General features: G+C 38.4%; 2 protein-coding genes and 1 long non-coding RNA gene across 3 annotated transcripts; 2 read left to right on the forward strand and 1 right to left on the reverse strand.

Moving 5' to 3' along the window:
- Positions 1 to 7,032: 7,032 nt before the first annotated feature.
- Positions 7,033 to 8,284, forward strand: LOC104226304 (zinc finger protein ZAT5-like). The gene has a single exon (XM_009778253.2). It carries the CDS (start codon positions 7,146 to 7,148, stop codon positions 8,064 to 8,066), a length of 921 nt encoding a protein of 306 aa, XP_009776555.1. The 5' UTR covers positions 7,033 to 7,145; the 3' UTR covers positions 8,067 to 8,284.
- Positions 8,285 to 10,886: 2,602 nt separating this feature from the next.
- On the forward strand, positions 10,887 to 15,566 carry LOC138871213 (uncharacterized). The gene is made up of 6 exons (XM_070149081.1): positions 10,887 to 11,089; positions 11,287 to 12,197; positions 13,126 to 13,683; positions 13,897 to 14,237; positions 14,361 to 14,436; positions 15,478 to 15,566. The coding sequence occupies exons 1-6, from the start codon at positions 10,887 to 10,889 to the stop codon at positions 15,564 to 15,566; spliced, it is 2,178 nt and encodes a 725-aa protein (XP_070005182.1).
- Positions 15,567 to 46,190: 30,624 nt separating this feature from the next.
- LOC138870025 (uncharacterized) lies at positions 46,191 to 50,027 on the reverse strand. Its single transcript, XR_011400213.1, has 3 exons — positions 49,614 to 50,027; positions 49,226 to 49,406; positions 46,191 to 46,731 (listed from the first exon to the last, which is right to left on the reverse strand). It is a non-coding gene; the product is annotated as an uncharacterized lncRNA (long non-coding RNA).
- Between the last annotated feature and the right edge of the window lie 22,062 nt (positions 50,028 to 72,089).

A 72,089-nucleotide genomic window follows, 5' to 3' on the forward strand; every position in this document is an offset into this window, starting at 1 on the left:
ATGCCCCAAACCAACCATAAGTATTAAACACATTGGGGTAGGGATTTAGAATTCACATGTCATGATACATTGATTCAGAACAGGATAAAGGAAAATACAGCATGTTAAACAATGGTACTGGGCTAAATACAAACAGTAGGCAGACAAGAATGCAAGAAACAGTAAATAAGCATATTGTTGTTAGTTCAGAAAACTTAATTAGAACATACCAGTAAGATATGAAAATGCAAAAAATAAGCAAGTTTCCCCACAACCTAGCCTTGGCTTTCAGCCGGCTAGGTAAGGTAGCAATATAGTAGTAACAGAGAAAAGAGAGATTTGGTGGAGCAATATAGTAGTAACAATCATGATTCAGAATCAATTATACAAGTGATTGCCTTTAATTAAGGGATCACTTTGCTTAACAGGTAGTGACAGGTTCAAAAATAAGGAAAGAAATCAATTTATAAGCAGGCTGACAGTTGCCATAAAAGAAGTAGTAAAACATTAAGTAGGCCATCGAGTCTAGGTACAGCGATACACTAATTTTGGAAAGAATTCAACAAGGCAAAACAGGAAAAGAAAATCAATTAACCCTAACAGGCGAGTGAAATTAGAATTTTACAAAGGAAAAGTTCGAAATCAGTCAAAGGTTGAAGGTCAAACAAAGAAGGAAACTTAGCATATAAATAGGGTGCATAAACACTATACATGCGAGGCCAAGCATGTTGGAAGAAGGAAATAGCATACAATAGTAGCACAAAATTCAGTGGATAGCAACATTCGAAATATGATAGCCCAGTAGGTCAAGTAGTGAAGAAAACATAGGATATCAAAGCATGTGAAGATCTCACAGTAGCAGGTGAAGAAAACCCCTTTTGAAAATTAGGGTTGCGAGCATAATCGATTTTTAGAGATGATAGAAAACCAGAGTCAGAAGAATCACACAGAGAAATAAGAGATTTTGAGATAAAGAACTTCAAAATCGAGTTATGCACTTAAACGAACAGCCTCAGACCTAAAACCATAGGATTTTCAATAATAGAAGAGTTTTTAAAAGAGGATAAAACAAACAAATCGGACAGAAACTCAGGCAAACAAACATTCATCTAATAAACAGTCATAAGAAATTAGGGCTTTTAACATGCAAACTCAAGTAGAAGAAAGATATAGGAAAACACAACAGAACATGTCAAAAATCAAAGAAAAGTTTTGAAATAAACTAACAAGAACCCTAATCGGAAAATATAAGGGGTTTTGAAGGCAGAGTTTTAAAAGAAACTTCGAGAAAAACGCTTAACAGTTTAGAGAAAACATAGATCTGAAACAGATCTAAAAGAATTGAAGGAACCTTAGAGGTTAAGGTTTCAGAAAAACCCTAAGTGATGAGAAAGGCTTTGAAAACCATCGATCTAAGCAGGAGAGTCAAGAGTCTGACTCGAATAGCCATGGCTGACCGAAGAACAGTCATGAACTGAAATCAAACAGGGTCTGGACCAAGCTCTTTCAAGATCTAGCCTTGAGACCATAAGAATCGAACATGTAGAAGCCATGGGGAGTTGATACAGGTCTCCGATGACCTTGGAAGCCATAGATTTGAGAGGTATTAGGGTTGGGTTAGGTGGCGGCGGCTAGGGTTCATGAGGGATTGCAGAGAGAGTTGAGAGGGAAAGGGATTCAAGGGCGGCGTTTGGTGTGAAATGAGGTGGGGTAAGGGGTCGTTTGAGGTTAAAAATGGAAAGGGCCGATATTGGTTGTTGATCTAAATGATCAACGGCCAGGATTGAAAGGGTTAGGTAGGAGATCTGGGTTGGGTTATTTAGATTGGGTCGGGATTGGGTTGAAATTGAAATTGGGTTGGGAAATTGGGGGCCTGTTTTGGGTTATAATTGAAACTCAATTTGGGCTATAATTGCAATAGCCACTTTTCCCTTTTAATTTTATAAAAAATAGTAAATTAATTCCTGAAAATAAATTGAAGGTACTAAAATAATTTGTAATAAATAATTATCAATTTAAAAATACTGGACTTAATTTTTTATAAATATAAACGCAATTAAATCTAAAAGAGGCTAATAGTGCAATTATATGCAATTTAGCTTTAAAATACTAAATAAATTTGTAAAAATATGCAAAATTTATTTTGACTCTATTTTAGTATAAATATGAGAATCCAATAAATTAATCACCAAGATTGATAACTTTGGGAATTGTTATTGGTTTTTTTATGAATAAAACGGAGGAATAAATTGGTTAAAAAAATCTTTAAAATTAAGAAAATTAATAAAACATTGGGACATACTTATATTTTCTATTTTGAAAGTATTTTGCATATAAAAAATTTACAGGAAAAAATTGGATATCAACATGGTGTGCTCACAGAAATAATAGAACTAGAATATACAGGTTGGCCATTTAAGAAATTGATACTCTTTAGATACAAGTGGTTTGACCCAAATCCAACAAGAGGTACAAGAGTACACAATCAATATAACATAATTGAGGTTAATCATACGAGGGAGTATGATCGCTATGATCCTTTCATAATTGCATATAATATTAGGCAAGTGTATTATGATCCTTATCCATTGCGGTGGAATAAGTTCGATTGGTGGGTTATAATCAAAACTAAGCCTGTAGGTAGGGTGGAAGTCGAGAATGTGTTAAATGTTGCATATCAAAACGATATCTCCAGTGTTCACCAAATAGTGGACAAACTTTTAGAAAATGATTTGGAACATCCTGAACACATATTGGAAGAAGTTGTTATAAATGAAGTAAGAATTATATAAAACGAGGAAGAAGAATCAACTGATGAAGCTCAAACTAGTGAGGAAGAAGAATTCTCTGACGAGGAACAATACGTCGATGAGCTTTAAAAAGTTGGTTTCTGTAATAACTCTCGTTTATAGCTAGTTTCTTTATATGTTTCAATCTAAATATGTATTATATTATGCAGATGACAAGCAAGGTTCGAGGTAACAATGACCCTACTGGTTCTCGGGGTCGAGAAAAGACTAGGAAACCAAAGAGGAGGGTAGAAGATAATACTCAATCTTTTCCACCCTCTTCAGAGGTGCCTATGCCTATGTCTTTGCCTCCATCCCAGGGCTATTTTGAGCTGCCACAGCATCATGAGCCCTACACCTTCGTGTAGACACCAGGTCTTTCGTCACAGGGCCATAGGACTATACGTCCGACATACAGTCCACCTGCCTCACGACCACATGAATCGCAGCCATCTGCATCGCATGGATCGTATCAATCCATGTCATATCCACATGGATCATAGTCATCCGTGTCACAGCCACTCGGGTCACAGCAATCAGTATCACACCCACTTGTGCTCCATCCAGCTATGTCGCAGTCACAGGGATCGCAGCCATTTTCATCAGGGACTCCATCTATTTCAGGCCTTCGCCTGCGAGATACTAGCTCTGACCCCCCTACACCATCCACACATACCTCTGATATACATGTTTCGGACGGTGATGCTGATGATGACGAGGAGGTGCATTATGATTAATATGGCAAGATCATCATAGTCCCTGAGGGTGATGGGTAAGAGTTATTTGTTATTTTTACGTTTATTGTTTTGTACAGTTTTTACTAAGATATTAATGTATTTTTTATTATTAAATTGCAGGTTCATCCCGAGTAATATTACTACAAGGATAATTACCAAAGCAACCAGAAAGCTTTATGATTGTCCTTATGCAACTTGGAGTGAATTCCCATTCTCGCTGAAGGAGCAAATTTTCAATCACTTTAAGGTATAAATGTTCTTTTAAGCAGTGTAATTATTTATATTCATGATATTTTCATATAATATTTAACTTTTGAAATACAGATCAAGTGTGTATGGGAACACCGCTATAGCGCGAAAGTGGCTGCAAATTTTTATCTCAAAGCTCGCAAGCGGTTGTCACATACTTTCTCCAAAGCTAGAAAGTTGAACCAGAAGCCTGACTGGTTGCTTCAAAATTTATGGGAGGATTTGCAAAGGCAATGGCTTACCGCAAAGTTCTTAGAGAAGAGCGAAAAAGGAAAGAAAGCTCGCGCATCTGAGAAGGGAGAATCCTTGCACACTGGAGGTGCGATCGGCCTAGGGATAATAAAAAGAAGAATGGTACGTAATTACTTAATTTATTTTAATTTTCAAAGTATATCTATTCTGTTTATTAACTAAAATTTATGAGTTTTCGGAAAAAAAAGTTGGGGCGTCCGATGAACCAAGATGAGTTATTCAAGGAGACATATTGTAAAGAAGAAGAAAGAGACGGATCAAGAAAGGTGGGTCAAGGGCCGAGCCTTGACTGTACATGTAAGTTTTCACTTTTCATTAAGTATTTTGATTTACTTTATATAAATTTTAAAATACTAAGTCAATGTAATTTTTCTTATAGGGTCGCTTCACAACTGAAGTGGAGGAATTCATACGCAGTCAGCCACCTAATAAGTCGGGCGAGCCAATCCAACCTTCGGACGAGGATGCTGAAAGAATATGGACGGAGGCTGCAGGCAGTCCAAAATGGGGGAAGGTATAATGGCTTCCTACTAAGATATTTCATCGCTATAAATGTGGAATGCAGGGAATAAGGATTTCCTCGCAAGCCGAGCAACTTGATGGGGAGAGCCTCTCCGCTATGCGGGAGACTGTGACAAAGCTCACATCCGAGCTAGAAGCGGCCAAGGAAAGAGAAAAGCTTAGAGATGCTCAGTACATTGGCATGCAAGCTCAGTGCCAGGGCATGCAAGAGCAGCTCAAATCTCTCCTAGATTCTGGAGGTTTTCCGATTCCCTGGTCTCGTGAGTCATCGCCAGAGGTTCGCCTTCCCCGTGCTCGTTCCTCCCGTCCTCCCCGTGATCGTTCTTCCTGTCCTCGACAAGTAGACCCTTCTGGATACCGTCTTGGTGATGAAAGTTCATCAGACGGTGATGATAATGATGTACAAAACACTCCTTGACTTTTATACACTTTGAACTAGACAAATAGAATCGGTTTTCGAATGGGCTTGTAATAAGAGTTAACTTAGTTTGGTTAGCTTAATGTGTTAGTTCTATTGAACTTTATACTTTGTTGGTTTTAATGTTGTTGTTTATATTGTTGTTGTGTTGTTGTTGTTGTTGTTGTTGTTGCTTGTAATAGGAATTTGATATGCCGGCAGGTAGTGTAGCTGCCAAAACAGGCAGTTTCTGCCAAAATTATACCCAGAAAAGCGACCAACTTTGGTCGCTTGTTGGTCGCTTTTCTATTTAAAAAAATTATTTTCTAGAAAATAGCGACCAAGGTTGGTCGCTAATTAACCCAGATTTCTCAAAAAATGACCAACTTTGGTCACTATTCTATTAAAAAAAATCTGAAAAATAGCAACCAATTTTGGTCGCTTATGCTTAAAAAATAATTAAATTCTTGAAATTGGTCGCTTATATTTAAAAAAACTAATAAAAAAGCGGCCAACTTTGGTCGCTATTTTTCAAATTTTAAAATATAATATTTCGTTTACAGACCAAAGTTGGTCGCTATATTTTGATTAATAATAAATAAAAACGTAATTTAAATATAGAGACCAACTTTGGTCGCTAAATTTATATTATTAAAATATTAAAGCGATCAAAGTTGGTCGGTATATTATTTACTTAGCGGCGAACTTTGGTCCTTAAGGTAAAGGGACCAGCAAAATAGCGACCAGGCTTGTTTGGACGCTTTTTGGTCACTTTTTGACCTGTAAGCGATCAACTTTGGTCGCTTTTTGTGATCGTTTTTTTTTTTGGATTTCTAGTAGTGTTGGTGTATACATAATTAGTTCACATAATTAAGGAAAATCCAAGGGTTTGCTTGAAAGCAACCGAATCATAGGTGGTTTGGCTTACTAGCTCATACATACATCTCTTCATCTACTACTTTTCTTCGAGTCTAAGAAGGCTAATGGAGTGAGTGAGGTGAGAGTATACTTTTGACGTGCAATCCTCATTTGCTTTAATACAGGAATCTAGTCGTGACTTTCGCTGGCAAACTACTAAGCCTTAAAAAAAATAACAACAAAACCAAATAATAAGGAAAAAGAATAGACTTAGGAACCAAATTTCAAGTTATCACCAAACTTCCTTCTGTCTTTATTTTTGCTTACCTTTCTGTTTACTTTTCTTTAAATTATTTTCTTTTTTCAGTTATGACACTCCCTTAGTAATACGCGCTCATTCATTTCACCTTATCACTGTAGTAAAAGGGATCTAATCAGTATTAATTCTCGAATTTTCTCATATATAACCTCCACTTATGTCCAAAGAATATACATTTCACCTTCATAGATAATTAACTCGGTTAAGAGTGACCAACTTGTCTCTGTACATGGCACTTGGACCAGCTCTTAGCTCTAGTAAATTGCATTCAGTTAATGCTATTGTGATATTTATAATCATATTTATACCTACGTTGACACCGCATAAATCAACAACCCTCTCCGTTCATTACTTTGACTTTTCACGCCCCTTAAGAAATAATAATTGTAATATGTATGTCACCATATAACCCCTAATAATGATAACATTTCAAAAAATCTTGGGAAATAATTTTAAAAATGAATAGTTAATGATAAGAGTAAAACAAGAAAAAAATTATCGTTCTTTTGATTTGCTAAAATGAACAAATAAAAATAAAAATATATTTTTAATATAATGGACAAATAAAAGTGAACGGAGAGCGTAAAACTTAGTTTTAAACTTTCTGTAAATTGAAGAAAAGTGACACCAAGAATATATAGAAATGTTAGGAAACACGACACCTTAGTTGCTTGTCATGTTAAGCTAGACCAAGTGTAGTGCAAAAGAGGGATTCTACTATTTAGTTAAAGACACTTTTCTTTAGCAGGATGTATTAGGAAAGATTGGTTGGCGATAGACTTGAAAATTCATTCATTATATTTCATCCACTAGTTAACTCTTGGGCGGTATTAATTTTGACTCTCCATACAATTTCTTAATTACCATTCACTATATATATATATATATATATATATATATATATATATATATATATACTAACTAACAAAAGCTGTACTTGCTATCACTCCACTCTCTATTCTTTCATCACTCTTTCTCTTCTATTCATCTGCTTCTCTCTTTGTCACTTCTTTTAGTATACTTTTATCTTAATTTTTCGTCTTATGGAAATCTCCGAAGATTCAGCCGATCGCACGTTAGTATTCAAAGGGAAACGTAGTAAGCGACCACGGCAGTTGTCTCTTGTTGGCATGGCTGTGGCGGTCACTTCCACGTCATCAACCGGCGGCGGCGGTGCTGGTGGTGGAACTGGTGGCAGTAGTGATGATATTGGCGGCGGAGGAGAATTTTACTCTTCGTCAATTCAGTATTCACCAACTACTTCTTCTACTCATATATCGACTAGTTCAGAGGAAGATGAGGACATGGCCAATTGCTTAATACTATTAGCACAAAGTGGCCGATGCCAGAAACTACAAGTGGAAAGTAGTGAACGTAAGATGGTAAAAATCAGTAGCCGAAAATTTACAGAAATGGCCACTTGTACAACTGGAAAAGCCGGGTTCTATGTCTATGAGTGCAAAACTTGTAACAGAACTTTCCCATCTTTTCAAGCACTGGGTGGGCATAGAACAAGTCACAAAAAAGCCAAAACCATAGTAGAAGAGAAAAAATCTACAGCTGATTCAGAAAATCCTGATCATCAAAATGAAGAAAAGTTGAACGAGATTATTACGCCAACCCAAATAGTGAATAAAGGTAATTCACACAGCAAGCCAAAAATTCATGAGTGTTCAATTTGTGGGGCAGAATTCTCGTCAGGACAAGCTTTGGGTGGTCATATGAGAAGACATAGACCACCACCTATGATTACAGCAACAAACAGTACTAAGGTTACAGGTGAGACGACTTCGGAATCATCACATAATGATGATGAGAATTCGAATAAGGAGAAGCCAAGAATCATTTTATCGCTTGATCTTAACTTGCCGGCGCCGCCCGAAGATGATTCAAAGTTTGGTTTTTCAGCCAATAAGCAAAGTCTTGTCTTCTCCCCTACGGCTTTGGTGGATTGCCATTACTAGTTAATTAACTCCGCTAGTTAAAGAGGAGAGTTTTTCTCTCTTTTTTTTTACCACTGTTGATTATTGATATTCAATTAGTGTGAATTTGTTACAAATTTGTCATTACAATTTTTAGAATTATAGGTTGTTCTTTCTAATATTTAAGTCATATTCCTGACAATGTAGATATATTTTTGAATTATTTTAATCACATACAAATAGTTACAATTTTTTTATAAGATTCTAACTAATGTTATACTTGTCATAAAAATTATCTGTGATGATTTTATAAGCAATTTTATTGTAAAGATTATCTGTGATGATTTAATAAGTAATTTGATTATAAAATTATTATTTTTATAATGTCAATATATGATTCTACTTCTTTTTCTTTTTGGGAAGAGAATTTGTTTTAACCAATGTTGATCATCTACTTTATTAGAAGTTTCACTACTTTAATAGTGGTTGTATTCATGGTTGTACTTCATTCACGAAAAGGGAAGTGACGGGGCATCTTTAAATTTACTGATATGGAGATATATACACACACGTAAAAGTATTTTCTATAACTTTAATTGTTTTTGTTTATTGAGTGGAGAGCGATGTGTAACACATTGACACTCCACAAAAGAAAAAAGCAAAGGGATAGAGGAGTTCGATAACACCAAAGTATGGCTAACCAATAAAATCTGTGGATTAGGTTATTCGTCTGTGTGTTTTCTTGATTACTACTAGCAGAAAACAGCTAAGAAAAATACGTAGAAAACAGAGTGGAGCTCCTTCAGTTTGTTTCTTTTCATTAAATAAATAAATGGATAGGGAAGATATATGGTTGGGTAACCGCCAATACCATGTGTATCCACCTGTATGTTACATTTTCTTGTCTTTGTTGCCTTCACCTAAGAACCTAGCTACTTAAAGTTAGTTACTCTATTATATTTGTTTCTTTCTTTTAGTACTAGCTATGACCTGTCGCTTAATTTTTCCATTAAAAGTTTGGTGTCAAAATTAATGGCAGATTACATTTTTTATCGCTATATTTAGTACCTTTTCTTTTACTATACGTATTATCTTTTTGTTTACTGACAATCATAATTTCGTTGATATTTAGCACTAATTTGCGATTAAAATAAGTTTTTTTTTATAATATTATGCTTGGGATTACTCTCCGGTGTGATGCAGCTGAAAAGCAATATAGGGAAATACTTCTCTCTATAAAAATAACACAGTTAAGCCAAAAAAAAAAAGAGTGATACGGTAGAACAACATACCCGGTATAATCCCATATAGTGATGTCTAGTGAGGGTAGTGTTGTATTGGGAAAAATTGTATTTAAATATAAAGGTGACGTGTCGAAACACGTAGACTGGTCAAATGGTCAAAGAATTACAACTAGCCAAGAGGCACGAGTTGCAACAGATACGAGCAAATGGCAGAGGAAGAGGCACGGGCAGGAATACAAATAACCCAACACTCGTACCTATCTAAGTCATTTATGTTTGAGAATTAAAAGGAATGAATTTGACAATAGAAAAGAGTGCAGATATGGCATTTAATAGGCATTAAATATGGAATACGTTAGGGAATTTGTATTGAATATAATGATTATGTAACGTAATATTAAATGTCTTTAATTACTCATAATAGCCTCATTATGATTTGGGCGAAACGTATATCCCCAAGATATCTATAAAATGGAGACATCTGATCAATTGTAAGGACACGAAACATTATTGATATAAAACTTTGGTTTACTTGTTTTTCTTGATTACTCTCTTGTTACCTAAATTACTTCCTTCTATACACTCTTTTGATTATCAGTAACTCGTGTTCTTCTAAATTCTAGCTTTGACTAAAATATTATTTTTTGGTTAAACAAATTGGTTCCATTGTCGGGAATCTGATAATCTATTTTCTTTTCGCTTAATTTTCCTTGTTGCATCAACTATGTCGAACAACAATGACAACGTCCGAGGAAACCAAGAAAACCAGATGAACCAACAACTTCAGAGAGACCCTCAGGATAATAACGCGCTGATTATTTCTCCACAAGGCTCTCCTCGGCGATCTCGTGAAGGCACTCCTGAGGGATCTCATACTGATGGACAGGCTCAATTCAAAAATGTTGAAGCTATGGATGAGGCTTTGCAAAAACTTATTACCGCACAGGTCAATAAAGCCGTTTAGGCCTTGGTTAACCAGTTACCTGTTGCACCCCCCACACCTACTCCAAATAACAACACTCTGGAGAACTCTCGTTCCAGGCTTGTTAATTCAGGCAGCGGTGGAACCCCCAATGAATCGCAGGATGGAGAACCAGGTAATTTAGTTAATTCAAATTTACAAAATTTGATACTAACCTTGCAGAAACAGCTCAAGGATCAAAGTGAGCGCATAGAGCAGATTCCCGGAGTGCCGCCCATAATCAAAGGGGTAGATATGGATAGATATTCACAACAACCCTGGAAGCCTAGTGCTGCTCCACTCCCAATTCCAAAAAAGTTCAGAATTCCTGATATTCCAAAATATGATGGAACGACAAACCCACGAGATCACGTGACTGCATTCACGACGGGTGTAAAAAGCAACGATTTGACTAAGTAGGAGATTGAATCAGTATTAGTCAAAAAAATTGGTGGAACGCTCACCAAAGGAGCGCTAACATGGTATTCTTTTTTACCCAAAAATTCTATAAATTCCTTTGCTGAGCTTGCAAATTCCTTCATCAAAGCACCCTTGGGAGCTCAAAAGGTAGAGAAGAGGATGGAGGATATTTTCAAAATCAAGCAAGGGGACTAAGAACTGCTTAGAGAGTTCGTGGACAGATTCCAACGTGAAAGAATGATATTACCACGTGTACCAGATAATTGGGCGGCTATAGCTTTCACAAGCAATTTGAATGAAAAAAGCTCAGAAGCTACGAGGCGACTCAAAGAAAGCCTTCGTGAATTTCCAGCTACAACGTGGAATGACGTTTACAACAAGTATAGCACGAAGTTGAAAATAGAAGAAGATACTGTTCCACGACTTCAAAAAGAAGAAAGGTAAGTTCGAGACGTGCGGAGACCGAAAAAAGATCCGGTAAGAACAGGTACGAGCCCTATGTGGGACGTGCGGGAAAAGACTCACGATCAAAGCAGGATAATCAAAGGTACGATCACAGATCAAGAAACAGAGAATCAGGTTCTTTATCAAAATTCAAGAACGAGTGAAATAACTATGAGTCACGAGATAATGATAGAAATTTGAAGGCGAGATTCGGTGGTTACAACTTCAACGTCAGCACCTCCGAGCTCGTAGCTGTTTTGAGAAGTATGGGAGATAAGGTACGATGGCCAAAGAAAATGAGATCGAACCCAAACAGGCTCAACCCTGACCATTGGTGCGAGTTCCATAATGACCACGGACATAAAACAGCAGATTGCATGTTTTTGCAAAGTGAAGTTGATCATTTATTAAAACAAGGGTACCTTACTGAGTTGTTCTGTGAGAAAGGCAAGCAAGCTTACATGAAGAACAGGCAGGAGCCTCCAAAACCACCTTCTCCCAAAAGAACTGTCAACTTTATAAGTGGGGGTGAAGACGTCAAGGGTATATCATATGCAGCAGCTAACAAAATTTCCAAAGTAACAATTACCCAAGGGAAACGGGTGCGGTATGTTTTAGAGGAAGACAACATTATATTCAATGATGCAAATGCAGATGGCGTATTAACCCCTCATAACGACGCACTGGTAATATCTTTAATTATACATGATACTAATATGAAACGAGTTTTGATTGATCCAGGTAGTTCCGTGAACATTATTTTACTGAGAGTATTACGTGAGATGCAAGCTGAAGATAAAATGATACAAAAGGCGCATACTCTATCTGGATCAGATAATTCTAGTATCCTCACGAAAGGAGAGGTAACACTCACCACATCCGCTGAAGGAGTCATTAAAGATACAAAGTTCCAGGTGGTAGATATGGAGATGGCTTACAACATGATTCTTGGGAGACCATGGATCTACGAAATGGATGTTGTTCCTTCAACCTTGTATCAAGTTATTAAATTCCCATCGCCATGGGGAATATGTCAAATTCGGGGAGATCAACATACAACCAGGGCTATCAACTCTGTTGCAGATACAAGCATGAGAAATGAAGGTAAATAGCAATCAAAGAAGACAGTTGATGTCACCACAACACAAACCTCAACTGAACAAGGGCAAATAGATGTAGATTCAAGGCCTGATAACATTCAAGAACCAGAAGAGAATGAAAATATCAAAACAACAATAGAGGAATTAGAGCCTATCGTGTTATTTGCTCAATGGCCTGACAAAAAAGTCTATGTTGGAGCCAATCTTAGCCAAGGTATGAGAGGTAAGTTAATTGAATTTTTGAAAACTAACGTGGATTGCTTTGCTTGGTCCCATTCTGACATGACAGGAATACCCCGGAGGTGATGACCCATAAACTAAATGAAGATCCATCGTAGCCTCCTGTCAAGCAAAACAAAAGAAAGCAAGGAACTTTCAAGAATTAGGTGATTCACGAAGAAGTCCAAAAATTGCTAAAAATTGGTTCTATTCGTGAGGTAAAATATCCTAACTTGTTAGCTAACACTGTTGTAGTTCCAAAGAAGAACGGTAAGTGGCGGGTATGTGTAGATTACACAGATCTTAATAAAGTCTGCCCTAAAGATTCTTTTCCACTACCACACACAGATCAATTGATTGATGCAACTGCAGGTCACGAACTATTAAGTTTTTTAGATGCATATTCAAGTTATAATCAGATTAAAATGGATCCGGGAGATGAAGAAAAAACTTCATTCATAACAGACAAGGGGACTTACTGTTATAAGGTAATGCCCTTTGGTCTGAAGAATGCAGGTGCAACGTATCAGAGGTTAGTTACCAAAATGTTCAAGAGCATTTAGGAAAGACTATGGAGGTATATATAGATGATATGCTTGTTAAAACTCAGTATTCAAAAGATCACATATCACACTTATCTGACACATTTTCAATTTTGCGCAAATTTAATATGAAGTTAAATCCCAAAAAATGTGCGTTTGGTGTTGCATCAGACAAGTTTTCGGGTTTTCTTGTTTCTAACCGAGGTATTGAAGTAAATCCTGCACAGATCAAGGCCATTGAGGAAATCCCTGATATAATTTCAAACAAGAAAGAAGTTCAAAGATTAACAGGGAGAATTGCAGCCTTGGGAAGATTCATTTCTAAATCATCAGAGAAGTGTTTCAAATTCTTCTCAGCCATTAAGAAGCAGGATCATTTCGAATGGAATGAGGAATGTCAACAGGCACTCAGGAATTTGAAAATGTACTTATCAAATCCACCTTTGCTGGCAAAACCAAAGGCTGGGGAAAGACTACTCATTTACCTTGCTATTTTGGAAGTTGCGGTAAGCACTGTTTTGGTTCGAGAAGAACAAGGTAAACAATCCCCTATCTACTATGTTAGTAATTCTTTGTTAGATGCGGAGACACAGTATCCTCAGTTAGAAAAACTTGCACTTGCATTAATCTTGGCATCTAGAAAGTTAAGACCTTACTTTCAGTGTCATCCTATCGCCGTAGTAACTGCTTACCCTTTACGTAATATATTACATAAGCATGAGCTATCAGGTAGGTTAGCTAAGTGGTCAATAGAGTTGAGTGAATATGAAATCACATACCAACCTAGAACTGCTATAAAATCATAAGTGTTAGCTGATTTCGTGGCCGATTTTAGCCAAGAGATGCAATTAGAAGCAGAAAAAGAATTACAGGTATTCAATGGGGCTAACCCGGGAACTTGGACTTTATTCACTGATGGCTCATCTAATGTGAAAGGTGCAGGTTTAGGGATGTTCTTGGTACCATCTACGGGTGAGACCATTCGACAAGCTATTAAATGTCACTCTATAACTAACAATGAAGTGGAGTATGAGGCTATGATTGCAGGTCCAGAATTGGCACGAGAGCTTGGCATGAATCAGATTATAATTAAGAGTGATTCGCAACTCGTGGTTAATCAAATGCTAGGGACTTATGCAAATAGGGAAGCAAGGATGCAACAATACTTAGAAAAGGTACGGGAATTGATAAAGCAATTTCAAACCTGGAAAGTTATACAAATACCAAGGGATGAAAATGCTGAAGTAGACGCCCTAGCTAATCTCGCATCTGCAGCTGATGTGGCAAGCGATGCAAACGCCTCAGTTATACATTTGTTTCATTCAGTTCTCGATCCTGATAAGAATAAGGTAAATTTTAATAATTTAACTTGGGATTGGAGGAACGAGATTTTTGCTTTTTTGCAGTATGGTACCATCCCTGATGAAAAGAAGAAAGCTCATGCGGTTCGAAAAAAGGCTGCTTGGTACTGCTTAAAGCAAGGCAATTTGTATCGTAAAATGTTTAGTGGTCCCCTAACAAGATGCCTCGGACCTTCACAAACGGAGTATGTAATGAAAGAAATACACGAGGGACATTGCGGGAATCACGCAGGAGCAAGGTCATTGGTAAGAACCTTAATTAGGGCAGGTTATTATTGGCCTAAAATGGAAAAAGAAGCAGAAAATTTCATGGCCAAATGTGATAAATGTCAAAGGTACGGTAACAATATGCATAGACCTGCAGAATTATTACATCCGGTCATTGCCCCATGGCCATTTATGAAATGAGGAATGGATATCGTGGGTCCATTACCACAAGCAAAAGGACAGGTAAAATTTCTGCTCGTACTCACTTATTATATTACTAAATGGGTGGAGGCAGGAGCTTTTAAACAGGTGCGAGAAAAGGAAGTCAAAGATTTTCTTTGGCGGAATATCATATGCCTATTCGGTGTACCAAAGGAAATCGTGTGCGATAATGGTCCTCAATTTATTGGAGCACAAATCATAGAATTCTTTCAAAGTTAGCAAATTAAAAGGATTACGTCAACACCTTATCATCCGGAGGGTAATGGGCAAGCAGAATCAACGAACAAGGTTATTGTTAATAATTTAAAGAAACGATTAGAGGAATCGAAAGGTAACTGGCCCGAAGTGTTACCTGAAGTTTTATGGGCATATCGCACAACTGCAAAAACAAGTACAGGAGAAACACCGTTTTCATTGGTTTATGGAGCTAAGGCTTTAATTCCAGTTGAGATAGGGGAACCAAGTACGCGGTTCACACAGGCGACACAAGAATATAATGACGAGGAGATGTGGGTCAATCTAGATTTACTCGAGGGGAGGAGAGAAGCTGCATTGATAAGAATGGCAGCATAAAAGCAAGTCATAGAACGATATTACAACCGAAAAGCACGCCTCAGATTCTTCAAAGTGGGGGATTTCGTGCTTAAAAAGGTTTTTCAATCCACAAAGGCAACCAACACGGGTAAATTAAGTCCAACATGGGAAGGACCCTATAGAGTTCGTGATATTGCAGGCAGGGGAGCATATGAGCTGGAGACAATGGATGGCAAGATACTACCTTCACATTGGAATGTTGTTCATTTGAAGAGATACTATTTCTAAGAAATACCCACGGTCAGGTATCACTATTTCAAATTTAATTTTTGAATTGTTAAAATTTTACTAACAATTTTAGATGATAGGCAAAAAGCTAACCTGTACTAAATGATGAGTCACGACCTGTAAGGCACACGGAATAACCTAAAATTCTTGGCCTAGGGTTACAATTATTCTGATAGAAATTCATACGGGTTAAGCAGTCTTTATCTAAAATCGCATCTCCGAGTCCGTATGTTTTTCCTTTTCAGGAAAAGGACCAAATGAGAGAATATATCAAGTGCTCGAGGCTTCATACTTCAGCACTCAAACACTTGGGGGACTATATAATATACACAAATATGTGTATAAAGAGGGCAAAAAAGATTAAGAAAAATCAAACCTAAAAAAGTCAAGTGCAGAGTAAAAGTCACAAGGTCACGAGATGAAGCCACGAGCTAAGGCCAAAGAAAAACCTCACTATAGTAAGGGTAAAGGCTATGTACTAAAACGGGTTATAAGAAAACCCCGTGTCTATTATTCTTCTTTTGAAAAAATCTGTTACAAGAAAAACAGTTGCGAGAAAGTTATAGATGTCTCAAATACATGTAAAGTATTATTCAAAACTTGTCAAAGTTATTTCAAAGAAACATGTGTGTTCCTATTTCTTTTATCGTATTGTAACACCATTATGAAGTTGAGACATCTTCTTCATTAAGTGTCGAAAATATAAAAGGGCCCTCTTTTATAAAACTCATGTTTAACTAATTAGTCATGAGATTAACATAAGCATTTTCGAAGAACAAAAATGCGAATTATTCTATAAGTCCTTAAAAATAAAGGCAAGAATAAAGCAGACAGAAGTTTAAGATAATAACATGAAAAACTTCTTAATATCTAAAAACTGAAGACTAAGTACGAACTTAGTCATAAAGCTATGAAATTGTTTATACAAATTGCCCCATAAAAGACTTGGGGACTTGCGTTTCCAAATCCAACCCTCAAATGAAGCTAAGGGTTTAATTACAATTTTTCAAAATAAAAACAAAACAAAATCATTCAAATGATTAAAACTGGTCACTGAGAAGTTTGCGGAACTAAAGCAGGAGCATCAATAGCAGTGAGCTCAATTTGGGCAGGTGCATCAACAGATGCAGTTTCAACTTGGCTTGCAGAAACAGGCTCGGTTGGGCTTGAAAGAGTTGGGATACCCGTATCAACTTCAATATTAACGGGAGCTTCAACCACGGGAGAAGGGAAGTCCTGAGTTTGCTGAGCTTTTTCAATGGTTTCATTGATCTTAGCTAACTCCGACTCCAGGTTGAAGTTTTCTTGGCCAGCTTCAATTAGGGTATCTCGACGAGAATTCAAAAATGCCCAACTTACCTCAACAACAGATTTTTCTTCAAGGGTCTCACAATCCTTTTCCCAATCAGCAATCTCATTCTTTAGCTCTTCGTTTTCAGCCAAGGCGGAGTTGTAAGAAGCTTGAAGAGAGGCATGAGAGCTCTCTAAAGAACGAACCTTGTCAGCCGAGACTCGAAGGTCTTCTTGTGCTTGAGTTAAGCTTTGCACGAGCTCCCCAACGTAAACTTCTTTTTGACTCAAAAGAGCCTTCAACTCTCTGTTCTCTTCGCTGGCTTTAGATAGTTGCTCTGAGAAGGAAGATTCAAGACGTTCTTTGTCTTTTTCTGCTTGGCTCGAGGAAGCCTTTGCGACCACTAACTCTGAAGTTAAAGCCCGCACCTGTTGTTCTAGGGTACTCTTGCCTTCATGTAAATCTTCCATATCAATTTGTGCACTCTCAAATTGTTCCTTCCAATTGATCGCCTCCAATTGAGAATCACGTGCTACCTTCTCTAAGAGAGGGATTTTGCTCATCATTTCTGTGCCGATAAGATAGGCCTAAAAAAAGGGAAAGGAAATAAGAATATAAGAATCCTAAAGATAAATTTTTTTTTATATAAGGAAGAGAAGGAAAGTACCTTCAAAGTGGCATGCACGATATCACTCATTAGAGTTAGGGAATTATGGCTCTCCAGCTTTGCTTTATCAATTGAACCGATTAAAGGTTCTAGCCGTACGTCTGCCTGACCAGACTTCCTCAAAAGGTTGTTGTCACCAGGAACTTCAATGGTTACCCTCCTCATAGCGGCACTTCTACTTGAAGACCCCGCTTCCGTATGATGAATGATAGGAGGGTGAGTTGTTGAAGGAGGAGTGGTAGAGGAAGTGAAAACAGTAGAAGAAGGAACAGAAACAACTGGGGCTGGTAAGGAAGGAATCACAGGCACGGAAGTTGAGAAAGAAGATAAGGGTATTTCATCTAAAACAGGCCCTAAACTTCCACTGCCAAAACAACTAAAGAAAAGTTGATCAATAGATTCATGGGTATCATGGGGAGTGACGTCATCATCAGGAATTATTACTGGGGTTTCAACAGGAGGAATAGAAAGACGAGGGGAAACTTCAACTTCGTCATCAGAGACGATGCGTCTCCTAGCTCGTGGCCTCGTCACCAGGGAACCCCCATCTTCCTCTTCTTCAGAGTATCCTTCTTCAACAGTTTTTCTTTTTGCAGAAGAAGAAACCAAGACTATTTCTTGGGCTCTTTCTAAAGAGATACGGGTTCCCGAAGAGATACGAGAGGCCGCAACTGCTTCAGCAGTAACTCCTCGAATAGCAAATCTTGATAAAAAGAAGGATGGAAGTTAGAACCATAAAGAAAAATATATACATGCGTGACAGATGAAATAAAAACTCTTACCATGAGTCTTTACTTTCCAACCGTAACGGTTAGAAAGTGTTTTCCAAGACCTACCATCTATTGGTTCGGCCTTCAGCAATTTATCTACCCAACCATAAAAATTGGGAATATTTTCCACTACTCTCATGGTTGCTAAAAAAAAGGGAGGAACAAAAATTAGAGAAGTTGATAAACTTAAAGGAAAAAGGTACGAGATGGATAAAAGACTTACGTGCAAAATTCCACTTCTCAGGGAAGGGAACGTTATTCTCACCCACTAAACCAACAGTGGGGGCAACAACAAAGCGGGTGTACCAGCCACGGTCTTTGTTATCTTCAGGGCTCACTAAAACCCTCTTACTCCTGGCCACTAGGGTAAAATGCCATTACGGAAAAGTCTAGGGGAGTAAAGATGAATCAGGTGAGGGAAAGTAAAGGAAACGTCAGCCAAATTGGTTAGATGCCTCAGACAGGAAACAACCCTCCATATGATTGGGCCAATTTGACCCAAACAGGCATTAAAGAAACGGCAAAATTCAAGAATAACTGGGTCAATGGCTTGTTTGAACCCTAAAATGAAAGGGTATGTATAAACAAAAGAGAACTCAGTCAAGTAAGAAGTAATTCTCTGATTTGGATTAGGGATAATAATGGGAAAATCATTACTCCAATGGCAGTCTTTGCGAACTACAGGAGTTAAAACTTCTGTAATTTGAGTGGGGTAAGCGTCAGCACGATCTAAGGCGGAAACCTGGTTTCTAAGAGATTCCCTATCATGGTAAAAAGATAATTCTGTCGGGATTATTTCCTCTACTAAAGGTTCACGTAATGGTTCAGAAGGTTCTTTATCCCTACAAGAAGATCTGTAAGAAAGGGAACCTCTAGTTCTGGAAGAAGGACCAGAACTAGGTGAGGGTATAGACGAACCACCACCGCGAGTAGACCCTAAGTTACGAAGTCTACCTCCCTTTCTATGTCTAATGGGGGCGTTAGGGAAGGTATCAACAATGGACCTCTCCTAGGATTAGGATTTGGTGAAGACATGGCGAAGAAGAAGAATGTGAGGAATTAAGTATTCAATAAGCTTTATGTGGTAAAAGACAAGGAGAGAAGTTATATATATATAGAAGTTATATATATATTAATACGCCACCGCCAAAGGTAAAAGTGCAGTGATGGAAGGACCATAATAATGATAACTAGCACTTCGTGAATAGTGGAGCCGTAAAAAGCCTTGAAAAAGGGCTGCAAAACTGCAGAACTAATAAAAAAAAGACACGTGTACAGAGCATTAAATGGAAGCGACAATTAAAGCATCAATTTTGTCATAGCATTAATGGTGACAAAAATTCTCTTTTAATGAAATCCACTTCCCAAATATTCAACTGATGAATAAATGGAAAGTGGGGGGACTATCTGTATTGGAAAAAATTGTATTTAAATATAAAGGTGACGTGTCGAATACGTGTCGAAACACGTAGACTGGTCAAATGGTCAAAGAATTACAACTAGCCAAGAGACACGAGTTACAACAGATACGAGCAAATGGCAGAGGAAGAGGCACGGGCAGGAATACAAATAACCCAGCACCCGTACCTATCTAAGTCATTTATGTCTCAGAATCAAAATGAATGAATCTGACAATAGAAAAGAGTGCACATATGGCATTTAATAGGCATTAAATGTGGAATACGTTAGAGAATTTGTATTGACTATAATGATTATGTAACGTAGCATTAAATTTATTTAATTACTCATAATAGCCTCATTATGATTTTGGCAAAACGTATATCCCCACGATATCTATAAAAGGGAGACATCTGATTAATTGTAAGGACACGAAATACTATTGATATAAAACTTTGGTTTACTAGTTTTTCTTGAGTACTCTCTTGTTACCTAAATTACTTCCTTCTATACACTCTTTTGATTATCAGGAACTCGTGTTATTCTAAATTCTAGCTTTGACTAAAATATCATTTTTTGGTTAAACAAATTGGTTCCATAAATCTTATCCCTACTTTGTAAAGATAGAGAGAATATTTTCAATAAAAGTGATACAATGTATAATATATTTTGTATTCATTTATTATTGGTGTGGTTTCTCAGGATGGAATAGATGTAGTAGTTCACAGCCAACCCATCACACCTACTTTTTTATCTGTTCATAATCACTTACTTCTCAAGCTTCTTCCTAACAAACTAAAAAACCTTACTTTACTTCTGCAGTGAGCTTTGTCATACCAGAAATAGGCCTTTCAAATCACACGTCACAAGCAGTTGGGTATGAGGTCTAATGTTCATGCCACATTTAATAATTATACTTTTCTAACATGGGTTCTTAATGTAAACGCTATAAATAGATAATTATCATGATTATTTTTCTATTACATTAAAAAAAGACTATACACAGCACTCATTTTGACTACAAGTCTGGCTAACCTTGTTATAACCGTAATTATACACTCAAAATCAGGCATAACCTTTATATATGTAGTATAAACTTTCTGAATGGTGCGGCATATACACTTAAATAGAATAAGATCTTCTTACTAAATCTTAGAAGGGGGAGCAATTGATGGCATAAATCGCCTAAGTCATTCTTTAATTTAGTTGAAGATGTTTGTTATGTGCACGTTTCGGTGATTATTGGTAATTAAAGCTAGCTAGGCATGTGGATACAGTGGTACCTAGCTTAATTGCACGAGATATTGTCCAAATGCAATGAGTGTGGGGGGAAGAGAGTGGGAGGAGGAAAGATTAAGGAATTCCTTTACATCTGCACATGTAGTGGGGGACTACTAATTATTCAATATAACTTCTTAATGCTCTTATATTAATTTCAATTATATTATCAAAGAGTTTTAAATTATACAGTGACAATTCAAAAACAGTAACTCAAAAGTCAAATGACATACAATTTTTTAGAATCTACAGTTTAAATCTCATCAGACTATGTTAATGCGGTACTATTGTATATTCAATATAATTTCTGAATGCTCTTGTATTAATTTCAATTTTATCAAAGACTTTTAAATTATACAGTGACAATTCAAAAAGAGTAGCTTAAAAGTCCAATTACATACAACTATTTAGAATCGATAGTTTAAATCTCATCAAACTGTGTTAGTTGTATAAGAAATAACATATCGGAGCTGGTTAGATTATGCTGATTGTGCAAAATTTGTATAATAAGAAACAAAAATTAATAAATTGTTATGCCAACATTGTTGGGCATTTGAAACTCTTGAATTTTAACCCTAGGGTGTTACGAAAGAGAAAGAAGAACATTATTACTCTTAGTTCTTTATTATGTATTGGAGTCCTTAAGTTTAATAGTTATCAGTTTAGTCTGTTCTTATTTATTATATAGTCCCTAAAAGTTGGCATTGTTATATGTTGTCAGGTGTCTAGTTTGTTAGAGTCATTTTGCTATTTATTCCCTGTAAGTCAGAGTCTACAATTATGCTGAATGAAATGTCATCTTTTTCATTTTAATTCTGTCCTATTTTACATTCTTCTTGGTTTTATGTGCCTACCCGTTACATATTGGTATCAGAGCGGTGCCGGCCTGGTGTTTTCTGGCGATGGTAGAGTCTCAAAAATGAAAGAAACTGATGATGGGTGGGAGAAATTTGAAACCCAGCTTCAGGCGTATATGGTGGAGACTCAGCAGAGGATGGCTAGGATGGAGGAAGTACACGCTCAACGACATGAGGAGAGTAATCGGAGGTTTGAGGCATTGTTAGCTCAAATAGAATCTGACTGGCGGGCAGAGTTGAACGCGGAAACTTGAGCTCATGCACTTCTCTTACAAGGAGGGTCATCTGTTGAACATGGTGATTCCTCCGTTGGGTGTAACCTCCGGTCAGCGGCATCGGTTTCCCCTCTTACACCATCTGCTACTCTTAATTTTTCTCAGGTTGGTAGAGTTATGACATTTACCCCAGCTCCCTTCAATCCTAGATCTACCACTGTCACTGTTTCTCCAAATGTCCCTATGCTCGTACTGAAGCTTTGCAACCAACCTTTACAACTCACCTCTCTTTCACCCTAGCATCACCAACTTTGCTTCCTATCACTACACTTCGTCGACCCCTCTTACTATTATTTCTACCACCAGTTTCTCACCCATGATCTATCCTTCACATCAAACTTATCACTTCTCTTCTAGGCCTAACCCAACGATAATGCCTCCACCACTGATTACCTCTCTTACCCAGCCCAACAACAGTTTACCAGCCCAAAATATGATGTCTCAGCCTAGTTTTCAAACACCTACAATCATAAATAACCAAGTTAGTTCCTCAAAATATAAACTGTCATTTCCTGAGTTCGACATCAATAATCCTAGGGGATGGATACGTAGGTGTCAGAATTTTTTCCACCTTTATCAGATTCAACAAGAGTCATGGATGAGTTATGTGGCGATGCACATCAAAGATAAAATTGACACATGGTTTGATGTTTATATGATGGACAAGGGTGGAAATGTCTCCTGGGAAACACTTTGTTTGGATGTCTGTCATCGTTATGGGAACATTCGACCATTAGACGTCGTTAACGAGTTTAATCGATTGGAACAAAAAGGAGATGTTGATAGTTATCAGGCAAGGTTTGATGAGTTGCGTTTCTACGTGTTGCTCATTAATTCATCTTTGAACGAAGCATACTTTGTTACTTGTTTTATTAGTGGCCTTAGATCTAATTTACAATCGATGGTCAGGGCTTCTAATCCTCAAACATTGCTTGATGCCTTGGAAGTGGCTAAGTTGCACGAAAAGACCCTTGCAGCCATCTACAAAAATATCCAGCCCAAGTACTATGTTACCTACCCCAAAATAGTCCAATAGCCAAAAGTGATAGCTCAATACCCAAGACCCTTACTTCCCCAGCTCCGACACCAAGGGCACTCCCTGGTGTTACCATTAAAAAGCCTTTAACCAAAAATGTCTCTTTGGATACACCACATGACCTTAATTTGTGTTTCAAGTGTCACGACAAATATTTTTCGGGCCATCAATGTAAACCCAAGTTGCAGTTGATGACTGGTGAAATGGAGGTGGGAGAATGCTCAGGGGTGGCAAAGGAGGCCTAAGAAGAGGAAACTGTGGTTGAAGGGGAGTTACAGGCCCATGAGCAAGGTGAACAAGCAGAAATTTCATTAAATGTGTTGCTGGGCCTGGATTACATACCGAATACTATTAAAATTGTGGGTAACATCAAACAAATCCCATTGGTTATTTTAATCGATAGTGGTTCAACCCATAGTTTTATTGATCATCAAGTGCCTAAAAATTTGGGCCAAATGGGTGTGCCCATTAAGGGTCTCTTGAGAGTGAGAGTTGCTAATGGGCACGAGCTGTTTTGTAGTCATTTTAGCCCATCATTCATGTGGGAAATGAGGAATAATCAATTTCATTTTGATTTAAGGTGGCTGCAAGTGAAGGGTTGTGATATTGTGCTGGGAATGGATTGGATCAATTCAGTTGCACCTCTGATTTTGCATACTAAACCACATAGTATCTCTTTTATGAAGGATGGTCGCTTTTTAACATTGATTGCCAGCAGAGACGTTATAAAAATAGCTCCTGCCAAGGCTAAGTCCATTCAGAAATTGCTTAAGAGCAGTTACTGTAGTTTTTTAGCTCAAGCCTAATTTAATGCCTTGGAAGAAGTAGTTGAGACCTTTCCTGATCAAGCCCAAATGGAACAGTTGTTTTTCAAATTCGAGGACTTATTCAAAGAACCATGTGGTCTTCCTCCTAAGCGTGACTGTAATCATGCAATTAATTTGGTTCCTGGTGCTACTACAGTTAACCAAAGGCCATATCGATACTCGTTTGATCAAAAGAACGTGATCGAAAAAATGGTCCAAGACATTCTACAGCAGAATACTTTGGTTCCCAACTCCTCTCCTTTTGCTTCACTTGTGATATTAGTGAAGAAAAAGGACTCTACTTGGCGCATGTGTGTTGACTACCGCAAGTTAAATGATATTACGGTGAAGAATAAATATCCAATTCTGGTAGTGGAAGATTTGTTAGACGAATTGAATAGAGCTTTCTTATTTTCAAAGCTTGACCTGAGGTCTAGTTATCATCAAATACGCATGAAGGAGGGGGCGAGTTCAAAACAAAATTTCGAACTCACCATGGGCTATGACAATTCAAAGTAATGCCTTTTGAGCTTACAAATGCTCCAGCCACATTCCAAGCCTTAATGCACAAGATTGTTGGGCCTTATCTTCGCAAATTCGTGTTAGTGTTCTTCGACGACATTTTTGTCTATAGTGTTTCTGCCTCAGAGCATTTGACTCATCTTGAGAAGGTTTTTGAAGTATTACAAGCTAATCAAATCTTTGCTAAGCGCTCTAAATGCAGTTTTGGGCGTGATATGATTGAGTATCTCTGCCATATAATTTCTAGTGGAGGGGTTAGTAAAGATGAGTTCAAAGTCGAAGCAATGCTCAATTGGGACAGGCCTAGTAATATTAAAGGGCTTAGAGGATTTTTGGGTCTAACAGGTTACTATAGGAGGTTCATAAAATATTTTGCAATCATCAGCAGGTCTCTTACTAATTTACTAAAGAAAGGGACTTTTGTTTGGAGTGATGAGGCTATGCAAGCATTTGAGGTCCTAAAACAAGCAATGGTCTAAGCACCTGTACTGGCCCTACCTAATTTCTCTTAGCCTTTTGTCGTAGAAGTGGATGCTTGTGGAACAGGAGTGGGGGCTGTTCTGATGCAGCAAGGTAGACCTTTGGCTTTCCTTAGCCAACCTTTAAGCTCAAAGCATCTGGGCTTATCTACCTATGAAAAAGAACTAGTAGCACTACTGTTAGCTATTGAAAAGTGGCGATACTATCTACAGCCATCTCATTTTATCATTAAAACAGACCACTTCAGCTTGAAGTTTTTGAAAGATCAAAGGATGAAAACCTCTCTTCAACATAAAGGTATAACTAAGCTTTTGGGGCTTAGTTACGAAATTCAATTCAGAAAATGAGTAGAAAATGTTGTTGCTGATGCATTGTCACGTAGATTTGAAGAAGAGGCAGAATGCAAAAGTATTTCAGTAGTGCAGCCTTTATGGGTTCAGGAAGTCTTGGCGAGCTATGAAGGGGACTCCGCAATCATGGCAGCTATGGCTAAACTAGCACTAGATCCTAATGTATCCTTGCAGCAGGGTTTATTGAGGCATAAGGGCCAAATTTGGGTAGGAAGTACTGGACAGAAGAGACAACAATTAATTGAAGCCATGCACACCATAGCTTGGGGTGGACATTCAGGGGCTCATGCCACCTTGCAAAGATTGAAAGCTCTTTTTTACTGTCCCAAGCTCTTAGATGATGTGAAACAGATGGTATCAGAATGTGACACTTGACAAAGGATCAAGGGAGAAAATGTGGCTTATCCAGTATTACTTCAGCCTCTTCTGTCCCCTCAAGGGCATGGGAACACATCACAATGGATTTCATTGAAGGATTACCAAAATCCGGGGGGAAAGAAGTAATATTTGTGGTAGTGGACCGTTTTACCAAATATGCTCATTTTATAGCCTTATCCCATCCTTATATGGCATCGCAAATTGCTCAATTGTTCCTTGACAATATCTGTAAATTACATGGCAATCCAATTTCTATTACTTCTGATAGAGATCCGGTTTTTACAAGCCTGTTTTGGAAAGAGTTGTTTAAAGGATTGGGAGTACAAATTAAGCTCAGCTCAGCATACTATCCGCAGACGGATGGGCAAACGGAAAGGCTTAACAGGTGTTTGGAAGGTTACCTTCGATGCATGACTGTCACACCTCCTTTTTACCTATACCCCCGGAAGGAGTATATAAAGGAGTTTTTTCAATTAAAGGACAATCGAAAAGGAATTTATTATTAAAAGATTCAGAGTCGCCACTTGGGAGATGTATGGTATCCCAAGTCACCGATTGAATCCCGAATCGAGGAAAAACTTGACTCTGTTTAATAGTCCGCGAATCAGAAATCCGAGTAAGGAATTCTGTTAACCCGGGAGAAGGTGTTAGGCATTCCCGAGTTTCGTGGTTCTAGCACGGTCGCTAAACTGTTACAATTGGCCTATTATCTGATTTTAGCACATGTTTTAACCTATGGTTCAATTTTAACTTTATAACCACTTTTATTTAATTATTTTTTAGGAAAGATTCAACGTCATCTAAAACGCATCTTGAACCACGTCACATAAATGCACTCGCGGTCCACGACACATTTTATCTAACATTGTTGAGATTTGGATTTGGGTCACATAAATGCACACCCGAGTTTAGGAAATTAATTTAAATTACGCGCCTAAAGCAATTATGCCTTTCAAGTTTGCGAGGGCCATGGAAAATTCACTAATGGCGCACTTCGATTTCTGAAGAGTTAAAATTAATTAAATGAGGTCCTTGGGTTTTGGAATTTTATTTAGCATGGCACACCTCAATTTATTTCAAAAGTGTTTCATTATTCGAAGTTGTTATGCTCCGCTACATGAAATGCACCCCCGAATTGAGATTCGCGTATTGTAATCATGCCACGGGAACCGTACCCATGGCCACGATAATTTATTATTGATCGCGCTTAAAGCAAGCTACGGTGTTCATAAGTTGATATTTCCTAAAGCTTGGGATTAAGGCCGAGAGTTTATGGAATTTATTTGTGACAAACAGGGCAGATCTTAACTAAAAGATGGCGAGGCATGTATACTACAATCATTCAACGATTCTGTCCATTCATAAGGGAAATGCGACAATTATTAGAAGGTATGGGATTGAAATCATTTGACTTAAAATGCAACAATGACAGACGAATCATCACATAAAAAAAAGAATATATCTACTGTTAAAAGACAAATAACTGGCACAATTCAAACATCTTGACAAATGAGATCATATTAAAATTAATTTAAACCCATATTGTATTAACAAATTGATTCACTTCATACGCTACTCATTTAGCACATACGAGCTGATAAAGAGAAATCAAAGACAATGTAATTGAGAAAATACGATGTTATTACTATTAGTGGGTAAAAATGATCTAAGAAACGAAAAGGGACTTTGTGTGAATCTATGACCATTTGGTGATATTTTACATCTACACATTTGAATATTCAGCAAGAACATCAATGTCAAAACAAGGGAGGATAGTTCATTAACATAAATGAAATAGACTTACAGAGTAATTAATGTGTTTACCTCTCAGCAGGAGGTACAAGAACAAGTAACCAACTAAAGCTAGAATGTGAGAAAGAATTTCAAAACATTTAGCGAAGCAACAACAACTTAGGAGCTCAACAACGAAATTACTACATATGAAAATACCTATTATGAATGCCCTTGAAAGTCCCCTTATATATATACACCAATTCAAACCCCATGAAATCCAAGTAACTAAGCCATAACTTGTTCTATGTTTCAAACCAAAGCTAATTTTAAAACAAAGAATTTAGTAGATGCACCCAACAGAAAGATGATTACAAACCTAGTCATACTTTATTCAACCATAAATATACCTCGCCCAAGCTATCTCCGAACTAAATAATACACATTATGCATGAAATGGAAAGAGACAGAAGTGAGAATTCAATAGCAACCATCATCCAATTTGTTCACATTTCAGAATCAAGCTTCAAACTACCCTTAAGTGGTGTCCATGGAATTGATAAATACCTGGAAGTAAAGATGAAACAAAAGGGTGAGGATTTCAGCAATAACAGCAGCAGAATTGAGTTCAGATCCAAGGAAATAGTGCCACAGTTCAGTTCAAAATCGTGAAATGCAACCAAGGATCCAATTTCGGATTCACAGTAAAACCAACAAACTCGACATCCAAGATAAATGACTGAAACTCAAACTATTTCTAAGTCCAAACAGTTAAGAAATTGATTCAAGGAGAGAAAAATTTCAGATTAGCAAATTCAAACTCAATGGAACAGTGCTAAAATTTTCAGCTGTTTTCATTTTTTTTTTCCAGATTTTTCTCTTAGTCTCCCTCTTTTAGGTCTATGTGTTCTCCCTATTCCTCTCTGTATTCAATTCTCTATTTCTTAAGCTCTCTCTCAGAATCTCCTCAGCTCCTCCCCACTCTTCTCTTAGGTCTGTTCCCTTTAAAGCCCAATGTTAAACCCTTTTTATTCAAATTGTTTTTCACTTTTCAGCCTGTTTATTCCCTCCCATGTGCGCCCCTTTAAACCTTTATTGTTAGCCCATGTTGTTTCTGATTTCCCCACCTCTAAAGGTTTTTTTAAAAGGGTGTCAGCCTTACTGTCATCTTCAATTTTTTAAACCTACCCTATGTTCTTCTCTGAATTCTCACCTCTAAAGGTACTTAAAGGCTGTTACTTTCCACTACTGATCATTCTTTTCAATTTTTAATTAAACCTCTAAAGGTGTTGACAAACTATCATGTCCACTACCAATCCCTTTGTTTCTTAATTAACTCCAACTAACCACATTACCCTTATGAGGACTATTTACATGTTAAGGTTTCAAATTAGATCCAAAAGAGATGTAGAGATTTTGAAAAAGAACTGAACCTGAGTCAAACATACACACATTTATAGAACCATGTAAACCAAAATTCAAATAGAAATTGCAAACAAATTATCGTGTTTAACTGAGCAGTAATTTGACATGCAATATTCACATTTGTTGTTCTCAGCAAATTAAGACACAAACAGACTGAAACTTCATATAATAAAAGGACAAGAAAATGATAAGACCGTGAATTTCAGCCTGTGGGAAAGGGATGAGGAGGAAGATACATAAAAGAAAACATTAAAAAACACCGAAACACTTACTAGAATCGAACCCTTTATTCCGCTCAAAAGATCTTCCTACTCTTTTGGTTGAGACAGGCTCTAATCGTATGTTTTTGTTCGATTAAAAACACACGATTACAGCCTATTTCAACCTAAAAATCTTGAAATCTTTACTAAGCAGTGTTTTTGGGGACTCAAGGTTCAACTTTTCGATCTGAAATTCGAAAGGCTCTATGGTGATTCGAGGAAAACTATCATGGGATTTGGGACGATGGAAGCCTGGTGGTTCAGGGATGTGATTTTTTGGGGTTGATTGGGTAAGATAGGGTTTTTTGACTGAACTTCGATTGAATATTCGAGGCGCTTGGCTATGATTCGAAGAGAGGTGTTTGGATATTTGGTATGGGGAGGTTGTGGGGGCTCTGTGGTGTGAAGAAGGAGTTCATTGGAACCGGCGCCGCCGGGTTTATGGCGGTGGAGAGGGGCGGCGACTGCTAGGGTTTGGATTTAGGTCGTCTCTGAAGAGACGAAGGAAACTGGGTAGGGGCTTTAGAGGGGCGGGGTGTGTTACACATATATATACAGGTTGTGGAATTGAATCCAAACCTTTGGATCAATTGAGATCAACGGCATGGATCAGTTCACTTATGTAAAACGGGGTCATTTTGGCCGGTTGGGGGATTGGGTCGGTTAGTGGGGTGGACAGGTCGGGTTGCGAGGAAATTACTGGACCGTTCGATCGAATGAAACGAACGGTTCAGATCAACAAACATGAAACAGTGTTGTTTAGTCGATGCTGGAGATGGACTGAACCGTTCGATCTAATGAGATCGACGGTTGATACTTATCAACTCTGAAATGACGTCGTTGGCTAAGCTGGTGGTGGACCGGGTTTGGACTGGTTTTGGGCCTGGGACTTTAATTAAAACTGGTCCAACTCCTATTTCATTCTCTTTTATTTTCTTTTCAATTTTCTTCCTAATAAAATACAAAACCAAATTTAATTTTGACCAACTTATCTTAAAAATATTAATTAACTCTAATAGTAATTATCACAAAATAACTAAACCCCAAATTAAAAGAAAACATAAAATCCGACATCAATTACTAAAATGCAAAGAATATATATTATTTTATTTTATTTTGAATTTTTTTACTTTTACAAAAATACCTAATTATTGATTAATTAAAAAGAATGTCAAATTAAATCCTAAATGCACGTGCAACATATTTTTTGTATTTTTCATTAATTTAACCAACAAACATGCACACACAAATGCAAACAATTACAGAAAATATCACGAAAATTCACAAAATTGAACACAAAAAGAAAAATTTATTTGATTTTGAATCTTTAGGAGTGGTTCGTGTGAGGCAAAAATCACGTGCTCACAGCTGCCCCTCTTTGCCCGGAAACATGAAGAGTTTTCTTGTAAAGATAAAGTGAGCGGATACGAGCGATTTTTGCCCGTTTGAATACTCCGTGGGAAGCATTTTTTTGAAAGAATTTGACTGAACCTCTGCTTCAAAGGTTTCCTACATATCCTTGGCTATAAAGGAATCAGGTCAATGTAGTTCGGGAAGTTTCGGTAGCTGGGACTACCATGAAGCTGTGGTTTCACTGTTACTGCTGCTGCTGATACTGCTTACTGACTTCCTCATTACACCATGACAAAAATGAAGAAGCTAGACTAAGCTATAATCTATGCTTTACAAAGATTTATTTTCAAACTTGGTCTTGTGACTGTTGATGCCTTGTTGACTTGTATTTTATTCAGTTGTTCCTTTGCTGCTAACTCGAATTGTATTCTTGAGATGCTTTCCCTCTCCTCCAGGCGGGTGCCTGATTGTTGAACCTCAAAACGTCTTCCTTCGACCATTGTTGCCTATCCTTTGTTATATAGGCGGGCTCCTGATTACTCGAACCTGAATTGCTTTTCTCTTCGTTCTCCATTTGGACACCTGATTACTGAAACTTGAATTGTATTCCCTTGTTCTCCAGGTGGACGCCTGATTGCTGAATCTTCAACTGCTTTTCTTCGTTCTCCAGGTGGACGCCTGATTGCCTGAACTTGAATTGTATTCCCTTGTTCTCCAGGTGGATGCCTAACCACTGAAACTTGAATTGTTGTTCCTCGTTCTCCAAGTGGACGCCTGATTACTAAATCTTCAACTGCTTTTCCTCGTTCTCCAGGTGGATGCATGATTTGCCTGAACTTGAATAGTTGTTCCTTGTTCTCCAGGTGGACGCCTGATTACTAAATCTTCAACTGATTTTCATCGTTCTCCAAGTGGATGCCTGATTTGCCTGAACTTGAATCGCTTCTTCCCTTCGTTTTCTAGGCGGGTTCCTGATTATTTGAAATTTGAATTGTATTCCCTTGTTCTCCAGGCGAGTTTCTGACTTCAAAATGAACAAAGCAAAGAATTTGAAAGCTAAAATTTAAATTGTACTCCCTTGTTCTCCAAGTGGGCTCCTGATTGCTGAAACTCGAACCGTTGTTCCTTGTTCTCCAGGTGGACGCCTGATTGTTGATACTCCAACAAAAATAGACAAAACAAAGAAAATTTTCTGCCCCAGTTTGGTGGCTGGGCACAAATGTAAGTGTAAAATGGATCACATAACCAAATACCAATAAGAACTTGAAAGCTAGGTCCCATTTTCCAGGAGGGTCCAGAGAACTCTTAATTAAATGACAATTTTAAATCTAAGTTGTGTCTTCTAAAGGTGTGACTTCTACTAAATCTTGTTATCTAAGAGGGTCTTAAACTACTCCCCATTATCCAGGAGGGTCCTGAAAATTCCTCATTGAATCCTATCTTAAGCATGCAAACTTTGAAATCGACTTATATTCCTTTGGGGTACACTTATGCTAGATCTTGCTTTTTACGATTGTTTCAATTTTTAAACTAGGTCCCATTTTCCAGGAGGGTCCTGAGAATTTCCGATTAAATTGGGGAAAAGGTGGAAAAAGATGGTGTTTTCTGTAGGGGAAAAAAGTTAAGGAAGCAGAAAATCATAATCATTAATCTGGGAAAGAAGAGAAGTCAAAATCTTTGTTCTCATGGGGTAATGTCCAAAGTGTATCTCAAACATACAAACTTCGTAGCTCCACTTATGATCCTCTATGGTGCATCTATGCCAAATTCCGCATGGTTATGTTGAATTTTAAACTAGGTCTCATTTTCCAGGAGGGTCCTGAGAACTCCTAGTTGAATCCTATCTTAAACATGCAAACTTTGAAGCCAACTTATATTCCTTTGGGGTACATTTATGCTAGATTATTCTACTCATGATCGTTTTGAATTTTAAACTAAGTCCCATTTTCCAGGAGGGGCCTGAAAATTCTGTGATCAAACCTGCATGGTACTTGTTTTCCTTACAGGATGCTTCCTGAAGCCCATGCCATCTTTGTCCATGTTTCAAATCAAAGAAAATCTTGTCAGTTTAAAACGTGGTAGTTAGTTGTGGCATTCTTGCTGGGGGTGGTTTTCTCTTTGCCATGCTTTGCTCCGTCCGACTGCCTTGAACTGGTCGAAAGGACTGTTTTGACCTCATAACTGATCCTTAACTGTAGGATCCCCAACTGTTGTTTTTCACTTCTGACCCTTTTATTCGTAACCATACATCTCTCATGACATTACTGAACCATTCCACCGATTTAACCTTTGCTTACACCCTAGGTCCCACTTTTCATCATACTATCTCCAGCATGTCTTAGTCGTATTTTGCTTTGTGCAATTTTAAATCTGGTAGTACACTTTGACATTTCTTCTTATTTGTTGGAACAAGGCTAACCTTAGAAGAGCTTTAGAGGAGTAAAAATTAACAGCAATGAAATGCGACGATTTTGAGAATCAAGAATAAAGAAGAAAAATCCAAATTTGGATGACTGTTGGAGATAGGAAAAAAGGAACTTATCTTAGTGGAATCACTGGCACCAATGATCAAGGTATGCATTTTGGATTAATCAGCCCAGTCTATTTAACCAATCTCCTTTCCAATTGTTTTACTTTGTTCTCCAAGATTTCCACAACCCAATTTTACTTTTCCGCCAACTTACGGACCTTGTTCGACTTGCAGTGCCCTGAAGAGTTTTCACCGACAAACCTCTCTCATTTGTTTGTTCCTCAATTCCTTGTCGCCTTATGGTGCCTGCGAAGGTTTTTACCAATAAGACTCCCTTATTTTTACTTTCTCTCAGCTTTCGTCGCCTCATGGTGCCCATGAGGGTTTTCACCAATAAGACTCTCTCATCTTTAATTTCTCTCAGCTTTCGTCGCCTCATGGTGCCCATGAGGGTTTTCACCAATAAGATTTTCTCATTTTCATTACTTTTCCTACTTGGACCATAGTGTTATCCTGATATGAATCACCTCTATTTGCTTAACTTGGCATATCTCGAAGACTGATCGGAAGGTCTTTCTTTGGACCGTAATGTGGGCTTTTGGACGGGGTTGGAAAGAAAGGGTATCAAAGGCTCAAAACAATTTTGACATGGGTTTAAAATTACAACTCTTGGAATCACATTTCTTATTACAAGTACAACTTATGCCCCAGTTTCTTGCTTGGGGATCTTTTGCTATTTTATTTTACCATGACCGAGCCGTGAAGCTGCCTACGTATCCTTAACAGGAATCAGGTCAAACGTAGTTCACACATGAATTTCCTTGTTGTTATACTTTTTACTTCTCTTCTTTTCTCTTTTTCTTTTCTTTCTTTTTCTCACTTTTTCGTTATTGATTCCAAAAGAGGGGTATGAAAGAAATAAATAAGGCTCAAAAGGGGGAACAAAAGGGTAAATTATTTAGATAGCAGAACAAATTATCTTCGTCATTTCAATCTTCGAAATAATGCCAAATACAAACAATCAACAATTATACCAAAGAAATCATACATAATATCTTTTTACTGCATCAGCATTGATAGCCATGTCTATGCATTTTCCTTCAATATATGTTAAACATAAAGCACCATTGGACAATACTCTGGTCACAACGAATGGCCCTTGCCAATTTGGGGCGAACTTGCTTTTCGCTTCAGCCTGGTGTGGAAGGATACGTTTCAGCACCTGCTGGCCCAATTCAAACTTCCGGGGACGTACCTTTTTGTTGTATGCTCTTGCCATTCTCTTTTGATATAACTGGCTATGACACACTACTGCTAATCTTTTTTCATCAATCAAATACAACTGCTCCAAACGGGTTTTGACCCACTCATTATCATTAATTTCAGCCTCAGCGACAATCCGAAGGGACGTGATTTCAACTTCCGTAGGTATCACTGCTTCAGTGCCATATACCAACAAATAAGGAGTTGCACCTACTGAAGTATGGACAGTAGTGCGATAACCCAGTAACGCAAACGGTAATTTTTCATGCCATTGCCTGGAACTTCTACCATTTTCCGAAGTATCTTCTTTATGTTTTTGTTGGCTGCCTGAACTGCTCCATTCTCCTTGGGATGATATGGGGTAGAAATGCGATGTGTAATCTTAAACTGTTGGCATACCTCTTCCATCAATTTACTGTTAAGATTAGCACTATTATCCGTGATGATCACCTTTGGAATTCCGAATCGACAGATGATATTTGAGTGAACAAAATCGACCACTGTTTTCTTGGTCACCGATTTGAAAGATTTGGCCTCAACCCACTTGGTGAAATAATCAATGGCTACCAGAATGAATCTATGCCTGTTGGATGCTGCTGGCTCAATTGGTCCAATGATATCCATGCCCCAAGTAACGAAGGGCCATGGTGCCGACATCGTGTGCAATTCCGATGGTGGAGAATGAATCAAATCTCCATGTATCTGGTATTGATGACATTTGCGCACAAAACTGATACAATCTCGCTCCATGGTGAGCCAATAATAACCTGCTCGGAGAATTTTCTTTGCCAGCACATACTAGCTTATATGTGGTCCGCAAACTCCTGAATGTACTTCGGACATGACAGTCATAGCTTGTCTAGCATCTATGCATCTTAACAATCCAATGTCTGATGTCCTTTTATACAAAACTCCTCCACTTAAGAAGAATCCACTCGCCAACCGTCGAATTGTTCTCTTCTGATCCCCCTGTGGCTTGCACTAGATATATCCCCATTCTGATGTACTCCTTGATATCATGAAACCATGGTTCGTCATCAAGTTCTTCTTCAATCATGTTGCAGTAAGCATGTTGATCTCGTACTTGAATATGCAAAGGATCGACATAGGCTTTGTCCGGATGGTGCAACATTGACACTAGGGTAGCTAAAGCATCGGTGACCTCATTATGGACCCTAGGAATATGCCTAAACTCCACTAATCGAAACCATTGACAAAGATCATGCAAACATTGTCGGTATGGTATGAGCTTCAAATCTCGTGTTTCCCATTCTCCTTGAATTTGATGTACTAGAAGATCCGAGTCTCCCAAGACCAAAACTTCCTGGACATCCATGTCTACAGCTAGCCTCACACCCAAAATGCATGCCTCGTACTCAGTCATATTGTTGGTACAATAAAAACGAAGTTAAGCCGTGACAGGATAGTGATGCCCTGTTTCAGAAATAAGCACAACTCCTCTTCTGACTCCTTTCATGTTAGCCGCCCCATCAAAGAAAAGTTTCCATCCTGGTTTTTCAATTTGCTCCAGTTCATCGATATGCATCACCTCTTCATCGGGAAAGTAAGTTTTCAATGGCTCATACTCATCATCAACCGGATTCTCGGCCAAATGATCGGTCAATGCTTGGGCTTTCATCGCAGTCCGAGTCACATAGATTATGTCAAACTCTGTGAGCAAAATCTGCCACTTCGCAAGTCTTCCTATCGGTATTGGCTTTTGAAAGATATACTTCAATGGATCCTAGCGTGAAATGAGGTAAGTAGTGTAGGATGACAAATAATGTTTCAATTTCTGTGCCACCCAAGTTAGGGCTCAACATGTCCTTTCCAGGTGAGTGTACTTAACCTCATAAGTCATGAACTTCTTGCTAAGATAGTAGATGGCCTGTTCTTTCCTGCCGGTGACGTCATGCTGCCCCAGTACACAGCCAAATGAATTTTCTAGGACAGTTAAGTAAAGAATCAAAGGTCTCCCTGGTTCTAGCGGTACCAGCACAAGCGGGTTAGATAAGTATCCCTTTATCTTATTGAATGCTTCTTGACACTCATCAGTCCACTTGATCGCAACGTCCTTCTTCAGCAACTTGAAAATGGGCTCACAAGTTGTCGTGAGCTGAGCAATAAATCTGCTGATATAGTTCAACCTTCCTAACAGACTCATCACTTCAGTTTTGTTCCTCGGAGGGGGCAATTCTTGTATGGCTTTGATCTTTGATGGGTCCAACTCGATGCCTCACCGGCTGACTATGAATCCCAACAGTTTTTCGGATGGAACACCAAATGCACACTTGGCGGGGTTCAGCTTGAGGTTGTACCTGCGAAGCCTCTGGAAGAATTTCCTCAAATCCCCGACATGGTCGGCTTGATGCTTTGATTTTATGATCACTTCATCTACATATACCTCAATCTCCTTGTGTATCATATCATGAAACACAGTAGTCATTGACCTCATATAAGTTGCCCCAGCATTCTTCAAACCAAATGGCATTACCCGGTAGCAATAAGTTCCCCATGGCGTGATGAATGCCGTCTTTTCTGCATCTTCTTCATCCATCAGAATCTGATGATACCTGACATAGCAATCCACAAAAGATTCAATCTCACGCTTAGCACAATTATCGATCAAAATATGAATATTGGGTAGTTGGAAGTTATCTTTTGGACTTGCTTTGTTGAGATTGCGGTAATCAACGCATACTCTGATCTTGTCATCCTTCTTCGGTACAGGCACGACATTAGCCAACCAAACAGGATATCGAGTGACCCGAATAACCTTTGCATCCAACTGCTTGGTAACTTCTTCTTTAATCTTCACACTCATATCAGTTTTGAATTTCCTCAACTTTTGCTTGACGGGAGGGAATGCTGGATCAGTGGGCAATCTGTGGACCACTAAATCAGTGCTTAAACCCGACATGTCGTCATATGACCATGCAAAAACATCTTTGTACTCGATGAGTATTTTGATTAACTCCTCCCGGATTTTTCGCTCGAGGTGGACACGTATTTTAGTCTCTCGGACATTGTCTATGTCTCCTAAATTGACGACTTCTGTGTCATTCAGGTTGGGTTTGGGTTTTTCTTCGAAGTGAATTAACTCCTTACTAATCTCTTCGAAGGCTTCATCCTTATCATCGTATTCTGATTCGTAATCACAATCTACTTCTTGAACTAATATTTTGGAATCAGATTGATTTTTAAGACTGGGCTGAGGATTCCTTATGCATGCCATGTCATTAGAACCAGCGTAAAAAGAACTGTATAGAAAAGAAAACAAAACAAAAAGGAAAACCATCAGGAATGATGAAGAAAGGGAAATTGTATTTTATTGAATGATAAAAGATAACAAGGTTTGCACACTCAAACAGACTGAAAAAATGAAATCTGGATTACAACCCTGGAATAATCCGTACAAACTTAAAGGAAAATCAAAGCAAACTACCAAGACTCCTTCCGAGTAGGGAGAGGAGTAGCCTTCCAATTATTAAGCTTTGTTATTGGCCCGACAAATTGCAATTCCGCGTTGCTAGAACCTTCTCCAATTTTCACCATGTTCACACTGTCGAACAACTTCTCAAATCTTTCAATTAACTCCGTGTCCGGATCAATCACAGAACTAGGAATTGTTGTCACTAGGCGACTCCTAGTACCGGACTTGACAAATGATCTGGAAAGACGAGGGATCGGCTTTGGAAGGACCCATGCCCTGTGTTTCAATTTCCTGGCTCTTTTTATGTCTGCGGCTGTGGGCTTGAATCCTAGACCAAATGTTCCCAAGTTTTAAGGAAGAGACACGGGTTGTATGATACCTTGCAGAGCTGATCCCAAACCCTTTCCTGGTACAAAACCATTCTTCAATATTTCATACGCTACCATGACTGATGCGGCGGTTATCTTCGGATTTGGGATACACTTCCCTTCTGGAACTTTCTCGACTGACATTGCGTCAGAAACTTGGTAGACCCATGGTCCCTTATCATCTTCCACTTCAATGAATGGCACAATGGTGTTGTTGTGAGCGCACAAATTATCTTCGTCGTGCACAACTATTTCCTGTCTGTCCCATTCAAACTTGACCATTTGATGGAGTGTTGATGGTACTACTTTAGCGGTGTGGATCCATGGTCGCCCTAATAGCAAATTGTAGGAAACATCTATATCCAGCACTTGGAATTCCATTGTGAATTCTACTGGACCTATAGTCAGCTCTAACATTATGTCCCCGACTGAGTCTTTGCCTCCGCCGTCAAATCCTCGCACACAGATACTGTTCTTATGGATCCTCTCATCTTCTACATTCAGTTTGCTTAGAGTGGAGAGAGGACAGATGTTCGCACTTGAACCATTGTCAACCAATACCCGGGTAACCACATAATCCTCGCATTTTACTGTCAGGTAAAGGGCTTTGTTGTGCTCAATACCCTCTACGGGCAATTCATCATCAGAAAAAGTGACTCTATTTACATCAAAAATCTTGTTGGCTATCTTTTCCTAATGGTTTACTTAGATCTTGTCGGGGACATGGGCCTCATTCAAGATTTTCATCAGCGACTGACGGTGCTCATCTGAATGGATTAGCAATGAGAGCAATGAGATCAGAGCGGGTGTTTTCCTCAACTGTTCTACAACAGAATAGTCATGCACTTTCATTTTCCTCAAAAATTCCTCTACCTCTTCTTTAGTTACAGTTTTCTTTACCGGCATTGGATTATCTTTAGTTCTTCTTAACTCCTCGGGAGTAAAGCACCTTCCTGAGCGAGTCAAACCTTGTGCTTCACAAACTTCTTCTTTGATTTCTTTCCCTTTGTAAATCACTGTCACTCGTTCATAATTCCAAGGAACAGCCTTGTTGTTGATCACTAGAAGCTGAGTTACTGGTTTTATAATAACAGGCTTTGTACGAGCACCCTTCACGACCACAACAGGTTTACTTGCAACCCCTGGCACTACCACTTTATCTTTCTCTGGTTTCACTGCAACAATGCTTGACGACCCTCTCTCGGCTACCACAGCGGGCTAATCGACTACCCCTTTCGATTGGACCATTGATTTCCCACTAGTTACCTTTTCCTTTGAGCTGGTTTCGCTGGAACGAATCATCATTACCGTCTGTGAGGGCTTCCTGGGATCCCCTCCTTTGTGTATCAACTCAATCATATGGGTCTCATGGTGAGCTGGCAGTGGATTCTGATTGATATTTGGTGCTTCTAGGGCCTGAACCTCGATTCGGTGAGTATCAATAAGCTTTTGCACAGCTGTTTTCAGTTTCCAACACTTCTCTGTATCATGCCCCGGGGTTCCTGAACAGTACTCACAACTCACCGAGTGGTCAAGATTTCTAGGAGGGGGATTTGGCATTTTAGGCTCAATTGGATTCAGCATGCCCAACTGCCTCAACCTATGGAAAAGACTGGTATATGATTCCTCCAGTGGAGTGAAAGTCTTTTGCTTCTGTAACCTCTCATTCTTGAAGGCTTTGTTTGGTCGGAAACCCGTTCCAGGGGGATTTCTGTAGGCTCTTGGGGGTAGATATGTATTTTGTGGAGTTGGTATAGGTTTGTGCATGATGGACAGAAAAATGGGGATCTGGCGGTGGGTAGTAATGCTGTGGAGGGCTATATGGAGCGTGGGGGTAATTTTGGTGGTAGGGTCGGGGTTGGTTATAGTAGGGTGATGGGCCTTTCGATCCGAACCAGGCTCTGGACTCAACTGTCGCGACATCTTCTTTCTTCTTTTTCCCAAGCACACCCCCAGTGCCGTTTTGAATGGCCTGGGTGGTTGCCTTGATTGTTGAATAACTCATGATTTTGTTGGACTTAAGCCCCTCCTCGACCATGCCTCCCATTTTTACAACCTCATTAAAATACTTGTCAATTGCGGACACCAAATGACCAAAGTAAGTCGGCTCCAAAGCTTGCAAAAAGTAATCAACCATCTCGCTTTCTTTCATTGAGGGATCTACCCTTGCTGCTTGCTCCCTCCACCGGAAACCATACTCTCTAAAGCTTTCACTGTGCTTCTTCTCCAGTTTAGTCAAAGATAGTCGGTCTGGAATGATCTCAAGATTATACTGAAAGTGACAAGCGAATGCTTGTGCCAGATCATCCCATGTGTACCATCTTCCATGATCTTGGCGGGTGTACCACTCCAATGCTGATCCGCTCAAGCTCTGACTGAAGTAAGCCATTAGCAATTCATCCTTTCCTCCGGCTCCCCTCATCTTACTGCAAAAACCTCTCAAATGAGCCACCGGATCACCGTGTCCGTTGTACAAGTCGAATTTAGGCATTTTGAACCCTGCCGGTAGTTGTACATTTGGGAATAAACACATGTCTTTGTAAGCCACACGTACGTGACCTCCTATCCCTCTCATATCCCTGAAGGATTGTTCTATGCTTTTCATTTTTTTGAACATCTCTTCATGTTCGGGATTTTTGGCTGGTCTCTCAACTTCTCTCGGGAGATCAGAGCGTGGATCATAGGGGTAGGTTTCGAGAACTTTAAGGGTGGGCTCCGGGGGATAATACTGGTTATCCTGATCTTGGAACATAGGTTCACTCGAGGATATATGGAGTGCAGCTGGTGGAGATGCCACAAAGACAGGGGTGACTGGCGGAGGGGGGTATGGAATTGATTTTGGTGGTGGAGCTTATGGAATATGAGAAGTAGTGCCATAGTAATATTGGTAAATGGGAAAACCTGGATCGGTGGCAAGATGATCCTGAGACTGAGCTAATGGTGGGGTAAAAGTCGGGTTAGCCGGGTAAGACGGGGGTGATTACCCTTTGGACCAGGCCTGGTACATTTCGGCCATCTGTTGCTTAAGTTTGAGCATCTCCTCCTTTATTTTATTGACATCCAACTCCTCCACCTCAACACTAGTGTTGGCATCCGGAATAGACATGATTTCTGGTATTGGTCCTTTCGATCTGGTTTGGTAATGATAATGTGCCAGTATCCTCTAGATAAACTAACTGCTTGAATTCTCTGAAAAACAACAAACGTGTTAGTTCTTAGAGTTTAACATATATGCAATTACACATTGGGATGCAATGCACCTAGGCAATTAACCATTTTCTATCATGCATTTGTTTCAGTTGCGTGCGTCATTCCGGCCTCTCATAATTGTGCCCCTTCTTTTAAGCTTCTTTTATTCTATCCTTCTTTATTTCCCCTTTTCCTTTTTAGTGGTGGTCGAATCCTATAGAGATTGTCTACGTATCATGTCCCCGCATGAATCAGACCGTGCATAGTTCTGTCTGATAAGTGTGAAAGTAAATAAAACATTTTTGGGATTTTCAGCTTTTATAAAAACAGATGCTTCGATCACAAAGACTCAATACTAAAAAATTTCAAAAGACTAACAGACTCTGATGCAAAAGACAAAATACAGACTCCGAAATTAAGCTATCATACTTTAAAGAAATACAGACTAACAGAAAGAAAATATAAACCCAACATGACTTACGGACTTCGACAGAAAAGGAAATACCGACTCAAACGGAAAATCATGAGTATATCAATGCTCCTGGTGCCCGTGGGACATCATTCGGTCTTGTCGCGGGCCTATGTGCAAGATCCCTTTGAAGTCGATCCAAGTTGTTCATTATTTGTTTAACAAAGGTCAACACCGCTGCAAAGAACGTAGTGCGAGTCATATCCTCACAAATATGGCACTTCATAACGATGTAGTCTGCGATGTTTCTAATTCTCTCTCTTATGACGCCCTTTTCTTGTAACAAAGGCCCAATCTGCTGGGCCCTGGCCTCCAAAGTTTGCTTGGCTGCATAATTTTGTTCCTGAAGTTGTTGCAAGTCTATTTCTAACTGCGCCAATGTCGTATAACAGCGTTCCCTTTCAACCTTGAAGTCTTTTGCCTGCTTGATCATTTTGTTTTCCGTGGCGATGACCCTTTTCTTCAACCCCGCGACCTCATCGTCGTACCTTTTTCTTAACTGCTTAACCAGGCATACCCGTTTATCTGCATTTTTAGCCAATTGTTTTTGAGCCCTGGCCAGTTCACTTTCTGCTTTGTTCAAATAGAAACTATAGTTACTCACTTTCTGTCTTAGGTTAGCTACGAGCTTTTCATCTCTGTTACTTCGGACTGGATTTTCTGCCGCTACTTTCAGTTTCTGAATTTGAGCTCGAAGGGCCTCATTTTCTTTGGCTAGCCTTTTCTTTTCACCCTCATCCGCCGCTGCTTGTAAGCCATTCTCAAATTGAAGGTCTTTGACTTGCTTTTCCAGTTTTCCTATTGTTGCCCTGTACTCGTTTTCTTTGGCCAACCAAGCCCACGGTTCTTGCGATGCCTCGACGAATTCCTGAATGTGCGGTTTTTTGGCTGGTCTTTCTGATTCGGCCCTTGTAGTGTTCTTCTTTCTATACCAGGCAAGGTAGGAGGGTGAGACCTCACCTTTAGATAGGTTCCGTACTTGGGTGCTTGCCGTTAAATACTGGCCCTCATTCCAAATAGAACGAACTGTTTCTTCGTGAAATTGGCCGTCGGAGCTAATCTCAACTGCGTGGATACTGAGATCTTCATCTGGATGCATCACCTGACACCTTCCTAATTGTCTCATCACTCGGTAGGGAGCGTAAGGCTGAATACCTCGAAGACCCATTAGGAGGAAGTAAGGACCTGTGGTGGGTATATACACAATTTCTTCAACAGGAAGCCAACCTAGGGTCCATTCTATTTGTCCCGTAGTGATGGCGCGAAAGCGAGCTATCCATTCTCCAAACCCCTCCGGTAACTTGAACCCTGAAACCCTTGTGTTGAATTCTTCAATGCAGCTTTTCTCTGCGGATCCATAACTCATATACTGAGGGTGGTGGCACAAGTGCTCGATCATCCACATTTGTAATAGCAAATTGCATCTCTCGAAGAAGTCTGCCCCAGCTTTACAAGCTGTGAGAGCTCGGTATATCTCAGACACTATCATAGGGGCGAGAGTGCTCTTGGCGTTGGTAACCAGGACCTTGACGACTCCAGCCACCCGCAAATCGATATTCCCGTCTTTTCGGGGAAACACTACAAGGCCTAAGAATGCTACCATGAAAGCGAAACGCCTATGCTCGTCCCATTTTGTTTGGTTCCCTTTACTGCAAACCCCGTTTTCCGGATCATTGAACCCTCCTACATGCCCGTACTTCTGGTATATAAAACGTAGAGTGGAAAAATCCCATTCCAACTCGGAATATGGGATTCCCTTGCTTATTTTTAGCAAATCCATGAATTTGTGAGAGTTAACGGCCCTTGGAGCGATCAGATACTTATGCCTCAAACCTGTAGTACTTTTCATATAACCTGCTATCTCTTCCAAGGTTGGGGTGAGTTCAAAATCCGAGAAGTGAAATACGTTAGGGGCCGGGTCCCAGAACGTAACCAAAGCCTTTATGATGTCTCCTCTAGGTCTGATCTTTAATAACCCGGTGAGACCCCCCAAATGCAGATTGACCTTATCTTGCTCTGACCTGCCTAGATCTTCCCACCACATACGCAACTCCAAAGAGATTTTGTTCATAACTATTACCGACAAATTCTGACTCGTGCTCATTCAAAATAAAATTAACACACATTTTTTCAAAAATAAAATAAAAACCCGGTTTCGCAAATACGGCCTTTCAGCACTTCGAGAACGAAGATTTTAAGGCTGTGTTGGCTCACTGGTGAAAACCTTGAGAAGAAAAACAATGACCACAGGTGGCTGTTCTTGCAAAAACAGCCTTCCGGCGCCCTTTTTAAGGACATTCGGCTATTTCTGACAAGAATGGCATCACCCTAACTATTTTTCAAATAATAGTAAAATTTTGTCCTTTTGACTATTTTTGCGAAAAGGAAGTTGGACCCGATGAGGGTTGCCTACGTATCTCACACCCTGTGAGAATCAAACTGGCGTAGTTCGGGCAATTTTGACAACACAAAAAAAAACATTTTTTTTTTGAAAACAATAAAATTCTCTTTTTTGTTTTTTTTTTCAAAATTTCGGCAGAGTTTCGGTATATATAGGTTTTCAAAACAGGCAATTATCTCCCTTAGCCCTCACATTGCTATTTCTTTTCCAAACTCTTTTCTTTTATTCAAAAACCGGTCAACATGCAAATCCGAAGCAAATAAATGCACAAGTAGCAAGTAAGATGTATCAGGATGGTCTTTTCATTTTTTGTACACCTGTCCTAGACAAACCCAACCCCTGTGTTGAGTCTCCAAAGTTAAAATACACGTGATGCAGACAAACGTTCCTACTAGGGATCTGGCATGAGGTCTTGTTATACTAGGTTAAAAACCTGGGTTTATTTGTTCTAGACCTGGCTTACCCGAGTGGACAACTCGAGCCGAGGGGGGGGGGCTGCGTACCGATAACTAAAAGATCATCCGGTTTTGCAACTTGTCTGAACCTCGTTCTATTTGGAATAGGACTCTAACAGAAAGAAGTCACGACCAGCGTGCACTCCTCGGGAGAGAGAAGAGAGGGGTTTCGTAGCAATTTATATACAGTTCAGATAATATCAAAGCGGTAAAAAGCAACATTTAGCACATTAGTCCCAAACATGTAAATAAGACCAGATAATAAATAAAGCCAAATATAACAATTATCCTAAGCTTGAATTCTGAACCCTAAACTAGAGATTCTGGGTTCTTTTCCCCAGCGGAGTCGCCAGAGCTGTCACACCTCCTTTTTACCTATACCCCCGGAAGGAGTATATAAAGGAGTTTTTCCAATTAAAGGACAATCGAAAAGGGATTTATTATTAAAAGATTCAGAGTCGCCACTTGGGAGATGTATGGTGTCCCAAGTCACCGGTTGAATCCCGAATCGAGGAAAAGCTTGACTCTGTTTAACAGTCCGCGAACCAGAAATCCGGGTAAGGAATTCTGTTAACCCGGGAGAAGGTGTTAGGCATTCCCGAGTTCCGTGGTTCTAGCACGATCGCTCAACTGTTACAATTGGCCTATTATCTGATTTTAGTACATGTTTTAACCTATGGTTCAATTTTAACTTTATAACCGCTTTTATTTAATTATTTTTTAGGAAAGATTCAACGTCATCTAAAACGCATCTTGAACCACGTCACATAAATGCACCCGCGGTCCATGACACATTTTATCTAACAATTGTTGAGATTTGGATTTGGGTCACATAAATGCACACCCGAGTTTAGGAAATTAATTTAAATTACGCGCCTAAAGCAACTACGCCTTTCAAGTTTGCGAGGGCCATGAAAAATTCACTAATGGCGCACTTCGATTTCTGAATAGTTAAAATTAATTAAATGAGGTCCTTGGGTTTTGGGATTTTATTTAGCATGGCACACCTCAATTTATTTCAAAAGTGTTTCATTATTCGAAGTAGTTATGCTCGGGCTACATGAAATGCACCCCCGAATTGAGATTCGCGTATTGTAATCATGCCACGGGAACCGTACCCATGGCCACGATAATTTATTATTGATCGCGCCTAAAGCAAGCTACGGTATTCATAAGTTGATATTTCCTAAAGCTTGGGATTAAGGCCGAGAGTTTATGGAATTTATTTGTGAAAAACAGGGCAGATCTTAACTAAAAGATGGTGAGGCATGTATACTACAATCATTCAACGATTCTGTCCATTCATAAGGGAAATGCGACAATTATTAGAAGGTATAGGATTGAAATCATTTGACTTAAAATGCAACACTGACAGACGAATCATCACATAAAAAAAGAATATATCTACTGCTAAAAGACAAATAACTGGCACAATTCAAACATCTTGACAAATGAGATCATATTAAAATCAATTTAAACCCATATTGTATTAACAAATTGATTCACTTCATACGCTACCCATTTAGCACATACGGGCTGATAAAGAGAAATCAAAGACAATGTAATTGAGAAAACGCGATGTTATTACTATTCGTGGGTAAAAATGATCTAAGAAACGAAAAGGGACTTTGTGTGAATCTATGACCATTTGGTGATATTTTACATCTACACATTTGAATATTCAGCAAGAACATCAATGTCAAAACAAGGGAGGATAGTTCATTAACATAAATGAAATAGACTTACAGAGTAATTAATGTGTTTACCTCTCAGCAGGAGGTACAAGAACAAGTAACCAACTAAAGCTAGAATGTGAGAAAGAAGTTCAAAACATTTAGCGAAGCAACAACAACTTAGGAGCTCAACAACGAAATTACTACATATGAAAATACCTATTATGAATGTCCTTGAAAGTCCCCTTATACATATACACCAATTCAAACCCCATGAAATCCAAGTAACTAAGCCATAATTTGTTATATGTTTCAAACCAAAGCTAATTCTAAAACAAAGAACTTAGCAGATGCACCCAACAATAAGATGATTACAAACCTAGTCATACTCTATTCAAGCATAAATATACCTCGCCCAAGCTATCTCCGAACTAAATAATACACATTATGCATGAAATGGAAAGAGACAGAAGTGAGAATTCAATAGCAACCATCATCCAATTTGTTCACATTTCAGAATCAAGCTTCAAACTACCCTTAAGTGGTGTCCATGGAATTGATAAATACCTGGAAGTAAAGATGAAACAAAAGGGTGAGGATTTCAGCAATAACAGCAGTAGAATTGAGTTCAGATCCAAGAAAATAGTGCCACAGATCAGTTCAAAATCGTGAAATGCAACCAAGGATCCAATTTCGGATTCACAGTAAAACCAACAAACTCGACATCCAAGATAAATGACTGAAACTCAAACTATTTCTAAGTCCAAACAGTTAAGAAATTGATTCAAGGAGAGAAAAATTTCAGATTGGCAAATTCAAACTCAATGGAACAGTGCTAAAATTTTCAGCTGTTTTCAGATTTTTTTTTTCCAGATTTTTCTCTTAGTCTCCCTCTTTTAGGTCTATGTGTTCTCCCTATTCCTCTCTGTATTCAATTCTCTATTTCTTAAGCTCTCTCTCAGAATCTCCTCAGCTCCTCCCCACTCTTCTCTTAGGTCTGTTCCCTTTAAAGCCCAATGTTAAACCCTTTTTATTCAATTTTTTTTTTACTTTTCAGCATGTTTATTCCCTCCCATGTGCGCCCCTTTAAACTTTTATTATTAGCCCATGTTGTTTCTGATTTCCCCACCTCTAAAGGTTTTTAAAAGGGTGTCAGCCTTACTGCCATCTTCAATTTTTTAAACCTACCCTATGTTCTTCTCTGAATTCCCACCTCTAAAGGTACTTAAAGGCTGTTACTTTCCACAACTGATCCTTCTTTTCAATTTTTAATTAAACCTCTAAAGGTGTTGACAAACTGTCATGTCCACTACCAATCCCTTTGTTTCTTAATTAACTCCAACTAACCACATTACTCTTATGAGGATTATTTACATGTTAAGGTTTCAAAATAGATCCAAAAGAGATGTAGAGATTTTGAAAATGAACTGAACCTGAGTCAAACATACACACATTTATAGAATCATGTAAACCAAAATTCAAACATAAATTGCAAACAAATTATCGTGTTTAACTGAGCAGTAATTTGACATGCAATGTTCACATTTGTTGTTCTCAGCAAATTAAGACACAAACAAACTGAAACTTCATATAATAAAAGGACAAGAAAATGATAAGACCGTGAATTTCAGCCTGTGGGAAAGGGATGAGGAGGAAGATACATAAAAGAAAACATTGAAAAACACCGAAACACTTACTAGAATCGAACCCTTTATTCCGCTCAAAAGATCTTCCTACTCTTTTGGTTGAGACGGGCTCTAATCATATGTTTTTGTTCGATTGAAAACACACGATTACAGCCTATTTCAACCTAAAAATCTTGAAATCTTTACTAAGCAGTGTTTTTGGGGACTCAAGGTTCAACTTTTCGATCTGAAATTCGAAAGGCTCTCCGGTGATTCGAGGAAAACTATCATGGAATTTGGGACGAGGGAAGCCTGGTGGTTCAGGGGTGTGATTTTTTGGGGTTGATTGGGTAATCTAGGTTTTGTTTACTGAACTTCGATTGAAGATTCGAGGCGCTTGGTTATGATTCGAAGAGAGGTGCTTGGATATTTGGAATGGGGAGGTTGAGGGGGCTCCGTGGTGTGAAGAAGGAGGTCATTGGAACCGGCGTCGCCGGGTTTAGGGCGATGGAGAGGGCGGCGGCTGCTAGGGTTTGGATTTAGGTCGTCTCTGAAGAGACGAAGGAGACTGGGTAGGGGCTTTAGGGGGGCGGGGTGTGTTACATATATATATACAGGTTGTGGAATTGAATCCAAACCGTTGGATAAATTGAGATCAACGGCATGGATCAGTTCACTTATGTAAAACGGGGTCGTTTTGGCCGGTTGGGGAATTGGGTCGGTTAGTGGGGTGGACAGGTCGGGTTGCGAGGAAAATACTAGACCGTTCGATCGAATGAAACGAACGGTTCAGATCAACAAACATGAAACGACGTCGTTTAGTCGATGCTGGAGATGGACTAAACCGTTCGATATAATGAGATCGATAGTTGAGACTTATCAGCTCTGAAACGACGTCGTTGGCTAAGCTGGTGGTGGACCGGGTTTGGACTGGTTTTGGGCCTGGGACTTTAATTAAAACTAGTCCAACTCCTATTTCATTCTCTTTTATTTTCTTTTCAATTTTCTTCCTAATAAAATACAAACCCAAATTTAATTTTGACCAACTTATCTTAAAAATATTAATTAACTCTAAGTAGTAATTATCACAAATAACTAAACCCCAAATTAAAAGAAAACATAAAATTCGACATTAATTACTAAAATGCAAAGAATATATATATATATATATATATATATATATATTTTTAATTTTTTTACTTTTGCAAAAACACCTAGTTATTGATTAATTAAAAAGAATGTCAAATTAAATCCTAAATGCACATGCAACATATTTTTTGTATTTTTCATTAATTTAACCAATGAACATGCACACACAAATGCAAACAATTACAGAAAATATCACGAAAATTCACAAAATTGCACACAAAAAGAAAGATTTATTTGATTTTGAATTTTTAGGAGTGGTTCGTGTGAGGCAAAAATCACGTGCTCACAATAACTGGTCACAAGCCTACAGCTTGGAGCAAATGGTTAAGCTTGGCAGAGTTCTGATACAATACAACTTTTCATTCCGCAATTCAAATGTCCCCCTTCAAGGCGTTATATGGCTATGATCCTCCCCAGTCAACATTTGAGCTTGTGGCTCAATCCAAGGTGAACTCGGTTGATGAATTGCTGCGAGAAAGGCAGATAATGAGTCGAGTTTTACAAGAAAATTTAAGGAAGGCTCAAGAGAGAATGAAGTTGTATGTCGATGCAAAGAGAACAGAAAGACATTTTTAAGAAGGCGATTGGGTGTTTCTTAAACTCCAGCCATATCGACAAGTTTCTGTGGCTGTTCGTAGAAATTTGAAATTGGCTTCAAAATACTACAGACCTTACCAAATTGTCAAGAAAATCGGGCATGTTGCGTATGAGCTGAAGCTACCTGTCGGGTTCAAGATTCATCCAGTTTTTCATGTCTCCCAGTTGAAGAAAAAAGTTGGAAATCAAGTGGTGCCATCCATGGAACCCCCAATTTGTTACAATGATGGACAGATTTTGGTGGAACCTGTGGCAATTTTGGATCGGAGGATAGTGAAAAAGAAGAATAAGGCAGTTGTGAAGGTGTTGGTGCAATGGGCAAATCTATCTCCAGAAGAAGCAACTTGGGAGGACTACAATTTTCTCTGTTCTCAGTTTCCAGAGTTTCAACCTTGACAATGATGTCAAGGTTCTTCAATGGGGAATGGAATGTTACGAAAGAGAAGGAAGAACATTATTACTCTTAGTTCTTTGTTATGTATTGGAGTCCTTAAGTTTAATAGTTGTCAATTTAGTCTTTTCTTATATATTATATAGTCCCTAAAAGGTGGCATTGTTATATGTTGTCAGGTGTCTAGTTTGTTAGAATCATTTTGCTATTTATTCTCTGTATGTCAGAGTCTACAATTATGCTGAATGAAATGTCATCTTTTTCATTTTAATTCTGTCCTATTTTCCATTCTACTTGGTTTTACGTGCCTACCTGTTACATAGGGGTGTTAATGTATAGTTGTAAATTGGGGGTGGAGGGATCGGAGAGGTAAATATGGGAAGTTGAGGTTGTTCAGCTTTCTCTTTTTGGGTTTTGTTTTGTTTGTACTTTTTTTTCCGTAAATAAAATGCATAATAACCAAAAAAAACTAATAAATGAAAGAGAGAAATAGGCGTATAGTAGATTCTTATATTGGCAATTTAAGCATTAAAAAAAACAAATGGAATTAGAGAATAGTACTAGTATAAATTATTGTTATTATGTGGAATAGCGAGGAAGTAACATTCCAAAGTCAATGCTCTGTGCTATCTCTTTTAAAAAGAATTTCGGTTCAAATACATAAACCTCTTGGTGCAAGTAAATTTGTGTCGTTGCTATATTTTGAACTATCGTCTCTCTGTAATAGAATAGTATAATTAATTAGTCATGATCAAAGCATAACCAAGTAATTAGTCATACTTCATTGGAGGAATCACGTGGGCAGCTCATCATAAAAAGAAGAGAACCGTGAGGTGGCGTGCTTCTCAACTCGACAGCTGCTTGTTTCTTTTTTTCCCCTAAACTTTCAAACTCTAAATTCCACTGAAAAATCACGTCCAAGAGTTTAGTTTTATTGTCGTTTCCTTTTTTTTGCTTCTCCTGTTTTTTCTACTAGCACTATACTTCTAGTGCCTAAATTTCAGTGTGTCCGAAATGTTACTAAGGAAGTGACAAAGACATTTTATATTCTCAATTAAAAATAGTACTATTACTCTGCTAGAAGGAAAGGGCTAAATTTTGAAAATAAAAGTAATAATAATAATAATAATTTTCTGGTTTATTAAATCATTAAATTTTAAAACAAATTTATTACTAGTAGTTTAAAAGAATCAATATCTGAGACCGGCGAAAGTACTACTACTATTCATTTTATATAAATATAAATAAAACATAAACACTTTGGGTAAAATGTGTTTGGTCATGAATAGTGAAGGAGAGGGGTCGCAGGCTATGTGATCTGTCGTGTCTTATCTAATCCCAAAGTACGCCATTTGCCGGCCATTATTCCAGCACTGCATTTGCATCATACTACTACTATTAATTAAGATCTCATAGTATATTTTCTACCTTCTGGAAGGCCTAATTCTTGCATTTTCTACTTTCTGACTGTAGCATTAATTAAGTCCTTTTTATCAAGTAAACTCGACCAAGTCCCAACAATCTCTTTTCTTTTTTTTCCCCAACAATCAGTTCAGTGCCTTAAACTCTTCCATTTACTATATTCTCGAATTTACTATATTTTCCATTTACTTTTGAGGAATTTTAATTACTAAAACTCTTCAAGTTAAAAAGCTGATCAACTGGAAATTAATCCAACTTCAAGACCTCCGGCAGACAATTCATTATTGGACTAATTAACACCTGTAATTAAGTAGTACTTATTTAGAAATAATTGATTGGTTAGGCATTAAGTACTAGTTGCCGATTTTTTGTTTTATTATTTCATATAACTACCGCTTCATGTTCTATGGCTTTGAGAAGATAATGTCCACCTCCAAATAAAAACAAGTATACCTACTGGCCGGTTTGAATTAATCTCACTTATGGTTTCAGTTGTTGATATGAACTAACACACGTTTACACGACAAGTGCAAATGGTCTAAAGTCAAGTCGTCATATTTATTGAAGGACTAGTGAATTTTTTATAGTAAATGTACAAATATCTTTGGGAATTTAAGTAATTAAGATAGTAGAATAAATAAAAGTCTAATTTATAAGCATATGAATAATTCTATAAGTTTGTTATGATAAGTATAATATTTATCTTTGTAGACAGCTTGATAAATTCGCCAAAGCCTCTTTAATTGCCTTGTTTGTCGTCTATAAACTGTTTAAATAAGTTTTATTATTTAAAATTTATTTAACGTAGATTGCAAAGAATAGTCGAAAAAGTAAGCCAGGCTTTTGGAATTTCATCCAAATTGCTACTTTGAAGGTTTCAAAATTTGAACCAAGCATAAATCTATGCCATATGATGAACACATTGGTGAAAGAAATTGTTCCAACACATTATATGGAGGAAAAAAAGGTAATGTACATCTCAGCCTTTCTTAACTACTTAAATGTTACTCATTACCAATATTTATTAGTAATTTATTTAGAGATTTTTGGGCTAGCCTACATCCTCTCGCCTTCCCTCCCTTGTCATGAAATAATGTTCATAGTAATAGTTCCCTAATATAATGACTTTAATATTTATTAATTCATAATTGGATTTTGTTACTTCTGAATATAAAAAATTGTAACATAATTTTTTCTGCATTTTGTTCCATTTAAATGTTATTCCTAACGAATATTAACAATTGTAATAGTCATATTATATGTAACAGAATTTACGGAGAAAAAATAAGTAAAATGTTATTCCAAGTGATAAATATATTTTCATATCCAGAATGTACAATGCCGTCTCTTCTTCATGACTTTTCCTTTTGATATAACATTGCTATAAGATTATATCGAGGAAAGGAAGGAAATAGAAAAAGGAAAAAATAAGAGCGAAAAGGATACTAAGAAAGCTAAAACAACCAAGTATTGGGTGCAGATTTTAATAACTTCGAGAAAGTATTCAATATATAAGTTCAAACTTATCTATGCATTCATAATTGATCTAAATCTGATTCTCGATCTCCATGGTATTATAAAATATATAGCCAAACAAACTATTTCACAATAAATTAATCAAGGAATTGTTCCGTTAATAGTTTTTGAAGAAAACTCAATAGGGGCATTTCAGTCATGACTTATTGGCAAATGAGTGCTAAAATTGCTTATTCAAAGTTATACCTATTGAACGTGCATTGTGGTTATGCGCAGTTGCTCTCTCAATAGAGGATCCCACTAATCTGTCTTTGCTATTTATGCGGTCGTTCTCTTTCATTGCCATAGATTTAGCAATAGGCAGTGATACTCATGCGTCATGACCCTAGTATATATATCAACATTGAAACTTCTTCTAATTCTTAACAAATCAAATCACCAATTGATTAAGAACATTACCTTCACATAAAAATATTGAATGGATATCACAGACAATAATTTTACTACCTGAAAACCTAATACTTACTTGCACAAGTTTATTACTGCATCATCAACTATAAAACTTTAGCATCAACGCTTACACCTGCACCCAAAAGAAAAGTGAAACAAAAAGAAAAGAAAAACGTACGTAACATTCCTTTCCTTTTCTACTTATGTTTTATCATTCATTTTTCAGGTTTCATTTTTTGGATCTTTGAAAATAAAATTCATTTGATCCATCTAATACATTAATTTCAGTTTGTTTTTTTCAAAAGTTAATATGCAAACTCACAAATGAATTAAGGTCATCTAAATAAGTGAAAAATAAATGAAACCTAAAAGAAAAAAGCAAAATCCAAAGGCAAAATAAAAGATAAATATATCCGCACACACTAAACAGTCGTGATAAATTTTTTCGATATGTTTCTCAAAAATCTCCACACTCTAAAATTCCTAAAACAATATAAATAATCATCAATTAGGCCATTATTTTAGAAGCAACAATGCAAAATCACTAAAGGTAACATCGTGAATAGAAAACGAACAAAAACTACACTCAAACAATTTATAAAGAATAGATTTTAAAAAATAACGTAACATTCAAAAGTTAGGCATGCAAATCGAGGCACCAGCGTAAATTCACAAAATAAATTAATATTATCTAAGTAAGTAAAAAATAAATGAAACCGAAAAGCAAAAAGAAAAAAAGAAAAAAAAAGGAGAACAAAGCAAACTCCAAAGGAAGAACACAAGCTAAACAATAAACAGATTTGCACCCTCTAAATAGTCGTGATGAATTTAACTTTTGTTTTTCTTTAGAAATCTCAATGCTCCAAAATTGCTAAAACAAAATAAATATTCATCAATTAGTGATTTCTTCTGATATTTTTTCTCTATAGAAATATAAATACTCCAAGCTTTGTAAAACAAAATAAATATTAGTCCATCATTTTAGAAACAACAATGATAAATCACTAAGGACCAAAACGGTGAATAGAAATGAACAAAAAAAAATCACAGTTAGACAACTAAAAGACTAAAAACAGGTGTAACATAGAGAATCTTAAAAATAAGAAAAGAAGAATAAAACTTTATGGAATCATAACTTACCGATAAAATCAATAATAATGTCACAATAGCGAAAAATATACCAACTGCAAAGCCAACAAAGAAATGAAGGGAAGAAAAATAGAGATAGGAGGAAAATAAAGAGAGGAGATGCAGAACAAAGAAAAGAAAGTAAAAACTGAAGGTAAGAAAAGCAAGTTGAAATTCTCTTCCTTTCAACAAATTTGATGGAGGAAACAGTTATAATTTAGAAATTATGGTAGCGATTGTCGTTGTAACAGTTACTTTTCCTACATCATAACTAATGGAACAACTGTAGTAATGCGTTACAAAATGAATGATTCCATTAGTTAAGTTTGGAATACAAATGGCAGAACACAGTTTAGAGGTATTCTAAAAGTGACTTGAGAAATTAAACCACAATTAAGAGGACTCTTAAAAGTCTTTTCGGATAACGGTTCCGGTAGCTAAAAGATAGGCATTTCCATTATTATTCCCCAACCGTTCCATTCTTTAACTTGGAAGCATAAATAATTTGACATGAAAAATTAGAGTAAAAGGCAAAAAAAATGACAAAAAAAATAAATAGCATTCCTTGATTGATAGGCATGCCACATCACATTTCAATATATATATATATATATATATATATATATATATATATATATATATATATATATATAGATAGATAGATATATATTAGTTCGTAACTTCAAGTTTAACTTATTTTTTTACCAAAAAAAAGTACCTAAAAGAAGGAAAATTAGAAGTTTGGTAACCCAATCATATCCGATATGAATTAGGTCAGGACCTTACAAATGCAGGTAGTCAAATATATCATGATTCCTTTTGGATATTTTCTTTATACCATATGATTTATCGGAATGAAGCGGAGCAAACCGAAAATTGTACGATCAACAAGTTATGAGTTTAAATTTTAAAAACATCTTTGCACAAACGCTAGATAAGATTAAGTACACAATGAAACTTAGGGATATTTTGAAGTAAAAGCTCTAAAATAAAAATATCTAAAGACCCTCTCTGGCCAGCTCTAATTTGAATAACGGCTTGTTAAGGAATATGACCATTATTGTTATCCCATTATTTCCACATATCAAGGGGTGAAAATTATTTTGATCCCCCAAGTTTGCCTTAAAAATCAAACTCGTCCTCCAACGTTAAACAATAGACATTCTGCTTCTCCTATCATATACATTATCTATTTTACCCTTGACATTTTATATTGGTAAAACACTTAGCTAATTATCTTATTACAATTTTTATATAATTAAAGCTAAGTAAATTTAACTAGAATAGTACTTTCATGAATTTGTAAAAAAAAACTTTATTCTTTTTTATTGTTACTTTTATATTAAGTATGTATTTAAGTTTTACTTTCTCTTTTAGACTTTATTTTATATATATATATATATATATATATATATATATATATATATATATATATATTCTTTATGTTATATTAAAATGTGATGACCCAAAATATTGTAATATCTTCTAAGTTGTAATTTAAAGAACGTCGATATCTTTTAGGAATTTATTATAAAATCTAACTCTATATTTAAATATTATTTTTTATATTACTGCACTAAATTTTATTTGTTGATATTAATAAAATCTTTTTTTCATAATTTTAGTTGTGCCCATTTATGTCATTATTCAATTTCAATAATTTATATATAATTGATTATCGTTTTTCAGCTTAAATTTTGTTTTTTAAAATATGCTGATACTAAAAAATTTAAAAAAAAAATAGACCATGGGTGAAAGATTGAGGCTAAAATAGGCATTTTAAATATATAATTGAGTTTCGAGGAGCAGAATGTCAATTGTTTAATGTTGGAGAAGAAGTTTGATTTTTAAGACGAAGTTGGGGGATCAAAGTGATTTTACCCACACATCAAACTCTTATAATTAAGAGGGTCAAATAAACACAATAGACTAAGATTATATGGGTCAAAATGAATTGAAAATAACGGAGTTAAAGCGTGTAACGACCCGATCGATCGTTTTATTTTTTAGAACCTTGTTCCCCTAAATAAGACTTTCCGTACTTGCTTTTACTGATTTATGACTTGCGGGGATGGTTGGTTCGAGATTTGGAAGAGTTTGAGTTGAAATCGGAACACTTGGTTCCTTAAGGTTGGCTTAAAAGGCCAAGTTTGACTTCGGTCAATATTTTAAGTAAACGACTTTGGAATCGGGATTTGACGGTTCTAACAGGTTCATATGATGATTTCAGACTTGGGCGTATGTTCGAATTGGATTTTGGATGACCTAGGAGCGTTTTGGCGCCTAATAGTGAAAGTTGGTTCTTGAAGAACTTTGAAGTTCTTTAAATTTGGTTTGGAGCGGGTTTTGATGATATCGAGGTCCAAATTGAATTTCGAGACCGGGAATAGTTCCGTAATGTCATTTAAGACTTGCACGCAAAATTTAGTGTCATTCCGAGTAGTATAAGTATGTTTCGGCGCTTTGGGAGTAAATTGAAGTACTTGAAGTTCATAAGTTTGATTCAATTAGTTTTAGGGTGTGATTCTTAGTTTTAATGTTGTTTCAGGCGTTCCGAGAGTTCGAGTGAGTCCATTTTATGATTTCAAACTTGTTGGCATATTCGGGCGGGACCCCGGGGGCCCCGAGCGTCAATCGGATGAGGCCCGAACCAAGTTGAAAGTTGGAGGAAGAGTTGATGCTCCAGCTGCTGTCATAATCGCACCTGTGGTTAGTCAGCCGCAGGTGCGAGACCGCAGAAGTGGACAAAGCCTCGCAGATGCGGCCCAAAGAGAGGAGCCAAGTTCCGCAGATGCGGCTCCTTTTCCGCAAAAATGGGAGCCCGTCCGCAAAAGCGTTCCCAGCCAGCCCAGCCAATACCGCAGAAGCAGAAACCTAGTCCGCAAAAGCGGAATCGTAGGTGTGAAAATCGCTGGGGCAGTGAGGTTCATTTAATACGGGACTTAAGTCATTTTCACTCATTTTCTCTCATTCTTTGGGCGATTATTGGAGCATTTTGAGAGGGATTTTCACCTAACTTTTGGAGGTAAGTAATTTATACCTATTGTGAGTTCAATACATAAATTTTGGGTATATTCTAACATGAAAATTGGTAGAAATCATGGGTTAGATGAAAAACATAACGTTTGACAAGAATGAGATTTTTACCATGAAACTTAGTGATAATCATATATTTATGTTCCTTAGGTTATGGGTAACAACTTCCTTCAAAATAATTCGAAATCCGGGCACGTGGGCCCGAGTGTGAATTTTAGGAATCTTGCCTTTGAGGTTGGGTAATCACTTTAATAGCTAGAATATGAACTTTTGAACCTATAATGATTGATTTTTACATTATTTGAATAGTTTTGGATCGTTCGGCTCCGATTTGAGGGTTTGAGCGCATTCTTGAGTTTGGAAGTAGGCTTTGAAGTAAGGTAAGTCTCTTTTCTAACCCGGTAAGAGGGAAATTCCCCATAGGTGAACTTAATTAATATATAATTAATTGTGGAGGCTACGTATGCACAAAGTAACGAGAGTCCGTACGTAGCTACTATTCTTGTTATGTCCGGATAGCTAGGCTCACACCATGCTTTGTGGGTACTGTTATCTGAATATATTTATTGATTTGCATTGAATGGAACTAAGTTGAGGATTTCATGATTTCAAAGGTTTCAAGTAAATTATTATTTTGAAAAGAGTTGAGGAAAACTACGTTATATTTATATTTAACCGCGTTGCAAGTATATTTCGTGAGCGGGGTGACTATTTCCACTACTCTCATGGGAGCGGGTTGTTCACCTCGGCAAGTTAATAGATGCATCTATGGTTCGCGTTGTTCGACCCTCGGTAGTGCACATGTTACTTTTATGTTGGATCGGGTCGAACGTCCTCGGTGGTATTTGTATGTGATAATAGAATTGGAACTCTTTATAGTTCGTATGATTTGTTGCTTGAAAGATCATTTGTTTTAAATGAAGAAAGTGCCTTGATTTTTTTAAATATGATGGAAGGATTTTCCAGTTATTATTCTTGTTTTGAGCTTGTTGTAATCTACATACATTATGATTTACAATTTGAACTTCATACTATTATATTGTTGGCCCTAGTAAGTGTGATGACCCAAAAGGTCATCACTTGTTTTAGAAATAAATTCTGCATTCCGAGGCCTTAAAAACCTTTTTTTGTCTCACCTCAATTTGCTTGCGGATTTCGGGCGTGTATCCGGAAAGCCATTATGTGAAAATCTGTGAAAAATGATAAATTTTGCTTTTAAAATGAATTTAAGTTGACTTTGGTCAACTTGGTAAACGGACCCAGACCCGTGATCCAACGGTCTCGTAGGGTCTGTGGTAAAATTTGGGACTTGGGCATATGCTCGAAATTGAATTCCGAGGTCCCAAGCCCGAGAAATGAATTATTAAAGAAAATTATTTTCTAGAATATATAAGAGTTTTTGGAAATGAAAGATGTTTGAAATTGATGGTACCGGGCCCGTATTTTGGTTTCGGAGCCCGGTACAAGTTTGAAATAATAATTAGGTTGAATCTGTAAAAAATTTGGTAAAGATCGAAATTGGGTTGGTATAAAATGGACTTAAAGTTGAGAAATTGGAAATTTTGGTGTTCTTGAATGATTTCATGAATTTGGGATTTAATTCATAGTTGTTGATGTTATTTTGATGATTTGATTACACGAGCAAGTCCGTATGATATTTTTAGGTTGGTGTGCATGTTTGGTTTGGAGCCCTGAGAGATTAGGGTTTCCATAAGGTTTTGCAATTCTTGTGACTGAGTTTTGGATAGGCCACGGAGTGGGATTGAACTTAGGAAGTTGCAGGTTTCAGTTGGTATGTGTTGCAGGCCATGATCTCGCAATTGCGAGGTCATGTTTCGCAATTGCGAACCTATCAGGCTTGGGAATTGCGAGGGTCTCTTCGCAATTGCGAAGTATGCCCTGGCCAGGCTTTCTCGCAATTGCGAGCAATTCTTCGCAAATGCGAATAACCCAGATATCCCTATTGTCGCAAATGCAACATCACCTTCGCAAATGCGAAGATAGCAGGTTCCTTAAGGGCTCGCAATTGCGACATCTGTGACCTGCTAAATCATAACTTAGACGCATTTTCAGCCATTTTTCAAACTTTTTCAAAACCTAAACACATTTGGGCGATTTTCAAAGACAAGTACTCTTCCAAATCGATTGTAAGTCATTTCTAACTCATTTTCATTAATCTTTAACATGTTTTCACATAATTTCAACTCAAATCAAAGGTTTTCATGGGGAAAATTGGGTGTTTTGAGTAGAACTTAGGTTTTTAAAATTTTGGAGATTTGGACCTCGATTTGAGGTTCGATTTCAAAACAAATTATATATTTGGGTTCATGGGGTTTTGACCATGTGGACCCGGGTCGATTTTTGACTTTTTGGGAAAATGATTGGAAAACTTATTTTCATGCATTGAAATTGATTCATTTAGCATTTATTGATATAGTTAAGTAACTTGTGGCTAGATACAAGTGAATTGGTGGTGGAAACGAGAGGTAAAGCGGTAGTTGAGGCTTGAATTGTGTTCGTAGCATCGAGGCAAGTATTTGGTCTAACCTTAGCTTGAGGGATTAGGAGTTGTGTCTTATTTGCTATGTGTTAATTGTAGAGTACGACGTATAGGCATGGTGACGAGTATCTATACATCGGCGTCAAGCATGCCTGTGAGTCTCGTATTGTAATTGTTGTGACTTCGTTGTGATTTGTTCATGCTTAATATGTTGATTATCATTGGTGGTTCCCTTGCCAGGATGTTATTGTTTAGGATATTGTCTCCCTTGTCGGGATGTTATTGTTATGACATTGTCTCCCTTGCCGGTATGTTATTGTTATACTCTTATTCCCTTGCCGAGATTCTTTTGTGATTGATGTTGATTTGTAAATGGGATTGAGTTGCACGTCTGTAAAGGATATATGAAATGGGAGCGAGTGGCACGCCGCCACTGAGATATTTGAAATGGGATCGGGTTGCACGCCTGCAACAAGATATATGAAATGGGAGCAGGTGGAACGCCGCCATGGTGATATTTGAAATGGGATCGGGTTGCACGCCTGCAACTATATATATGAAATGGGATCGGGTTGTACGCCTGCAAGAAGATATATTAGATGGGATCGGGTGGCACGCCGCCAAGGTAATATTTGAAATGGGATCGGGTTGCACGCCTGCAACAAGAAAGAGATGAAAGTGAATACTGTGTTTGTTCTTCTTATTCTTGTTAGCAATGAAAAACAATGCATTTAAAAATATTATTGTATGAACTCAAATACATATAAATACATCCAAATACAACAGTCAAAAATCACTGTACAAAATGAAAATCAATGTATGCCTTATCGAATGCATATTCACACATCTGAATACAAGAACAACTCTTCCGTTGTAATTGTCAACCGCCGCAAGGGGGCAAAGAAAATCAAAAAGTACTGCCTCCCCTACTCCAAGAACCAACTTTGCTATGTCGTCTTGAATTAGACTTCAAGGAAAAAAACGACCAAGAGAATTCACTTTTAGCTTTAAAAAAGCTAGTAGGAAATTTGTTCAACATGTATAGATTTGGAATTCTTCTACGAGGCAATAATGGGGACAAAAAGCCTTTAGGTCAATCTCAGATAATGCTTCCTCCCATTTTGTATGCACTGTTATTGACTGTATTTCCTACATCCACATTTGCATTTCAGTATTGAGATTCTGCACAAGATGAAGAAAATTAGTTTGATCAGTTTGAAAAGAACATATGCTAGGGTTTAATAAGGAGATAGTTTTATATAAAGAAAGAGCGAGAAAAATATTAGAGAGGGTGTTTAATGGCTTAATGGTAGGAAATAAACATAAATACATATTTTGCTATAAAAATTAAAAAGTAGCTATAGAAAATTATATATTAAAAGGATTTTTATTTATAATAAATAATGTGTAAAGCTTTGCTATAAAAGGTAAAATTTCTCTCATTTTCCCCCTAATGTTATTTTGTAGAGATATGTTGGATCAACTGTGGGACAAAAATCCTTACCATGGGCCCTCCCTGTCCCTCTCATAAGTAATTTTTTTGAGAAATTTTCACAAACCACTATTGTTTAGTGGTTATTAACTAGTTGTAGTTATCATTTACTATATTACTTCATATAGCTATGTTTTCAGTTTTGCTAGAGTGTATTTGATGTATTTAACCTACTATATTTACGAATACAGTAGCGAAACTCGGCGTGAAATAGGGGAGTACAGCTAGGCAATTATTGTATTCAACTGTATTTACGATATGTATTTGTGAATATAGTAATGTAAATAGCATAAATCGTGGTCTATTCAATTGTTTTTAAACGGAAAGTGAATCAATTAACACAAATAGATTCCTAATATAACTCAAAAAACTCAATTATAAATCTGAAAACATAAATACATATGAATACATAAATTATATTAATTAAAAAAATATATGAATACATTCATGAAATATAGCGAGACAATGATTAAAATGAAATATATGGAATACAACGAGATACATTGAAATACAATGAAAAAAAAGACAATAAAATACATAGAATATAGTGAGATACATTGAAATACAATCAAAAAAAAGTAACAGACTCTTCAAGTTGCTCAGCCCAAACTCCGTCGTCTTTGTTCAAGAATAACCCTAATGTCGTCTCGTCGATAGCAGATTTTGAACCTCCATTGTCAGCCCCAATTTACCCTATGTAAGATTTTGACATTGTTACGAAATATAAGACTTGGTAATGCTAAATCCCCATATTTTCTTCGCTGGCGGGGCTTTTTTTAAAAAAATATCTTTTATTGGATTGGATATAGGAGCAAGTATGATTACATAAGGATTGATGCAATGGTGTCATTGGATTCGAAGAAACAGGAGGTTGGCACAATGGCACTACCAGAAGGGTGTTTTTATCCTGATGGAGTTTGGTGGAATGGAAAGGTAGGGGTGTACAAACCGAACCGAAAAACCGCATCAAATCGAAAAATAGTTGTATTTTAGTGCTTGATTTCGACATTGATTTAGAGCCCCAGACCACTGACAATGAAAATTTCGTTCGACAATGGAGATGTGTGATGACCCGAAAGGTCATCACTTGTTTAAAAATAAAATTCCACGTTCTGAGGCCTTAAAACCCTCTTTTAGCATTACCTCAATTTGCGTGCACAGTCCGGGCGCATAGCCGGAAAGTCTAAATGTGAATATCTATGAAAAATGATAAATTGTGACTATAAAATGAATTAATTTGACTGCGATCAACGTTTTGGGTAAACGGATCCGGGACCGTGATTTGATGGTCTCGGAGGGTCCGTAGGAAAATAAAGGACTTGGGCGTATGCCCGAAATCGAATTTCGAGGTCTCAAGTCCGAGAAATGAATTTTTGAAAAAACATTATTTTCCGAAAAATATAAAGGTTTTTGAAAGGAAAATGTTGTGTAAAACCTGTGGTATCGGGCCCATATTATGGTTTCAGAGCTCGGTACAGGTTCAATGTGATTTATATGTGTTGTCGGTAAAGTTTGGTAAGAAACGGAACCCGTTTGGCGTGATTTAGACCTTAAATGTAAATTTGATGTTTAAAGAAGTTTTGAGAAATTTCATCGATCTTGAGGTTTAATTCGATATTCATGATGTTATTTTGGTGATATGAGTACACGAATAAGTCCGTAGGATATTTTTGAGGTTGTGTGTATATTTAGTTTGGAGGCCCAAGGGTTCGGGTGAGTTTTGGATAGGCCACGGGGTGCATTTTGAACTTAGAAAAGTTGCCGATTTCAGCTGTGCATAGCAGGCCTGCATGCGAAGCCTGGCTCGCAAATGCGAAGGAAGCCAGGCCAGCTCAGTCTCGCAAATGCGAGATATCTTTCGCAAATGAGAAAATCCATGTCCCAACCTTGAGTCGCAAATGCGATGAAGTTGTCGCAATTCCCAAGTCGTAAATGTGACCAGCTGTTCGCAAATGTGAAGATCCTATATTCCTGAACGGTTCGCATTTTGTATTTCCCAGCTTAGCAGAGGTAGGGGTTTGCAATTGCGAACCCATGTTCGCAATTCCCATACCTGCGACCTGCAACTTTTATACTTAGACGATTTTAAACTCATTTTTCACATCTTTTCAAAACACAAACTCCTTTGGGCGATTTTCCAAGAACAACTCTTCTTCCAAATCGATTGTAAGTTAATTTTAACTCATTTCCTTCAATCATTAACATCTTTTAACATGATTTCAACTTAAAATCAATGGTTTTCATGGGAGAAATTGTGTGTTTTGGGTAGAACCTAGGTTTTTCAAAAATTGGGGATTTGGACCTTGATTTGAGGTCCGATCTCAAAACAAATTATATATTGGGTTCATGGGGGAATGGGTAATCGGATTTTGGTTCGAACCTCGGGTTTTGACCATGTGGTCCTGGGGGCGATTTTCGACTTTTTGGGCAAAACTTTGGAAAACTCATTTTTATGCATTCAAGTTGATTCACTTAGCAATTATTGATGTAATTAAGTAACTTGTGACTAGATACGAGTGAATTGGTGGTGGAATCAAGGGGTAAAGCTATAGTTGAATCGTGAATTGTGTTCGTGGCATCGAGGTAAGTGTTTGGTCTAACCTTAGCTTGAGGGATTAGGAGTTGAGTCCTATTTGCTATGTGGTAATTGTTGAGTATGATGTATAGGCATGGTGACGAGTATCTATACGTTGGTGTCTAGCATGCCCGTGAGTCTTTATATTGTGATTATCGTGACTTCGTTGTATCTTTCATGCCTTAGTGATGGTTTCTATTTGTGGTATAAAGTTTGTGAAAGGAATTGTGATCTATGAACCTTGAGGAGCGTTGGCTCAAGTTGTATAACGAATTGTAAAAGTATAAGTGATAATTGAACCTCTAGAGCATTGTCTCGAGTTGTGAAGTGAATAGTGAAGCAAAAGTGAGAAAGAGAAGACATCATTATGTTGTCACCCTTGCCGGGCTATTATTGATTTATTTGTTATCTCCCTTGCCGGGATGTTGATATTATTGATGTTGTTCCCTTACCGGGATTGAATTGTTGAATTGTTGTTCCCTTGCCGGGATTTTTATTGTAATTTCATTTGTTCCCTTGCCTTATTGCTTGTGATTGTTGTTTGGGTGAGGAAGAGAGTTCAAACACGAAGGGTGATGTCGTGCATTGTTTGTTTTGTGAGGAAAGAGTGTAAAGCACGAAGAGTGATGTCGTGTCGCACGATGTACCATTACATGCCGATTATATTGATTATATGGTGAGGAAGAGAGTAAAAACATGAAGGGTGATGTCGTGTACATTTTTATTATATGATTGCTTTGGTGAGGATGAGAGTAAAAGCACGAAGGGTGATGTCGTGCATTTGTTGATTTTTGTTGTTGATATCCGAGTTATATTGTTCCTTTCATTACTTGATGTCTTTCTATTCGGAATTGTTATCTCCTCCACAGCATGCTCCCCCTCACATATTGACTGGTTATTTTTGTATTTCTTTCTGCTTTATATGTATTTGAACTGCACAGGTTTATTTGGTAGTCTGGTCCTAGCCTTGTCACTACTTCGCCGAGGTTAGGCTAGATACTTACCAGCAGATGGGGTCAGTTGTGCTGATACTACACTCTGCACTGTGTGCAGATCTCGGAGCAGCTTTTGGACCGTAGTGTGGAGGCTACCTTCAGTCTACGCGAAGATCCAAGGTAGACCTGCAGGCGTCCGCAGGCCCTAGCGTCTCCTCTATTCCTATTTCCTGTTTCATTTTCCTTTTATTCAGAAACTGTGTATTGTCATATTCTTCAGACTTTGTATGTAGTAAATCTTAGACCGTCTGTGACACCAGGTTTTGGTTGCTTTAGGTTTTAAGAGTTGTAATACATGCAGAGTTCAGATATTTAATTGTTATCTTCCACTTAATTAATTAAAGTTCCGTTGTTTTCATGTTATCGTCTTATATTTGTTTTAAAGAAATAATTGAGTAATAAAATAATTATTAAATGATTGACTTGCCAATCTTACATTAGTAGGTGCCATCATGACTCCCGAGGGTGGGAAATCCGGGTCGTGACAAGTTGGTATCAGAGCTCTAGGTTACATGGGTCTCACAGTTCCCAGACAAGCTTAGTAGAGTTTGAGGGATCGGTACGGAGACGTCTGTATTTATCCCCCAGAGGCTACAGAGTTAGGAACAACTTCACATTTATTCTCTCCTGTCGTGCAGTTTGGTTTCTCAATACTAATTGAATTTCTACTTTGTTCTTTCGCAGATGGCGAGAACACGCACTTCCTCATCCACTGACCAGCAGCCCGAGTTCCCAGCAGCAGCTCCCACGAGGGGTAGAGGGCGAGGCCAAGGCTGTGCTAGAGGTCGAGGTAGGGGCAGAGCTCAGCCCCGAGCAGCACCAACAATGGCGGAGCCTCATGTTGACTTTGATGATGAGGTTCCGGCCCCAGCAGTTCCGGTGGGCCTAGCTTAGGTGCTAGTGGGGTTTATTGCTACCCCAGTTCTTCAGGATACTCTAGTCCGTCTGGTGGGCCTCATGGAGAGTGTCACCCGAGCAGGCTTGCTTCCTGTAGCACCAGCCGTCTCTCAGACTGGAGGAAGAGCCCAGACTCCTGCTACTTGCACTCCGAAGCAGGTAGCTCCTCAGTTTCAGACTCCAGTAGTCCATCCAGTTGGAGAAGTTCAGCCGGATGTGGTAGCTCAGACCGAAGATGGAGTAGCTATGGCTGCCGATGCTTTGTGGAGGTTGGATAGGTTCACCAAGCTCCTCACTACTACTTTCAGCGGTGCATCTACTAAGGATCCCCAGGATTATCTAGACAACTGTCATGAGGTTCTTAGGAACATGGGGATAGTTGAGACCAATGGGGTCGATTTTGCTACTTTTCGCTTATCTGGATCTGCCAAGACTTGGTGGAGAGATTATTGCTTAGCTAGACCAGCCGGATCGCCAGCCTTGATGTGGGAGCAATTTACACAGCTATTTCTGGAGAGGTTTCTACCCATCACTCAGAGAGAGGCCTATCGGAGGTATTTTGAGCGCCTCCAGCAGGGTTCTATGACTGTTACCCAGTATGAGACCAGATTCATCGACTTGGCTCGTCATGCTCTTATCATACTTCCCACCGAGAGATAAAGGGTGAGGAGGTTCATTGATGGACTTATTCAGACGATTCGTCTTCAGAGAGCTAGGGAGGCAGGGAGTAAGATATCTTTCCAGGAGGCGGCCAATGTGGCCAGGAGAGTGGAGATGGTTCTGTCACAGGGAGATGGTCATGCGTCGGACAAGAGGCCCCGTCATTCAGGCCGATTAAGTGGTACCTCATTTGGAGGTAGGGATTCATATGGTAGAGGCCATCCTTCTAGGCCTTTCAGTCAGCACTTCAGGCTTCTCACGGTACTTCAGGTGGCCGTGGTCCTCAGATGCAGTATTCTGATCAGTAGTCCTACAGTGCACCACCTGCTCCTATCAGTGCGCCACCGCTTCATAGTTTTCGGGGTGGTCATTTAGGTCGTCAGGGCCAGCAGTCTCAACAGCCGAGGGCTTGCTACACTTGTGGTGATATGGGTCACATTGCTAGGTTTTTCCCTCGAGCACCGAGTAGCTCCCAGCATCAGGGTTCCCATGCCATGGTTCAGGCACCAAGTGTCCCCCAGCCCGCCCATCCAGCTGGAGGTGGGGGTAGAGGTGCTAGAGGTGGAGGTAGAGGTATTAGAGGTAGAGCTCAGGCCGCTAGAAGTGGAGGCCAGCCAGCAGCAGGCCATCCTAGAGATATAGTCCAAGGTGGTGGGGCCCAGCCCCGATGTTATGCTCTTCCAGCCAGGCCCGAGGTTGAGGCTTCAGATGCGGTTATTACAGGTACGGTTCTGGTTTGTGATAGAGATGCTTCAGTGTTATTTGATCCAGGGTCCACATACTCGTATGTGTCATCTTATTTTGCACCGTATCTGGTCATGCCTAATGATTCTTTGAGTGCTTCTGTTTATGTGTCTACGCCGGTAGGTGATTCTATTGTGGTAGATCAAGTCCATCGTTCATGTATAGTTGTGATTGGGGGTCTTGAGACTCGCGTAGATTTGCTTCTTTTGGACATGGTTAATTTTGATGTTATATTGGGGATGGACAGGTTATCACCTTACCACGCTATCTTGGACTCTCATGCCAAGACTGTGACCTTAGCCTTGCCGGGTTTTCCTCGTTTAGAGTGGAGAGGGACTCCTAGTCATTCTACTTGTAGTGTTATCTCTTATGTGAAGGCTCGGTGTATGGTCGAGAAGGGGTGTTTGGCCTATTTGGCATATGTATGTGATTCTAGTGTTGAGGTTCTGTCTATTGATTCTGTGCCCATTATTCTTGAGTTTCCTGAGGTTTTTCCTTCAGACGACATTTGTATCGATTTGGCTCTGGGCACTCAGCCCATTTCTATTCTGTTGTATCGCATGGCCCCGCCGGAGTTGAAAGAGTTGAAGGAACAGTTGCAAGAATTGCTTGAGAAGGGTTTCACTAGGCCGAGTGTTTCGCCTTGGGGTGCGCCGGTGTTGTTTGTTAAGAAGAAGAATAGATCGATGAGAATGTGTATTTATTACCGGCAGTTGAACAAGGTTACAATCAAGAATAAGTATCCATTGCCGAGGATTGATGATTTGTTTGATCAGCTTCAGGGTGCCAAGATATTTTCGAAGATTGACTTGAGATCTGGATACCATCAGTTGAGGATTAGGGCATCCGATGTCCCTAAGACAGCTTTCCGCACTTGGTACGGGCATTATGAGTTCTTGATGATGTCATTCGGGTTGACAAATGCCCCAACAACTTTTATGGATTTGATAAACCGAGTGTTTAGGCCTTATTTGGATTCATTCGTGATAGTCTTCATTGATGATATTTTGATTTATTCGCGCAGCCGGGAGGAGCACAAGCAGCATCTTAGAGTGGTTCTTTAAACCTTGAGGGATAGTCAGTTATATGCTAAGTTCTCGAAGTATGAGTTCTACTTGAGTTTAGTTGCATTCCTGGGTCATGTTGTATCAGCGGAGGGTATTCAAGTTGATCCGAAGAAGATTAAAGCAGTCAAGAACTGGCCTAGACCATCATCAGCTACAGAGATTCGGAGTTTCTTGGGATTGGCAGGCTACTATCATCAGTTTGTGGAGGGTTTTTCATCTATCGTAGCCCCGATGACCAGGTTGATCCAAAAGGGTGCCCAGTTCAGATGGTCGGATGAGTGTGAGGCGAGCTTTTAGAAGCTCAAGATAGCTCTGACTACGGCACTGGTGTTGGTATTGCCCACAGGTTCAAGGCCTTATACAGTCTATTTTGATGCATCTCGTATTGGACTTGGTGCAGTGTTGATGTAGGATGACAAGGTCATCGCCTATGCTTCATGACAGTTGAAGATTCATTAGAAGAACTATCTGATTCATGATTTGGAGTTGGCAGCCATTGTTCACACGTTGAAGATTTGGAGGCATTATCTGTATGGCATGGTATATGAGGTGTTCACAGATCACAAGAGTCTTCAGTATTTGTTCAAGCAAAAGGAGTTGAATTTGAGGTAGAGGAGGTGGTTGGAGTTGTTGAAAGATTATGATATCACTATCTTATATCACCAGGGAAAGGCCAATGTGGTGGCTGATGCTTTGAGTAGAAAGGCAGCCAGTATAGGCAGTCTTGCTTATATTCCGGTCGGTGAGAGACCACTTGTTTTGGATGTTCAGGCTTTGGCCAATCAGTTCGTGAGGTTGGATGTTTCTAAGCCCAGCCATGTGTTAGCTTGCATAGTTGATCACTCTTCATTATTGGAGCGTATCCGAGATCAGCAGTATGATGATCCCCATTTGTGTGTCCTCAGAGACACGGTGTAGAACGGAGGTGCCAAGCAGGTTACCTTAGGTGGTGATGGAATTTTGAGATTGCAGGGGCGAGTTTGTGTGCCTAATGTGGATGGGCTTCGAGAGTTGATTTTAGAGGAGGCCCATAGTTCCCGGTACTCTATTCATCCGGGCGCCACGAAGATGTATCAGGATTTGCGGCAACATTATTGGTGGCAGAGAAGAAGGATATCGTTGCATATGTGGCTCGATGTTTGAATTGTCAGCAGGTTAAGTACGAGCATTAGAGGCCCGGTGGTTCATTTCAAAAGATAGAGATTCCTGAGTGGAAATGGGCGCGTATCACTATGGACTTTGTTGTTGGCCTCCCACGGACTCAGAGGAAGTTCGATGCAGTGTGGGTTATTGTTGATAGGCTGACCAAGTCAGCGCATTTCATTCCTGTGGCAATCTCTTATTCTTCCGAGAGGTTAACTGAGATCTATATCCGGGAGATAGTTCGCCTTCATGGTGTACTCGAGTCTATCATTTCGGATCGAGGTACGCAGTTTACCTCTCATTTCTGAAGAGCAGTTCAGCGAGAGTTGGCACACGGATTGAGTTGAGCACAACATTTCATCCCCAGACGGACGGACAGTCTGAGTGGACTATTCAGATTTTGGAGGATATGCTCCGAGCTTGTGTCATTGACTTTGGAGGCTCGTGGGATCAGTTTTTGCCTTTAGCAGAGTTTGCCTACAACAACAGCTGCCAGTCGAGTATTCAGATGGCTCCTTATGAGGCTTTGTGTAGTAGGCGGTATCGGTCTCCGGTTGGATGGTTTGAGTCGGGAGAGGATCGGTTATTAGGTACGGATCTGGTTCAGGATGCCTTGGACAAGGTCAGGATCATTCAAGATAGGCTTCGTACAGCTCAGTCCAGAAAAAAGAGTAATGCCGACCGCAAAGTTTGTGATTTAGCATTCATGGTCGGTGAGCGGGAATTGCTTCGAGTGTCGCTTATGAAGGGCATGATGAGATTTGGGAAGAAGGGCAAGCTTAGCCCTAGGTTCATTGGCCCGTTTGAGATTCTTGATCGAGTGGGGGAGGTCGCTTATAGACTTGCGTCACCGCCGAGCTTATCAGTCGTGCATCCAGTGTTTCATGTGTCCATGCTTCGGAAATATCACGGCGATCCATCCCACGTGTTTGATTTCAGCACTGTCCAGTTGGACAAGGACTTGTCTTATGAGAAGGAGCTGGTAGCTATTCTAGACCGACAGGTTCATCAGTTGAGATCGAAGAGTTTTCCTTCTGTTCGTGTTCAGTGTAGAGGTCAACCTCCTGAGGCATCGACCTGGGAGTCCGAGTCTGATACGCGGAGCCGTTATCCCCATCTTTTCCCTGACTCAAGTACTTCCTTCTTCTGTCCGTTCGAGGACGAACGATTGTTCTAGAGGTGGAGAATGTGATGATTCAGGTCATCACTTGTTTAAAAATGAAATTCCACATTCCGAGACCTTAAAAACCTCTTTTAGCATCACCTCAATTTGCGTGCGCAGTCCGGGAACGTAGCCGGAAGGCCAAAATGTAAAAATAAATTGTAAAAAAAATGATAAATTTTGACTATAAAATGAATTAATTTGACTGTGGTCAACATTTTAGGTAAACGGATCCGGACCCGTAATTTGACGGTCTCGGAGGGTCCGTAGGAAAATATGGGACTTGGGTGTATGCCCGTAATCGAATTTTGAGGTACCAAGCCCGAGAAATGAATTTTTGAAAGAAATTATTTTCTGAAAAATATAAAGATTTTTGAAAGGGAAATGTTACGTGAAACCTGTGGTATCGGGCCCGTATTATGGTTTCAGAGCCCGGTATAGGTTCAATATGATTTATATGTATTGTCGGTAAAGTTTGGTAAGAAACGGAACCCGTTTGGCGCGATTCGGACCTTAAATGCAAATTTGATGTTTAAAGAAGTTTTGAGAAATTTCATCGATCTTGAGGTTTAATTCGATGTTCATAATATTATTTTGGTGATATGAGTACACGAATAAGTCCGTAGGATATTTTTGAGGTTGTGTGTATATATTTGGTTTGGAGCCCCGAGGGCTCGGGTGAGTTTTGGATAGGCCACGGGGTGTATTTTGAACTTAGAAAAGTTACAGATTTCAGCTGTGCATAGCAGGCCTGCAAGCTTCGCATCTGCGAAGCCTGGCTCGCAAATGCGAAGGAAGCCAGGTCAGCTCAATCTCGCAAATGCGAAAATCCCTGTCCCAACCTTGAGTCGCAAATGCGACCAGCTGTTCGCAAATTCGAAGATCCTATTTTTCTGAAGGGTTCGCAAATGCGAACCCTATTTCGCATTTCCCAGCTTAGCAGAGGTCGGGGTTCGCAATTGTGAACCCCTGTTCGCAATTCCCATACCTGTGACCTGCAACTTTTATACTTAGACGATTTTAAACTCATTTTCCACATTTTTTCAAAACCCAAATTCCTTTGGGCAATTTTTCAAGAACAACTCTTCTTCCAAATCGATTGTAAGTTAATTTTAACTCATTTCCTTCAATCATTAACATCTTTTAACATGATTTCAACCTAAAATCAATGATTTTCATGGGGGAAATTGGGTGTTTTGGGTATAACCTAGGTTTTTCAAAAATTGGGGATTTGGACCTTGATTTTAGGTCCAATTTCAAAATAAATTACATATTTGGGTTCGTGGGAGAATGGGTAATCGGGTTTTGGTTCAAACCTCGGGTTTTGACCATGTGGGCCCAGGGCGATTTTTGACTTTTTGGGCAAAACTTTGGAAAACTCATTTTTATGCATTCGAATTGATTCATTTAGCGTTT

The sequence above is a fragment of the Nicotiana sylvestris genome, chromosome 6 (assembly GCF_000393655.2).
Source record: "Nicotiana sylvestris chromosome 6, ASM39365v2, whole genome shotgun sequence".
NCBI lineage: Eukaryota > Viridiplantae > Streptophyta > Magnoliopsida > Solanales > Solanaceae > Nicotiana > Nicotiana sylvestris.

Excerpts from the sequence above, each read along its gene's own strand:
- LOC138871213 (XM_070149081.1), top strand. The coding sequence starts at position 10,887 with ATGATATTACCACGTGTACCAGATAATTGGGCGGCTATAGCTTTCACA. Across the intron at positions 11,090-11,286 it reads CGACTTCAAAAAGAAGAAAG|AAATTTGAAGGCGAGATTCG; the intron begins GTAAGTTCGAGA and ends AGATAATGATAG. Across the intron at positions 14,238-14,360 it reads TCGCATCTGCAGCTGATGTG|TATGGTACCATCCCTGATGA; the intron begins GCAAGCGATGCA and ends GCTTTTTTGCAG.
- LOC104226304 (XM_009778253.2), top strand. The coding sequence starts at position 7,146 with ATGGAAATCTCCGAAGATTCAGCCGATCGCACGTTAGTATTCAAAGGG.